The sequence below is a fragment of the Gastrolobium bilobum genome, unplaced genomic scaffold (assembly GCF_033153095.1).
Source record: "Gastrolobium bilobum isolate Gb01-03AN ecotype WA unplaced genomic scaffold, APGP_CSIRO_Gbil_v1 utg455, whole genome shotgun sequence".
NCBI lineage: Eukaryota > Viridiplantae > Streptophyta > Magnoliopsida > Fabales > Fabaceae > Gastrolobium > Gastrolobium bilobum.
The window spans coordinates 48,170-120,258 of record NW_026896178.1 but is presented as its reverse complement, the minus strand read 5'-3'; the positions used below and the strand labels follow the sequence as shown (position 1 = coordinate 120,258).

General features: G+C 33.5%; 5 protein-coding genes across 6 annotated transcripts in view; 2 read left to right on the top strand and 3 right to left on the bottom strand.

Moving 5' to 3' along the window:
* LOC133298125 (auxilin-like protein 1) overlaps positions 1-29 on the bottom strand; it is a 7,314-nt gene extending 7,285 nt beyond the window's left edge. For both annotated transcript variants that reach the window (XM_061497360.1, XM_061497361.1), the window contains exon 1: positions 1-29. This exon is cut by the window's left edge and continues 443 nt beyond it. The gene's annotated coding sequence lies outside the window, so the exon portion shown is untranslated.
* Positions 30-32,770: 32,741 nt separating this feature from the next.
* On the top strand, positions 32,771-35,769 carry LOC133298129 (proteasome subunit alpha type-1-B-like). Its single transcript, XM_061497365.1, has 2 exons — positions 32,771-33,234; positions 35,131-35,769. The coding sequence occupies exons 1-2, from the start codon at positions 32,884-32,886 to the stop codon at positions 35,617-35,619; spliced, it is 840 nt and encodes a 279-aa protein (XP_061353349.1). The 5' UTR covers positions 32,771-32,883; the 3' UTR covers positions 35,620-35,769.
* A 2,121-nt stretch (positions 35,770-37,890) lies between these two features.
* On the bottom strand, positions 37,891-42,667 carry LOC133298126 (gamma carbonic anhydrase 1, mitochondrial). The gene is made up of 5 exons (XM_061497362.1): positions 42,350-42,667; positions 40,939-41,082; positions 40,502-40,627; positions 40,265-40,416; positions 37,891-38,521 (listed from the first exon to the last, which is right to left on the bottom strand). Exons 1-5 carry the CDS (start codon positions 42,462-42,464, stop codon positions 38,237-38,239), a joined length of 822 nt encoding a protein of 273 aa, XP_061353346.1. The 5' UTR covers positions 42,465-42,667; the 3' UTR covers positions 37,891-38,236.
* Positions 42,668-49,229: 6,562 nt separating this feature from the next.
* On the top strand, positions 49,230-58,486 carry LOC133298131 (signal recognition particle 9 kDa protein-like). The gene is made up of 5 exons (XM_061497369.1): positions 49,230-49,507; positions 50,339-50,528; positions 50,702-50,770; positions 57,121-57,214; positions 58,195-58,486. Exons 2-5 carry the CDS (start codon positions 50,457-50,459, stop codon positions 58,269-58,271), a joined length of 312 nt encoding a protein of 103 aa, XP_061353353.1. The 5' UTR covers positions 49,230-49,507; positions 50,339-50,456; the 3' UTR covers positions 58,272-58,486.
* A 5,624-nt stretch (positions 58,487-64,110) lies between these two features.
* On the bottom strand, positions 64,111-65,450 carry LOC133298132 (uncharacterized). The gene is made up of 4 exons (XM_061497370.1): positions 65,311-65,450; positions 65,089-65,207; positions 64,668-64,771; positions 64,111-64,538 (listed from the first exon to the last, which is right to left on the bottom strand). Exons 1-4 carry the CDS (start codon positions 65,360-65,362, stop codon positions 64,400-64,402), a joined length of 414 nt encoding a protein of 137 aa, XP_061353354.1. The 5' UTR covers positions 65,363-65,450; the 3' UTR covers positions 64,111-64,399.
* Between the last annotated feature and the right edge of the window lie 6,639 nt (positions 65,451-72,089).

Genomic DNA, 72,089 nt, shown 5'->3' with positions numbered 1-72,089 from the left:
TATTCTACTGAGTCATACACGGAGAAGAGAAGAAGCACAAAATGAGAGAGAGAGAAAAATAAAATAAAATAAAAACAAAATAAAAAGATGTAAGGGACTTTTCCAACGGAATGAGAGGGAGAAAAAAAATCGCGGTCTAACCGAAAAAAAAAAAAATACAATCAATGTGTGTGGCCCGCACTTGCAACCGGCGATTCTGGTCTCGATTCGGAGCTGTTTTCCTCTGACTCCCAGATGTATGATAACCGGAAGGACGACTGATGACCGGAATATCCGGTGACTCTCACAAATATTTAAAAGGAAAATAAGGGTTCCTCTCCTGGGTTGACTTGTCGTTAAGCTTGCGAAGACCAATCAGCGGTAGCAAAATAACGTCATTAAGGGGTAGTTTCGGTATCATGAAACCCAAGTCGCTGAGGGGATTTTTTTTCTTATATATCTTAATTCATCTGGTTTCTTGCGCTGCTGCCAACAGCTGTCCGCTCCTTAGTCATTGACAGTACAAACAAACACGGACATGTTGGTGGCTTGCTGCTCATATTAACTTTGGAGAATTAGTTTCTCTTATAATTAGGGATGTTAAACGGCCTAATCAGTTGGGGGCTTTATTCATTTAAGTTTGTATTTAAGTGTGTTAGTTTGATTTAATTTGTTATTTGTTATGAATATAATTATTGATATAAAGCTTGATTTATTTATAAAAAATAAAAATTTGATTTAGCCTATTAAAAAATAATAAGACAATAAAAATTTATCCAAACAGAATATACGGTCAGTATAACATAAAATAAAATCATTTAAAAAGTCTGATTAACTAATAAAATGGGATGAAATGAGTTGAGGAGAAAGAGAGATTTATTGTATAAAATATACAAAATAAAAATAAAAGTTATTATACTAGGCCAGCCTAAAAAACTCTAAAGTCGAATTTTGGAAGTGGAAGGAGAAAGTTGGACCGTAGATGAAGCTTGATCGGATGGCCACTTGGATTTAGTTTTTTAGTTTATAGTTAGGAATTATAAAAAAAGAGTCTTCGTTCTTGAGTTTGAAAGAGAAGAAAAAAAAAAATTCCAGACTTTAGTTTGAGATTTGTAAGTTCGAAGCAAGCACGAAAGAGAAGATCTTCTTAAGGTGGTGTTTGATTGGAAGCTTTTCAGCGAATATCTATCTTTCTCAAGTGAGGCTTTTAGAAACACCATGTTTGTTTCAACGTTTTTCACCAAAAATCCATCTATCCAATTTGTCTGGATTTATGAGAAACATAGTTTCCGCACTGTTTAGAAACCCAATTTGAAGGTGGGATTTTTCGGAAAACCGGTTATCTGGCTTTTAATGCACTGTTGATCTCATAAAGTTACCTAATCTTTCCAGTAAAGTTTTTTCCCACCAAACAACTTTTTTTTACATTTTTTTACCTATCTCACTTTATCTATCTTTCCAATCATTTCTCTATCTATCTCATTTCCCTACTATTCCAAAAAAATTTCCTGAACCAAACGCCCTTAAAGGGTTCAAGAATACCAGAACTTAAGTGCAGAATTTAGATTTCACCCTTTTGTTGTTAAGCATTTAGATTTCATCATCATCTCGTTTGAATAATGGTCTCTATCTGATTTACAATCTCTTCTATAATTGTTTTAATGCATGTTAATTTCAAGTTCAGAATTTCATTTGGTTTTAATGTATCTATGGCTTGTTAAGTTTCTAGCTGGGGATCTAAAAGATTGGAGAGTACCCTTTATTTTAGAATACTGCTATGCATTATTTTTTTAATTCGATTAACATAATTTTTAGTTTCAAGAAGCCATGAAAATGGACTTTGGACATTCTTTTTCATGATTATGTAATTGGGAAATTAGAGGATTTTGATGTTTTGTTAATTGAACCCTTCAAAGGTTAGGGATAACCTGAAGTGGAAATTCATCATTAGACATTTAAAGATCTGATTTAAATATTTTGGAAAAGGATTTGATTGGATTTGGACAACAGAAATTGGGAAATTTCAGTAAGGTGCTATAGACGTTGAATTTCAATAAGAAGAGTGTTATAGCAGTCTGGATGCAGGAATGCAAATTGTTAAGAGAAAATTCATAACTATAGAAACCCAGGACCTCAATACTTGTTAATTGTTGAATTGATATCACAGTTACTTTATTGAATTTAGTTGATTTTGATTTCTTGCAATTCAATAAAGATTAGAATAGGGTTTATAAAGAAACAAAAACAATTGTTATCTTTCTTTTTAGATACCTATATTGCTAATGTGTTTGTTAGCATAGGACTTAGCATTTCGAATTCCTCAAGTTTTAAACTAGAAAAATTGATCATAACAATATTTGGCTAGGTCCCCTCTCTAACCTATTTATATTGGGGTTAAATCCGTAAGTCATCATACTTCTATTGCACTGAGGCAACCACTTTTGGAATAGGTCATAAAGAGAAAGATTCTACTGCATCAAGTTGCTTCCGCTTTGTGATGGTTCAAGATACGCATTATATTATTGTTTGATATAATCATATATATGATCTAGAAATTTTAGATCTTTCAATAGAATCTAATTTTAAATATTATGGATTAGTCAAAAATTCGATAAATTGGAAAAAAAATCTCAAAAAAAATATATTTTAAAAAAACATTAAAAGTATACGATTAGAAAAGTCTTTATTATCGACGGAATTTTTCGACGAAAAAAATTTCGTCGAAAATACTGACAGAATTTTCCACCGAAACTGTTTTCCGTCTAAAATTTTGACGGAAAATCGATTCCGTCGAAAATTTTCGACGAAAAATAAATTTTGTCGAAAATTTTTGAAAAAAATAAATGAAAAAAAATAATATTTGTAGACTTTTCGACGAAAAATGAATTCCGTCAAAAATTTTGAAAAAAATAAATGAAAATATATTTGTGGACTTTTCGGCGGAATTTAAATTCCATTGAAAATTTTCGACGAAAAATGACTTTCGTCCAAAATTTTTGAAAAAAATAAATGAAAAAGAAAACATATTTGTGGACTTTTCTCCGAAATTTAAATTCGGTTGAAAATTTTCGACAAAAAATTAATTTCATCGAAAACTTTTGAAAAAAATATATGAAAAAGAAAATATATTTGTGAACTTTTCGACGGAATTTAGATTCTGTGGAAAATTTTCTACGAAAAATTAATTCCGTCGAAAACTTTTGAAAAAAATAAATTGAAAAAATTATATTCTTAGACTTTTCGACGAAATTGCGATTCTGTCGAAAACCTGTTAAAAAAATTAATGTAATAACAATAACATTGACGGAATCATATTTATATATATTTTTAAAGTTGTTAGAACTAATTACATTTTAAGATTATGTGAAAAAATAATTACATTACTCACATTCATATTACATGAATTATATTTATGAATTATACTTAAATTTTCTTAAAATTCATATCATAAATAAATATCAATCACTTTATTATATTTATTGTTTTCTAATTAAATATTTTTTTCCCAAAATTAAAGTTGTAAACAAAATTTAATCAAATTTTTTGAATACTAATGAATATAAATTTTAAACTAAAATAAAATATAAAATAATATAAAGCATACGTTCATCTCAAAAGGATGACTTTTTAGTGTGGTTAATTAGGAAGATACAAAATGAAATTATATTCATTATTTTATATATGATTCCAATTTTCTATATGATTACGCAAACTAAATTAGATTTAATTTTATATTTGATTTATATTAATTAATATTTAACTTTAACTTTACAGCAAATCATAGCGGGAATTTTCTTAAAAACAATATTATATGTTTGGTAAATTGTTTTAGGAGGAAAAGACTCATGACTAACTTGAGAAAAATATAATCATCTACTTCTTTGACAGAATCTGAAAAAGCGAATACATACGTGTTCGTTTTTAATAGCTCTATTCGAAACAAATAATATTATTATGTGTTTTATTTTTAACACTGTGCCCATTTATTTTACATCTTGAAGATACTTGGTTGAGGAAATATTTTTTTTTTACCTGAAAATCATAATTATTAAAAATATGATGGAAAAATGAATTTCTCAAGAATATTAATAAAAACTGTTCAGTACGCCAAAATATTTCAAAAAATATAGGATCAATTTTTTTAATACTATGTTTGAGTGAGACCGAATTTAAAAAATTAACCTTTAACCCTCGTTGTTCTCATCTCTCGGTCTGTTTCTCTCTAAGATGCTTTTTCTCTTTTGTTCTCTTTTCCTACATATTAGACACAAAAAGACATTGGGTGTGTTTGAATGTTTTTTTGTCTATAAAAACTGTTTCGAGGATAAATTTTGAAAATTGATTTTAGAGTAAAAAAAACAATAAAAGTGCTTCAAAGAGACCTGTTTTTGGCCTTAATTTTCATTTTCCCAATCCGGGTTTCTTTCATCAGCGTACGTTACACTAAGCTAAGCTCCTCATTCAATCAAGAAAGTGCTTCAAAGAGACCTGCATTCAATGCTATTTGGATTTCAGCTTTGCTTTTAACTGAATCAATAAAAACGGAGTTTCCTTTTGTTATTGTTTGAGATATTTCTCTTTTGAAGTAGAAGAGTTTAGCATGAAATGACAAAAAATCAAGTTTAACATCAATGATTTTTAACTTGTGGGAAGGTGAAAACAAAAGAGAAGATGAAAAAGGAAGAAGAAGAAGAGTGTAAAAGAGAATAAACAATCGCATCGGACACCGTAACTACCGGGATATTTTTGTCTCAAAAATTTGTTGATATTTTCTCATTGCATGGGGTTTGCAAAATACCTCATGTAGGATGGAATTATTCATTAAAATTTTTATTCACAATTTTTTCGGATAAATTTTTACATTTTCTTCTATCAAATATGGTTAAATAAAACTCCGTCGATCACTTTCATGAGAATCCGTAATTTTTCCACGTTCGAAACACTCCCTTTGCACATTGTAAATTGATGTTTTGATTTTTGAGAGAAGGTGGAAAAATAGATTGTTCCTAAGGAACGTTTGATTCAGGAAAAAAAAAATTTATCAGAAAAATAGAATTAGTAGAAATATGGTGGAAAAGTTAATTTAGCATAAAAGTTTAAAAAAGTTATTAGGTATGCCAAAATATTATCGAAAAAATTGGTTAAATTTTCTGAGTGTATGTTTAGTTAAAGATAAAATATTGATGAAAAAATCGGTTCAAAATACTAAAATAACCCTTTATCATACTTTTTGAATCTAAATTACCGTTATATACCCTGTATTAGTGGAGTGTATCTTGTCATTTAGCCGGTTAAGTACAAAATATCATGTTTGAAATGGTCTTTTAAATAGTATTTTCTATCCCATCTGCTTCACATTATTCAGACACTAGACAAATATGTTAGCTGAGTAAATTGTTCAATATCCTAAACCAAATATGATCCTTCCAAAAGACCAAAATGAAATGGATGGAAAAAAATCTCAATAACCTGAACTAAACGTCTCCTAAGTTGATGTAGCTTTCAAAGCGTGTCAGGTTTGTTTACGGTTAAAGCGTCTCATACAAAACAGGCTGGAAGTCTTTATCATCTTCACTACAAATTTAATAAATTTAGCTTAAATTTCATTAATATTTTTAGCTTGCTAACTTGCTTCCGCGAAAAAGGGCATGCATGACACATGTAACCAAAAGGATTGACTTATTGAAATATGTAAAATGTGTATGAACACATTTATTTCTTTAAATTCTAATTATGCAATTATTTAAAGTAAGTCAAAAACATTGATAATTTACTTTTTAAGTAACACAAAAAGTTTAACTGATGTAATTGATGTGTGCGTGTAACTGTAAACTGATCCGAAGGGAGAGGTCAGAGGAGGCAATAATCGTTAAATTAATGTTATTTTGAAAAATATTTTTTGTGTTCCTATTGTACCAAATACTTGGTATATCATTTATTGAATACGGTAAAAATAATATTTGTATACTACTCTCATCTTTATGATTATTTTCATTCATATAAATATATATATATATATATATAATTTTGTGTCCTTTTAAATAAAATGATGTCATTTTGATGTATAATTGATGATTTTTTACATTCTCTTTCCTCCATAAAATTAAGAAGAAGAAAAAAGTGGATGAGAGAATGTAAAATATTACAAATTATTTACCAAAACAATATTATTTCATATAAAATGACATAAAGTTATATTTTTTTAAAAGAAACATATTTTTTCTTATATATATTATATATATGTGCATTACATTTCTGCAGCTGTCATAAGTAATATCTAACACAAAGACATTTCTTCTAAAAAAAAGTGGAACCCACCAAAGAAAAAAAAATTATTTATCTATGTATTCTTGAAAATATATTATCTGTGGCAGAAAACTCTAAAGACGATAGATAAGTTCACACAAGACATAGAAAAATGTAGATGCATAACGTAGGCATGTGCTCCCGCATCACTAATTTTTTAATATGGTTTAGGACTATCATGATTCTTCCATTAAAAAATTGACACAAAGATTAATTTTTTTTTTTCTTTCTCTCTCTTCAATCTTTTTTCTCTTTCTCGTACTTCTGTCCCATCAAAAAAAAATTTGGACTGGAGCACACAAAACCAGCTCCAGTATGACATAAACCCCAAACCGGTGTACGAGGTAAAGGCGGGGACCAGTATAATTCCGGATTGAAATGATGGCTCTCTTTTTTTACGACGTGGAAACAATAATCAAAATTCTGAATCCCATTGGCCATGCATCATTATAATGATGATTCTTCTTGACCTTCCGGGACTTTGATGACTAATCCATCAACAACTAAGAATTACGAAGATTTTCTGCGTTATAATAACTTGTTCAATAATTTAATAGCAAAATAATGTTTAAGAGTGTCAACTACTTCATTTGATAAAACTTTAGTTCTGTAAGGATACCCAAAAAAAAAAAAACTTTATTTGTGTACAGTATATGAACAAATTTGATTTCCATTACATGGAGAAAAAAATAATTTTTTCATGAAATTTACAATAACAAAATACAATATAATTTTAATTTAATAAATGATTTTGAACATATCAATATCATTATTCTTCACAAAGTTCAAGCGGGCAATTATTGAAGGAACCACTCGATAAGATTGCCACTCAACCCATTCGCTTTCGCGAAAACAGGTTGGGGATCTAATTATGGTCACCTTTTCTTCCTTTAGCGTTAGTGTCCCTCTTTATTCTTTCACGCCTTTTTAGAAAGATTAACTAAGGAATCTTTTGAATATCTTATTTCCAAAGTGTTATTGCCTTGCCATATAATTTCTACATGTAATGCAACATATTGTCGTTGAGAAATCTATTCGCTCCGGCTTCCAATGCTCTTGACACCATAACAAAATTCTTATCAAAATATTTTTTTGTCTTTATTTTTATCAGTCCATTAACTATTGGGTTGAGTCACATACGATTAAGTCTGTTATTGTTGAGTGATGCTTGGGTTGATATGTTGTTTGCGGGATGCTTAATAGGTTGGCGAGATGTTGGGCGCTTGGTACCAATATTTTGAAGTAGTTAGAGGAGCCTGCAAGATACTTTGATACTTAAATCAATAAGTGTTTTAGGTATTTAAGTATTGATGGAAAGATGATCATATCTGGACTTAATGTTTCTGTATTTATATTAGTGTAGATAATGTGGACTATATCAAATTGGGATATCAACCTTATTTTAATTTCTATTTTAATTATTTCAAATCCAATATGTTATTATGCAATTGGTTTAAAATAAAAGTAACGATTATATATATATATATATATATATATGGTAAAATTATTTCTGCAGCCGTTTTACGTACAGTAATGACAGGTGTATGGTTATGATTCCCTACATTTAATGTTTTCATCCTTTGTATGGTTATGATTTCTCACATTTGATGCTTTCAAGTATATATATAGCAAGTATTTGATTGCTGCATGTACAGCAGCAGCTGTAGAAACGTAAACCCCTATATATATATATATATATATATATATATAAGAGGGTTACATTTGTAACTTTTTTTGTTTACAACTCTTACAACCTCAACTATGTTCTCCCGGGAGAACACTCTCCATTAGCGTTCTCTCGAGAGAACATAGTTGAGGTTGTAAACAAAAAAAGTTGTAAACGTAACCTGCCCTATATTATATATATATATATATATATATATATATATATATATATATGGATTAAAGACTTCTAATGTTATACGAGAAGAATTTATTTTCCTACACATGTAACAAACATGTGAGTCCTATTGAATTTTTTTTCTCTTTCCTTCTTTCAATGGGAACATGTATTTGTTGTGTGTGTAAAAAAAATTTTATTCCCATATAATATGAGAAATCTTTAACCTATATATATGATTACGGGACAAAGTAACATAAAATGAAATTGGATTCATTTGTAGTCAATTTAGAAATAATAAGGATGAAGGGGGCAAACTTATTAATATTGTCTCGGGTCAATGTTTAATAAACATCCCTCCTAACCCCTCCCTGACTTCAAAGTCCATCATTATGCAAACCCATTTAATCAAAAATATTATGTTGCACGTCAATAAATTTGCACACTAATCATTATTCTTTTATAGTTCGAATATATGAAAATGCAATACTAATTTCTTTAGTTTTTAGAGGGTGTTTGATAAAAGGAATTTTTTTAAAGTTATGGGAAAATGAGTTGGAAATTTGATTTACTCACATTTGATACAAAGATTATAAATTTTTCGAAAAAATCAGATTCCAAAGATTCTTGTTTGTGAAGAAAATTTCTATCTTAAAATACTACTAAATGTGTGGTATTTTGCGAATTTCATGTAAAGAGATAATTTGCTAATTTTTTAGGACATAATTAATCTCAATCAACATTCTTAGCAATATTTTACAATCAACCAAACATAACATTAAAAAAATTAATCCAATATTTTTGTGAATATTTTAGCTTATCAAATATTTTTTGATAATATTTTCGAAAAACTCACTTTTTCATCATATTTTTGAAAAATGTGATTCCCGAATAAAAAAAATTCTCTTTTATCATACGTTTGCTTTGTGTATGTCAAGAGTTTGGTCATTTGGTGTCCATAATTTGTACCACGCAGGCACGCACAGTAAATAAATAGAATACGGATATATTTTAGATATTCTGAACGTTATAGCCACAGTTATTCAATGGTAGCTGAAAACCTGAAATAAGAATCAAACAACTACAAAAAAAAAAAAAAAAAAATCAGCTGCCACGCACCATCCATGTGCTAGCTAGAACATAGATACCTATAAAAGAAAAAAAGACAGAAACATTTTCCAAAAAAAAAAAAACATTTCCAGCCATGTGCGAGCAAAGCAACATGTTAGTTAGTTGTACGATGAAAAGCGTTTTTTTTTTTTCGAATGGTAAAGAGATATCAATGATCAATCACCGGCATAAAGATTATGCATTGAAGAAGGTAGAGAAATTAGTTTTAGAGAACATCGAATTAATGATAATATTGGGGTCTACTTACATACTTCATTAAAAAAAAATATCTTATTATTTTTTAAAAAAATTTATAAACTATGTGTTAAGCGAATCAAGTGGAGCCTATGGCTGAGGATCACTATCAATATGGTAAGCTACCCCAACTATAACAAGTGAATTTAATATCATATCTCAATCTAATACCTTAAGGCATTGGATTCATATGTTTGCCCATTTTTATGGATTTTGATTGGCTTATTATCAACTGTTATAGACTCGTATACGAGGCTCATTCATCATATAGCCCAATAAGAGACAATTCAAATAAAATATGATATAATCAAAGCAGAATATCCATCAAATATATCAATCATATTACGATAGCATCACACTTGGGCTTGAGCTTCCAGAGGAGGCACAAAATGTCCAGAATCCTAATACCCATAGGTAAACTCTATAAATAAGAGGTAAAGCCTACAAGTACGATTATTCTCTTTCTTTACTGTTATGGTGTCACTGTGCACACACACCACTCCTTTAGCGAAATCTGTTCTTTATTCCTCTTTTGCACAATGATCTGCTAAACTCAAGGGTATCTAACTCAGAGATACCTTAGAGAGCACTTAGATCCAAAAGTAACTCATTAGCCTATTGGGCTAGACATTTCTATCTTCAGCACAGAACATTGGTGCCGTCTGTGGGGATCGAACCCACAACATTAAACCATCAAAAGAAGCCTAAAAATTTAGGCAAGTAAAATAATATTATTAGATTAAAGATATGATGAAAGCTTTGGCTTAAAAAGTAGACCAAATCAAGAAAATGTTGACTGTAAAATAGTGCATGCAAATGATGAAAATGTCAAAAAATATTAGAAATAAAAAGAAAAATCGGGAAAGAACCCGAAAATATTCATTACATCATCAAAAGGGGCTCAAAGGCACCAAATAAGAATTACAAGAATAAACTGGCATCCCGGCTCTTCATTCCTTCGAATTCTCGATTTGATCATACATCGCATTGTCCACCCCAGCGGCAACTTCCTCAGTACCAACCTCCTCTTCTCCTTCGCTTTGATCCCCATCTACTTGGGTCATGGAATCACCAGCTGCAAGAAACAGAAGGGGAAAGATTAATTGTCATTTGCTGAGATAGGGCAGGTGATGCAGGCCATCAGTGTTGAACTCAATGCCAGGGTTGAGATGCTTAATCTAATTCAAAGCATTGTTGAAAGAGCCTAATACAGACTTCTCAAGCTCGGCACGATAGTGTGAAACCTCGGCACGATAGTGAGAGATGTCGACTTCAGCTTCTTTCAACTTTGCCTCAGTATTCCCCAACAACACTTTGAATGATTTCATAGATTCCACATTATTAGCATGGGTCATTTGCAGAGAAAGATACTTAGAATTAGTAGTTTTGAAATCTTTCTTCACCTTGATAAGCTCTTCGTAAGTTTTGGCTTTCTCCCCTCTGGCAGCCGTCATCTTGGAGCAAGCCTTGCTATACTTAGTTTTCAAAGAAATATAAGGCTTCACTAAAGAAGCCGCTTTCATGGAGTTCGATTCATTTTCTTCCAACTTTTTAATCTCAGCTTCAGAGGGAGGCTTGGGATCATAAAAACGAGTAAGAGGTCGGAGAATATTGCGAAGATTGCTGGTAACTTCCACTTGCCAAATAGCGCCTCAAGAAAGCCCAATATAAGGAGGAGGAGTCTGAGTTGCATCTATCTGGGTATGAGAAGAATCACCAGCAGTAGCAGATGGGATACCGTTCAACTTGTTAGCCAGAGTTCTCTTGGTTTTGACAACGACAGGGTTCTTTTTAGCTTTGGAGTCAGGGGCCTTCCGTTTCTTAGCACGGTCTAAGGCAACAAGGAAAATCGGTTGCTCCATTTGTTGTTCCTCCATATCTGGAACTGCAAAATTAAAGGCAAGAAAATTAGATAAGAAAGGAGATTCTTTCATTACAAATGACTAATAAATGATAGAGAAATCATACTCATTCCCAAATCTAACTCGGCTTGAGATTTGAAAATGAATGACTTTATGCTAACATAACCATGCTTCTACACATATGTAAGAATTGAGACAGCCGCATTAACTTCAATATCTGACAACTTTGTTTCGTCGAAACGATAATTAGAAAGAGCAAAATCGTGATGTTCAGGAGACCAATATAGTGGGAACTTTCCCTCCACATCCTCAGCCTCTGGGGAATAAAGAAACCAGGGTTGTTTTCTGACTTGGGCATCAACTTTAAAGTACTTATCTTTAAAGTTCTTAAAAGATTCGAAATTCGGAATAGACATGGAAAAATTTTCTAGAGGGATGACCTTAGATATTAATCCAACCCTTTCTTTCCAGAGGGTCAGGACAGGTATAAGAAGTAATGGCATGAAAAAGTAAAAGAAGAGTGGAATTGTGCAAGATAAAGTTAAATATGCATAAAAATGCTCGAAAGCTTTAACAAAACCCCAACTGTTGGGGTGAAGTTGGGTAGGAGCAATATGAAGGTGATTTAAAACGTAGATTTGAAATTCAAATAAAGGAAACCGAAGATCGAGTTTTGTGATCAAATCTCGGTAGAAGAAGAAAAATGAAGGCTCATCTGGGTTCCTCCCAGAGCAGATCGACTCATTCTCCTGGGGAGGAATAATGTCATAATCTTCCACACTCATCTCGGACAAGGTATTTATTACTTCATAGGTGACCCAAGGATACTGAGATATTAAAGCGGTTGGAGGACGTTCGGAATTTGACTCAGCAAAGTGAGATTCCCCTATAATTTCTGAGGGAGATGACCCCATAAATACCTAAAATAAGAAAAATCAAAATCAGAAGAAATTGATAGACATATCTGAATCAAAATAGCTACTAGTTTAAGAATCACTAGTTGATAAACTTAAAGATTTATCCGATATCGAAATCGGATTATTTGCATCACCAAAAGCCGAGGTTGATCCCAAAATATTTCTATGACGACAGCTTGATAAAAAGGACTCAGCGAAAGAGTTGCAACATCTCTATATGCTTATAACTCAAAAAGACACAAGAATACTAGGGGTCATTCGGTTTAGATTTTGAAGATTTAGGAGTGTGAACTTGTGAAGAGGATACTACATCCGAGATTTGATGGGAATCTATCTGAGAAGGATTTGATCTAGTTATTGGAAAATACTGGGGAATTTGAGCGTTCCTAATAGAATGGCCTCAACCTCGGCTCCTAGAAATAGACAATCCGGATCTTTTTTACAACCTCCACTACAATAACCCCTAAGCAAGGATTCCTATTTTTCTTCTCAGTTCATGGTACACCAAAAAGCCAAAACTGGGGTCCAGGAGGAATGCTTTGAAGGAATGTTGTTTCATCCTCCTTTGTTATATCATCACGGTCAGAATGAGAGAAGTTTCTTTTCTTTCTCATCGTCAAAATAAGCACAAAAACACTAAGAGTGTTTTGTATAAAATGGGAAAAAAAGATCGTATGATTAATTACCCAAAAATACCAGAAACACTATAGAAATCCAGTGGGATTTAATAAGTTCATAGAATACAAGACAATATGGGGAAAAAGCGATAAAGATTCAAAGGCGTAAACAAAAGCATTAAGAGACTTAAAAAGTTAAAGAAATCAAAGTTTTGGCTGAGAAGTAAAGATTCAAAAGCATGAATCACTTTAAATATTCAAACTAAGCCAAAGAAAATAAAGATTCAGAGGATAATTGTTGGTAACTGAGTTGAAGAGGATAAGAGTTTTTAGACACACTTCATAATAGACCCTTCATATTGAAGAAGATGAAATGAAATGAGTATTTACAGAGCAAATTCTTCAGAAACTTCAAATGTGAAACGACCAAAAGGAAAAAGGGGAAAATATAGAATGAAAACGTAACCATTGGAGTTACGAATAACAAACGACAGGGGCATAAGTGTCAACTCCCCTTAAAAGTAATGATTATATGGGCGAAATGATTGGTGAATTTAATGCGCACAAAATGAAAAGACGACGTATGTAACACCCCGGCGTATTAAACATATATATGGCAGTAGCGCAGCTAAATTAATGTGGAAGCTAACTTTTTCTTTTCAATTATGACGTCATTATTATTAACCAAGTTGATTACTTATTCCCTTTTTAAAACATTGCCTGTATGTAAATTGCAATAATTAACTAACTGAATAACCTCATAATATAAATAAGTGTGTCTAGTCACGGAACTACAACACGTAGACCGGACAATATCCTGATACATTATACAACTCAAGACTAAATAAACATAACATAGTCAATGTGGCATGGACAACCCTCATTCTCACCAAATCAGGCAACAAGCCAAACAAAGTCTCGAATCAACTAATCATATACTGAAAATAAAACATGGCCACCATCCAGTCATATCAGTAAGATAGCATGCATATTACCTCAACTCCGGCCTCCTGCCGGTAGAGGTATCAACCCCCGAGGTACCTGAACCTGAAAATATGCCCCAACACGGGGTGAGATCTCTAAAAAGAAATCTCAGTAAGACAAGGGGTCCTCAAGGATCTCTCCACCCCAAGCTCACTTACATGTGTAATATAAGTTCAAAAACAGCATAATAATATCATTTCCAAAATCTGTGCAATGCAGCATATATCCATGTCATGTGTGTAATAATCCTACTGGCAAAAGAATAAACATGTAGGGATTACATACGTCTACAACCTATAGTACAAGGAACACCTCTTGTACCTCACCCACAAATTCACCATCTTGTATGTCTCCACATACTCAGGCTTACCGTTTAGGTGGTATACCACATACACATCATATGGCACTTACACTCAATAGCACAACTCAATAGCATAGCAAGAATCATCATTCATTTTCATAAAAACACAGCATGCATATAATCACCCCTCCATGAGGTATGGTGGAACCAACAATGGGCAAAATCGAGGACACGAAAGCTTACCTCTCAAGCTAATCGTCCAATCAAGAGTCCACACCAGCCCAAGGTCACCAAACAACACAATCACAGTCTGTTTATATCATAAATAATCATTAATATTCATAGCCCAAGGTTTCACTAAGTGTTTAAGACTTTCCAACTTGTTTTAAGTGATTTTAGGCTTATTCTGCAGGAGGTATTCGAATACTCCTCGATGAGTATTCGAATACTCTATGTCTACAGAAAGTATCCGAATACTTTCACTAAAGTATTCGAATACCACACAGTATCCGAATACTTTTCCCACGGTATCCGAATACTACACAGTATTCGAATATATTTTCTACGGTATCTGAATACTTTTCTTCCCAAAAAAGTATTCCAATACTCATTCATGAGTATTTGACTACCTGCTGATGAGTATTCGAATACTCCATGAAAAGTATTCGAATACTTATCAGACAGAATGCAGAAACTCGTGCAGTTTCTGCATAATCTTCATTTTAATGGTTCTTCCACGATTTAGAGTCCAATAACTCCACAAACAAAAGTTCAATAATGTATTTTAGGCAAATTTTATCACCCTTTAACTTGAATGATCAAAGTTTCACTCTTTAATGACTCGCACAAGCTCAAACCATGAAAATTCAAAAGAGAGTGATCATGGCTTACCTCTATGCTCAAGAAACCAAAAAATGAACTGACTTGGAGCTTCCCCACACAGCTCGACAACACTGACTTCACAAGACCACGAATTTAACACACAAGCTTGGTCTTTTACCCTCAAAGATGGCTTCTTGAGGCCACAAATGCCAACAAAATGGCTCTCTAACCTAGCAACCAAGGATATCGACCTCACACACTCAACACAGTAGCTGAGAAACTCAGAATGTGGGGTCTCTCTACCTCCCAAGGTTTGCTCACCAGTTTCTACAAGGCTAGAGATGAAGAATCCATCATAAAAGTGGTGTCTTGAAGGATTTCTATGCAAAACGAAGAAGGTGGCAATGGGGAGGAAGGTGGCAGCAGTCAAGAATCAGAAAACTCACGTAGACACAATAGGAAATGACCTAGGTCTTTGTGCCACTTGGTATTTATAGACACATTAAGTTTTAATCGTCGGTATTAGCACTAATAGCTTCGCTAATCATTTTAATCTCAAACTTCAGATTCTAAACCTAACCATTTTTCTAGGATTTGTCATTTTTTTATTATAATTTTCGCAGAACTTTGTCGATACGCACCGATATCAGTCCTGACATTAGTTCTCATTATTTTGACTCCAAACTTGACATACCAGTCCTAAATATTATTTTAGGAATATTCATACACTTATTATAATTTTTCGGTATACTTCACCGGTACGCACTTATACCATGAAGCAGAACTGATATCTGCACTTTTCGTTAGAAAAGCGACTTTCAGCATTATTAAGCCCTTATATTAGTTATTTAAGGCCTCTCATAATTATTCAAGTTCAATTATGGAATTTATCTCTTAACTCATAATTAATTTAATTAAATTTCTAATTTAACGGTGCAGGTTCTTACAGCGTATGTTGGCTACAACACGCTAGCAAAAGAAAAGGTCACCACATGTTCCAAATCTCATAATTACTTGAGAAGTATGAAGCCCTTATCTCAGAGCCATGGTTTTGCAAACAGATGAAACCTAAGAATTAACTCAGTTCATATGGAGTCAAAACATAAAAGATTATGTAAAGACTAAGAACCGGGATTCAAGAAAGATACTTTCTTGCACAATAAAGTGACGATAATTATTATAAGGAGTAGTTGAACCGGGTAGATAAAAGTTAGACCTAAGGGCAACTTGTCTCTAGGAAGTAAAGATAATACAGGGTTGATCACAACTTGGATTAAATTCATATGGATTATATCCCGCAATTTGAAGATTCAATTTGCCCGGATAGGGGACCAATACATTATCCTTTAGAATTAATATAATAAACCTGGATACTTCTCAATGGGAAAATTCGGATAATTCTTAATGAAACCCGAATATGTATAGAAACTTATATAAAACCCGAATAATTCAAAATTATATACACCTCGGCAGCCTGGACATCCGGACTGCCTGGCTGGGGGGCAACTTTATGGTCATATATAAGGCTCATTCATTATATGGCCCAATAAGAGGCAATTCAAATAAAATGTGATAAATCAAGGGAGGATATCCATCAAAGATATCAATCTTATTACGACAACATCAGACTTGGGCTTGGGCTTCCAGAGGAGGCACAGAAGGTCCAGAATCCTAATACTCATAGGTAAACTCTATAAATAAGAGGTAAAACCTACAAGTATGATTATTCTCTCTCTTTAGGTTATACTGTCACTGTGCACACACACTACCCCTTTGGCGAAAGCTATTCTTTATTCTTTTGTGCACAATGATCTGCTAAACTCAAGGGTATCTAACTCATAGTCATAGATACCTTAGAGAAAGCACCTAAATCAAAAAAAAACTCACTAGCCTATTAGGCTAGACATCTTTGTCTTCATGACAGAACACCAACCAATATGAGTCTTCATCATATTTGAATATCCTAACAATCTCCTCTTCAAGTATGAAACTCATATTGATATGCTCTCCCTCAATGGAAGCTTGACCCACCCTAGTTAAACACCTAGCTAGCCTGAGCCAGATTCGACTTTGATACCACTTGTCAGGGGGGTCAAGGGGAGCCCATGGCGGAGGACCACGCAGCAATGGACTAAGATACACCAATTATAGCAAGTGGATCTGACACTGTGTCTAAACCTAAAATCTTAAGGCATTAGGTTTATGTGTCCTCTCACTTATATGAACTTCGCTTAGCCCTTTACCAATAAATATGAGACTTCATCACACTTGAATATCCTAACAAAACGAGATTTCACCATTGAGGGGAAATTGTTAGGATATTCAAGTTTGGTGAAGTTTCACATTGGTTGGTTACGGATTAAGTGAAGTCCATATAATTGAAAGGGCTCGTAAACCTAATGTAGTCTTCAGATTTTGGGTTGATGCATGGTGTTGGACCCACTTGATAAAATTGGTATAACTTAATTCATTGGTGGTGATTCTCATCATGGGCTCCCCCGCCTAACAATGACAAAGATACCGGAATCGGGTATGGCTCAGGCTAGCCAAGTGCTGAGCTAGAGGCGAGTTGAATAGTTGAGTTGTTTAGGATATTCACCACTCGCTTAACATTATGCATTGGATATCATAATTAAGTTATAAAAATTATACACTAAATAATAAAAGTTAGAAACTTATAAAAGTTAGATATTGTAGATATTTTCGTTGCTTAGTTTAGAATCTTAAAAAGGGAATACTGTATCTTTTTAAGTGGTTGTTCATCATATAAAGGTTCAAATACATTTAAAAGATACAAATTCACTCGGTGAAATCTTTGTCCCAAAAAAAAATATAATAATTTTCAACCATATTTTACCCCCAATTTTTTTTTTTATTTTAACTAAAGCTCATTAGTTTTCAGAATTTGACTCTTCAAAAGTGAAAAGTGTAGAAATAAATTATATAATTATAATCGTTAACTTAAAAAAATTTGATGGTAGAGAATGTTATATAATAATATTTATAAATTATGAAATTATTAAAACTTGCTCTTCTAATTTTTTATTCAACAATTATATTTCCCTTAAAATACGAGAATATCTTTTTTTTCCTTAGCAACACGAGAATATCTTTAACACAACTGTAGTATCGAGTCTACAATATTACTCCCATTTAGATATTGACAAGTGTATTATGTTTTTCATGTCATTATCCTAGTTGGTAGTGAAATTTCATTTATTATTATTAACTGCAAAATTGACACCAGATGATATAAGAGAAGGATGTTTTAATTTGAGAGAGCCTTTGAAGTAAAAGAACATGGGATGCGCACTGCTTGCCTTTTTTTTCTTGGAGACCTCAAAATCGCCCTTATATTATCTTGGAGCGCATACCAAAATGGAGATCCTCTTATTGTCCTTTGCAAGACTGAGAATCAGAGTTGTCCATACTTAAATTTATGATATGAAGGAACCTTGATTGAGTATGCACCAATGAAGTGGTATGATGTTTAACCTCTTATTAAGGATGTGTTGGAAAGAATATGTGTAAATATCTATTTCCTTATTTCATTAGGATTTAGGTTAGGTCTGGGTTAAGCTCATTAGTGTTTTATATATATTGTACTCTCTTGTATTAATTCATTGTACATATTTGTTTTCCAATTTTCCTTTCGCCTCTTGTTTCTCTACATGTATCAGAGTCTCGTATTTTGGGTTTGCTCCTCATCACCATCCACTTTTTCTTAGCACAGGTAGGTTGGCCAGATGCATTATCTACCTTTCAAGTCCAATGGGCTCTCTTGTGAGGAGGCGTGTTAGATAGTAATATAAAACATTAAAAAAGTCCCTAACCCAACACCTTATATTTTTGGGTTGAATTGATTCTTTACAAGGGGCGTGCTAGAGAATAATATAAACTATTAAAAAAAGCCCTAATCCAAAACCTTAAAGTTTTGGGTTGAATTGGTTCTTTACATGGTATCTAGAGCCTAATGAGAAGAACCCTACTCCACTTATTTTATCCGGTGAGCCCGTTGTTCATCGCCTTTTTTTTTAAAAAAAAATTCCAGATATTGTCTCTCTTTTTTTAAAAAAAAAAATTCCAGATATTGTCTCTTTGTCAGTTTTCGGACCTCTTTTACTCTTGGGTCGTTCCTGTATTGCTGATCCTTCGTCGTTCATTCGGAAGTCCGATGCCACAGTGCACCGTCAATTTTTTTTCCGACGAATTTTTGGCCACCACCACCATTCGGATCGTCTTCCCAATGTGATCCCTATCATCCAACCCCTGCCACCAACAACTTCCGCACGTGCTGGCAAGGAGCCGCACATTTTTTTCACACTTTCACCTTTCTTTGCACTCTCCTCCCCATTTCGATGCTGGATATGGTCTTGATTGGTTGATCCGAGACTGTTTCAAAATATTGTAGTACTATTTATCGCGATGGTGGCTCTATTTTGACATTTTTTATGGTGACGAACAGATCATACTTCTTTCGGTTAGTTTTGTGAGCTGTCGTTTCTATTTTTTGCTTTATTTTTTTTTTGGTGTTATGGATTCTACTCTTACCTCTTTTGTTTTTAGGCCTTCGGCTGGCTCCAAGTCGGAGCCTACTATTTTTACCAATTATATCCTTGCTCTGGGGAGTGTGGATAAATTGGATGGGTCAAACTATGATTCTTGATCTTCAAATCTGCAACTTTGGTTGGATGGGAAGAATTATACTTCTCATCTTACTACTGAAGCTGAATTTATTGCGGCCAATGAGCGCACATGATGGAAGATGATTGATGTTCAGTTGTGTAGTCTCATCAAATTCACTCTTCATCCTTCCATTAAGCATATTTTTCGGCCTGCAAATAATTGTAAGGCTGTTTAGAAGCCAGCAAAGGCTTTGTACACAAATGATATGCAGCGACTCTATGGCGTGTGTTAGAAATTGATGTCTATCTTTGCCCTTCGTGATTTTGATTGTCCTGTGTCTGAGTACTTAGGGAAAGCTCATAGTTTGCTTCATGATCTTAATTAATTTCTTCCCCTTACTGATGATGTTAATAAGGAGCGTGAGCAACATAATACTTGTAACATCTTGAGCGCTGACGAGGGCGAGGAGTGATCGCCGGTGCAAAGAGGAACGGACAAGGAGCGGCTTCTGACAGGCTTCCAGCAGGGGGTTACATGCATGAATGAATCGAATCGACACCCGAAAGAGAGGGATTCCAAAGGCTGTGCAGGTATAAGACTGCACAGTTTGGGATAGCTTATAAGAATTAATTAGTACTACCTATGTTAACAAGATGCATCTGCTTTTCGGTAGCCCGGATCGAAAGAACTCCACAGTTAAGCGTGCTTGACTTGAAGCAATTCTGGGATGGGTGATGTTGGGTGGTTTGCTGATGGTGGAAAAATATATATTTTGATGGAGGACGTTCCTCTGTTCTAAATTTGTAAGAGAAAACAAAGTTTTTCCCTTACTTCCAACTCAAGTGCGCAAGTGCACGCATCAAGTAATAATAGGTGTATTAATGCCCAGATTATCGTTCTCACGAGGATAGAACTCTAAATATTGTCTTAAAATATTTTAAAAAGAATGAAAATGAAAAGAAAAGTTAGTGATTGAACTGTCTGATCAAACGTTTCCTACTGTCTTGATAACGTTCCTCAGAAACAGTAAGTTCAGTCTGATGGCAAACAATTGCTCGCAATGTTATATATGTGATCCTTCTTGTTTAAAAGAAGGTGTGATAATAATCATTGGAGTTTGATAGATACAAGATTAAACAAAGTAAAAATAAAACAGTAATAACTATAATCAAGAGACAACAAGGTGGATGGTTTTAAAAATAGTTTAACAGAAGGAACGGATTCACTCTCCATTCTTAAATAGTTATTTCCTCTGCTCAAGACTTAGCACTTTTTGGCTTTGTCCCAGTTTCTTATCTGCCAACTCTGATTCCTCAGCTCATGGACTAGATGACTCATAAGTTTCCATATTCCTATGGCTCCCTTGACTCCAACAGGTACTTAGTACAGAACCTTAAAATGGACAAAGTGGCCCCTTATTCCTAAGGTGACCAATAGTATTTTTGCCATAACACCACCTTCCCCCAATGGCTAAGCTGTCTGAAATCCCTTCCTTAAGGAAGTTCCTTTCTCAGTATGTGTTCAATTTCCATTGATACACAATGAATATAGCTTACTTAGCCAAAGAAATACAAAAAGCTTCAGTCAAGAGTTTTGGAAATAATTCTTTAAGAGTTTTGCAGCTTATGCGTCCCACAAATAATTCAGCCCATGGCTGATACTTTAAACATAATTATTCTAAACTGAAGTCCCATAGACCCGAGATTCAGTTCAGAGATAACGAATGGAACGAAAAGAAGTAACAGTTATATTAAATTGAAATAAGAAGGTTTACAACGCAACATAAAATGGAGAAGATGGTTTGATGCTCGTGAGGAGTCTTTAGGGGATGATACAGAACAAGGGAGAAGAGTTGTCACTTAATTATAGTTACAACTATACAAAATTAAACTACTAACTAATACTAGGTGATCTCTTCTTTTAGGACTTCAATCCCTCCAGAATTCGATGATGTTTTTGTATTTGAGACGTCCTATTTATAGGTAGAAGAGTGGGTGGAAGTCTTGTAAATCCTTTGGAGTTGGTTTCTTGAATGAAGGGACAGGCGGTGGCAACAGTGTTTAGAAGCTTGCAAATTGCTTGATGGAACAGTTTTTGTTGATGATTAGCCATTTTCTTGCAGTCCCCCATGCCTTGCTTTCTTCTTAGCCAATGAGAACTCTTGATTCTCTGCTCTTCACATTTCTTGGTGCTTAAGTGGTGGACCGCCTTTGCTTTTAGAAGACGTTGTTTTCATGTTTCCTGTAAAATAGACAGAAGCATTAAATGAGTGCAGCAGGTGTAATAAATGCTCTCAATCCGTTTCCCTTTTAATATATTTTCAAAGGAATACGTCATCATACGTTCCCCACTGTGTTTTTGTCACAAATGTGTAAAACACGTGATTTTCATGCTGAAGTTGTTAATCAAATGAGGGAACGTATGGTATTTTTCCATCAAAATAGGCTTAGATGGAAACGAATTTACGTCCCATCAAGTGACCTCCTGGGAAGTTTTCCCGGAAAGTGTGCGAGTGAGGAAAAAGCACACTGAAAATTCTGGTGTTAGTATGTGGAGATAGTCATTGATTCTTGAAGCGGTCGGGCGTTACAAGTGGTATCAGAGCAGGGCCTATCATCCAGTACGATGTGGTTCGAGGACGAACCAGGCGAAAGCTGGTGGGCATGTAACATCCCGAGCGCTGACGAGGGCGGGGAGTGATCGCCGGTGCAAAGAGGCACGGACAAGGAGCGGCTCTTGACAGGCTTCCAGCGGGGGGTTACATGCATGAATGAATCAAATCGACACCCGAAAGAGAGGGATTCCAAAGGCTGTGCAGGTATAAGACTGCACGGTTTGAGATAGCTTATAAGAATTAATTGGTACTACCTATGCTAACAAGATGCATCTGCTTTTCGGTAGCCCGGATCGGAAGAACTCCACAGTTAAGCGTGCTTGACTTAGAGCAATTCTGGGATAGGTGACCTCCTGGAAGTTTTCTCGGGAAGTGTGCGAGTGAGGAAAAGCACACTGAAAATTCTTGTGTTAGTATGTGGGGATAGTCATTGATTCTTGAAGAGGTCGGGCGTTACAATACTCTTTTTATGTTACTAATTCTATATGGTTTACCTTCCAATTTGTCTGCGAATCGGGATAAGATTTTGGGATTTGCTACTATTCTTAAACTAGATTCTGTGATGTCTACTTTGTTTAGAATTCCACCTAAGCCCTCTACATTAGCCCCTGTTACTCGCCATGTCTCTCCGGTTGACACCTCTGACTCTTCTGCCCTTGCTACCCAGGTCTCTGGCCATGGACGTAAACCTCTAAGGGTCGGCTGCTCTGCATTCATTGTCATCAGACCAATCATATTGTTGACCGCTATTGGAAGCTCCATGGCAAGCCACCTCAGCCTTCTCAGAGTGCTCATGTTTCTCAGGCTCCATCTAGTGTTACTAATCCAGGTTTACCATCTGCAGCACAACCTCCTGCATCTCTTCTTAATGAATTCCTGAATTGGTGGTCTAAGAAACAATCATCTGGTACTACTGCTTCCGTTGCTTCAACTGGTAATTATTTTACTGAAATCTCTCCTTTACAATCTCTAGACCCTTGGACTCTTGATTCTGGGGCTTCTGATCACGTTTCTGGTAATAAGTCCTTATTCACATCTCTTTGTATCACTGGTTCCTTTCCCATTATTACTATGGCCAATGGGTCTTTGGTCTAATCCCGTGGGGTCAACATAGTTCTTCTCTTCCCTAGTTTAACTCTAGATCGTGTTCTCTATGTTCCAGATTCTCCTTTTAACTTACTTTCCATTAGCCAGTTGACCAAATCATTTGATTGTGTGGTTTCTTTTGCTAAAACTTCTATCATTTTGTAGGATCGGAGTTCAAGGAAGGAGAGTACCAAATGATATGAGTCTCATGGCCTTTATCAAAATTTTCCTTCTTCTTCTTCAGCCTACTATACTGTCGATTCACCTCTCACTATTTATGCTCGTTTGGGACATCCAAGGTCAAGCTTTAGAAGATGGTTTCCCATTTATCATCTCTTTCTGGTTTACATTAAGAGTCTTGTCAGTTTGGAAAACATACTTGTAATACGTTCCCAAGTCGTCTTAGTCGTCAATCTTTGTCTCCTTTTTCTATGGTTCACTCTGATATTTGAGGGCCTAGTCGTCACCCTTCTAACTTTAGGGTTTAAATATTTTGTTACATTTATTGATGATTATTTCAGATGTACTTGGTTATTTTTAATGAAAAATCATTTTGAGTTATTTTCTATTTTTTAGTTATTTTATAATGAAATCAAAACTCAATTTGGTATTCCTATTCGTACTTTTCGTAGTGTTAATGTTTCTGAGTATTTATCTCATCAATTTCAACAATTCTTTTTATCTAATGGAATTCTTTATCAAAAGTTTTGTCCTCATACACCCCAACAAAATGGTGTAGCTGAACGCAAGAATCGTCACCTTGTTGAGACTATTCGTGCATTATTAATTAATAAGAATGTTCCCTACAAATTCTGGGGTGATGTTATCTCATTAATTGCACGCCCTCTTCAGTTCTTCATAATCAGGTACCTTACTTTATTTTGTTCCCTTATCAACCTTTATATCCTTTGACCCCACATGTCTTTGGATCTACATGTTTTGTTCATCATCTTGGTCTAAGCTTAGATAAACTAGCTCCTAAGTCTCATAAATATGTTTTTCTAGGTTTTCCTCGATCTCAAAAGGGTTACCGTTGCTACTCTCCGGCTTTACGTCAATACTTTATCTCGGCAGATGTCTCTTTCTTTGAATCAGTACAGTTTTTCGGCTCCACTACTGCTCCTGTGGACCCTGATTAGTCATCTCTCCCTGTCGACTCTTTTGAATACCTTTTGCCTCTTCTTGTCCCTGTGTTTGACTCTTCTTCCGTCAACTCTTCTCCTGATGATTTACAACATGTTTCACCTGATATTTCCATGGACTCACATCCGATTGCATTTCCTCCCTCGGCTTCGGTGCCACCTTCTACTAGTGACCTTCCTATTGCTCTCCGAAAAGGTACCCGAGAGACCCGCCCTCAGGCCAGATATTCAGTTAATATTAGTTATCATAGTCTATCTCCATCATATTTTGCATGTGTTTTTTATTTGTCTTTTGTGCCTATTCTTAAGACTGCAGGTGAAGTACTTTCACATTTCGGATGGAGACAGGCTATGATTGATGAAATGAGTGCTCTTCAGCACAATGGCACATGGGATCTAGTCCCTCTTCCGTCTGGGAAATCTATTATTGGTTGCCGCTGGATTTATGCTATTAAGGTTGGTTTTGATGGTCAAGTGGATCGTCTTAAAGCTCGCTTGATGGCGAAGGGTTTCACTCAAGTATTTGGACTGGATTTTGGTGACAGTTTTTATCCTATGGCAAAGATGTCTATTGTTTGCCTGTTTATTGCCATGGTTGCTATCTGCCACTGGCCTCTCTATCAACTTTATATTAGGAATGCCTTTCTTCATGGTGATCTTGCAGAGGAAGTTTATATGGAGTAACTACCTAGATTTAATGCTCAAGGAGAGCCAGGTCTTGTTTGTATCTTCGCAAGTCTCTATATGGTCTCAAGCAATCTCCAAGAGCTTGGTTTGACAAATTTAGCAGTGTTGTTCAACAATTTGGTATGACTCAGAGTGAAGCTGATCATCTCTCTTTTATCGTCATTCAGCTTCTGGGTCTATCTACGTGGTGGTATATGTGGATGATATTGTCATCATAGGTAGTGATAATCATGGGATTACTTAGTTGAAGCGGTATTTATGTCATCATTTTCAGACCAAGGACCTTGGGAAACTTCGATATTTCTTGGGAATCGAGGTGGCTCAATCTAAAGATGGAGTTATGATATTTCAGAGAAAATATGCTCTGGATATTCTTGAAGAGTCTGCTTTGTTAAATTCTAAGTCTGTTGATACCCCTATGGATCAAAGTGTCAAGCTTTTACCAAATCAGGGGGAGCCTTTCAAGATCCTAAGAGATATAGAAAATTGGTTGAAAAACTGAACTACTTCACAATCATTGGGCCTGACATTTCAGTTGCAGTTAGTGTTGTAAATCAGTTTCTTAATTCTCCATGTCAAGAACACTGGAATGTCATCATTCGTATTCTTAAGTAGATCGAGGCATCTCCAGGAAAATGCCTTGAATATGAAGATAAAGGTCATGTTAAAGTTGTTGGATACTCTGATGTTGATTGGGTCGGTTGTCCTACTGATAGGAGATCTACTATTGGATATTGTGTCTTCGTTGGAGGCAACTTGGTTTCCTGAAAAAGCAAAATGCAGAATTTAGTTGTCAAATCAAGTGCTGAAGCAGAATACTGTTCCATGGTTACTACTACTTGTGAGCTCATTTGGCTTAAGCAACTTCTTAGAGAGCTCAAGTTTAGACACTGGATCAGTAACTCTCATTTGTAATAACAAAGCAGCATTATACATTTCTTCCAATCCAGTGTTTCATGAAAAAACCAAGCATATCGAAATAGATTGTCACTTTGTTCAAGAGAAGGTCCTTGCTGGTGAAATTACAACTAATTTGTACCCTCTAAATGATCAATTAGCATATATATTTACAAAGTCTTTGAGGGGTCCTTGAATAGAGTTTATAGGTAATAAGCTTGGTGCTTATGATCTATATGCTCCAACTTGAGGAGGAGCGTTGGAAAGAATATCTATAAATATCTATTTTCTAATTTCATTAGTATTTAGGTTAGGTCTGGCTAAGTCCATTAGTGTTTCTATATATATTGTACTTTCTTGTATCAATTTAATGTACATATTTATTTTTCAATGTTCCTTTCATCTCTTATTTCTCTACGAAGATGAAAAGTGTTTAAGAGAATAGTTATGAACACGAGTTGCGGGGGTTGAATTTTTTGGATTTTCCCATAGATAGAAAGTGACATATACAGAAGAAAGAAAATAAAATTTAGGCTTTGTTTCTTCAGGTAATGTAGATCCAGGCTTCGGGTAATTATAGAAACAGGGTCATTACAAACACATTCAGTTCATTATTTTATACATGTTTAACTGCTTCTGTTTTGAGTTCATTGTCTCTTTCCATTTTATATGATATTGTCTCTGACTATCATATTAGTTTTTTTCCTATATATTCTCAAAAGAAAAATTGCTCCTTGCATACAAGAAATTGGGCTTAATTAACTAGCAATGACAACACTTTCTATACTGAGTTTCTACTGTCTAAATCAAGTATAGGAACTAACTTCATGTGATTTGCTTCCACATTTGTTAGTGTTCTACTTTCTTGTGGACCATTCTCTTTGATGTGTGTATATGTATTTATAAATCTTCCATTTCTTGAATAAATGGTCAAACAAGAATATGGTTGTTTTCCATTTTTTTTTTTGGAAACATAACTTAATTAGGCAAGTAGCTTCTCTTGGTATCCTCATAAGCTTTAACTCTTCGAGTTGGCTATAAGACTAATCCGGAGTCGGGACGAGTTAGGGATACATATTTTAAGCCCCTCCAAAGGTGGCGTATGAGAATCGAACCGAAGTCTTTTTCTTTTCACTGTTTAAGTCTCATGCACCAATTGAATTACCACCATTTAATCGTTGTTTCCCATATTTGAAAAGGATTCACTATTTTAGTAATGCTAGTTTACTGAAAAGAAAAAAAATACATTATTGATAACTTCTGCTAACTGTTTACTAATCGGGTATCTAACAAATTAAACCTAAAGCAGCTTTCCCTATTTGATTCATTTTGTTCATAACAATTTCAAAGCCGAACCCAATCTGGTATATGCTATAATATGAACATTTTGTGCCTATATTTTCATGTTACGAGCTTGACTAACACTTGGAAGTAGGAGCTTCGCTCGTCCGGCGTCACTTTCGCAGATAATAATAGTAAATAAATTTTCACTGCCAAATAAGACAATTTCATGGAAAAAATAATACACTTGTCAATGTCTAAATGAGAATAGTACTATAGACTCGGTACTACATTTGCATTAAAGATATTATCCTAAAATACATTGTCACTTTAATTCGAGGAACCAAATCATAATTTTTAACATTATTTTAAAAATGGGTTTTATTAATCTGATGTAAGTAGATAGTTATCTCATGTCATAGAGACAAACTAGTGGGCTCTATCACTTGAAAAAAGAAAAGAAAAAAAAAGTGGCACAATTATCGAAGGGTGTGTAGAAGAGAAAACTTGTCTCATGTGACATGAGAATAGTTTTTCCCTTTAAAAATTGGACAAAATTATCAACCTAAAATAGGAGTGGGTTAGACCAATGTTAATAAAATTGGACCGGCCTAGCGGGGTCGACCCAGGAACTGGTAAAACGGTCATATAATCAGTACGGGTGAAGTAGGGGTGTTCGCAGTCTGGATTGGATCGGTTTTGGAAGCAAAAATCATTTGATCCAATTCCTTCGGTTTGATCATGTAATCATCCATTCGGTTTGGATTTTTTTTTAAATCCGATCCAGTCCAATCCAATTTTTTTCGGTTTGGATTGGATCAATTTTCGATTTTTTGAAAATCCTAAAAATTGTTTCATGATTATTGTGCAAATAAAATCTTTTGTATATATTGGCTTTGTAATTTTATTTTTTTTAAATACAAAAGTATCAGTAAACGATAATATAGTTTTTTTTTTTGAAAAATGAGATATGAACCTCTACATAGATGAAATTTTGTTGATAAGATGTGACTAGGTTTTTTCTTAGGTTTAGTTGATGGGTTAATGGGTCTTGGGTTTAGAAATTTTTGGGCTATGATTGAGGAAAGACCCAAGTAGGTAAAGGGAAACTAATATATTGGATCGGCTTGGATTGGATCGGTTTTCATCTACCAATCCGAAAACCGATCCAATCTAATTAAAATTTGCGGTTTTTTTAGGTTTTCGATTTTTCGTTTATTCAGTTATCGGTTTTTCGGTTCGGTTACCGCGGGTTGAATCAGTTTGGATCGGTTGATGAACACCCCTAGGGTGAAGTAACAGATCGGCCATACATCAGAACCGGTGCGACCTGGCCAATTTTCGTGAAAATCGGTGACCCGGTCGGTTAACCGATGATCCGGCCCAATCCCCAAAAAAAAATTCATAATGGATATATTTGAGTATTTTTTGCTTATTGACTTACGTATGTTATGTACCTACAACATTAATATTATCTCAATTATGCATTATATAGGAAATTTTGATTTGGTTTATAGTTAGAGATGTTGTTTACTGACCATGAAGCTCCGTATCACGATCATTATATTTTTGTTTGATTCTTTAATGGATAATAATGTGTGATTTATTATTTTTATATTAAAGTATTTGAATTTTTTATTATTTTTTTAGATATTTGAGTATGTTTATAATTTTTTTAATATAAATTATAGAATTGTATATAATTATCGGGTCATATAATTCAACCAGTGACCCAGTAGACTATCAATTAATCACAACTTAAATGATCGAACTAATATTCACATACAATATTCAACGTTCTCACAAGTGTCAAAGCTAAGATGCAATTAAAAAAAATAAAATTAAAAATGTTCCAATTCTATTTAAAAAGAATAAAAAATAAAAAATTCCACTTCTAATACACCAGATTCACACTCTTTCCTTTTCTTGTTTTCACATTATTTTAACAAATAATTTAAAAAGAGAATGTAAATTTTATACAAATGATTTACAAATTTTTTTTTTATACAAACGAAAAGTTATAATTAATTAAAGTTCCACTTCAATTACAAAAAAAATGTTCCTATTCTATTTAAAAAAATAAAAAATAAAAAATTCCACTTAAAATACACCACATTCACACTCTTTCCTTTTCTTGTTTTCACATTATTTTAACAAATAATTTAAAAAGAGAATGTAAATTTTATACAAATGATTTACAAAAATTTTTTTTTATACAAATGAAAAGTTATAATTGTGCTGTGCTACAAGTTTGATAACTGGAAAAAAAAACTTAATTAGTAAGATACTACAATTAAATAGGATAGTTTTAACGTTATTCAGGTTAATTTGCAAAAGTGTCAAATTTCAAAACAGCTACATACTCTTTTTTTTATTTATAATTTAACTCTCTGATTAGACCAGTCCAAGATAGGATGAATCAAATCACACACAGTTAAAGACTTTGGACCTTAGAATCGTATCAAGTGGGCTAAAATCTGCATTGATAGGTGCTTCTCCTTGTTAGGGCTGTAGTATGGTTTAGGCGCAATGAGAATGACCAGGGGTACCTGCAAAGACACTATGAAGCTCAAGTCACTATCAATGTTAGGTATCTGTTTATAGTTAATTGGAATCAAATGATCATACCTGAGTTTGTTCCTTTCATACTTATAGTAATTTTTGTGCCACTTATGATAGGCGGCATACCTTCTTATTGGTTGTTGTGAATTGTTATCTTTCTGTCTCAGTTGGTGTCTTTCTGGCTATTTTATTGGTGAACAAGTCTATACAATAGCCTGTCTTCTTAGAATAATAGCAAATTGGAGCTGTCTTTCTTGTGTTGGCTCTTATGCGCGATGGAACTCAGCTCGTTACTAAAACTTTCCTTAGTCTTTAAATTATATAAGGCAGCTTTACATGATAATTCGTCCAATGCTTGGCGTTGCATTTTGCGCAATGAGATCATTGCGCCTTCATGGGCTCTTTCTGAACTTTAAACCTTATTGGACTATATGTTGTCCAGATCACTCTCCAACTAAGGTAATAAAGTTTTTTTCTCTTGTTCCTATTTATTTTATTTTATTTTATTTTGGTAATAGTTCCTAATTAATTTTCTAAAGAAAGGGAAGGTAGGTTTGTTCAATTTATTCTCTTTATTTTCTTACTCATCTTTGTTTCGTTTTATTTTTTAGCTTAAGTATCCAAAAATTGGACCAGGATCTTTATGATATGTTCAATGGGGCTAACAACACTATCCCAAAATCTCTCAGCCCGTTGTACTTTTTTTATTTTTTATTTGACTAACACATATTACGGAACGGACTTATATTAACAGGTCCATTTAAGAACTCTAACCTGTTTTCTCAATGGAAAAGTCATATGACTCATTATTCATACATATATGTCTCTATACTCCAATATTAAAAAGAACAAGGGAGGTAAGTAAGGGATTCAAATTTTAAAGAATTTTAATAGATTATTATTGGAAAAAAAAATTATTGGTATTCAATTATGATTTTAAAAGATCATTTTATAGTTCGTCCAAATTCAAATTTTTTATTTTTTTTTGGTAAACATCCAAATTCGAATTTTAAATAAAAGAAAAATAATTTTTGTGGTATTAAAAAATATGACGATTTCAATGAATTTTTTTATTAGTTTGGATTTTGTGAGACTTTCTAGTGAGAAATATAAATAACATGTCACTCTCACAACCTCACGCTAACTCCTGGGATTTTTGAAATTTTTCTATTGCAATGTCTTCTTCTTCCTTTGGCTGGTCGATCTGGTGAAAATCGGATTTTGCCATGGAAGCTTCGTTAAAGCTCAAAATCAATAGATTTTTGAGCGATTTTCATCACAAAACAACATAGAAATAATAACCCAACAAGATTCTAATTTAATCTATCCTAAAAAATGCAAAAATCTGATAGCTTTTGGAAGTTTAAAAAACGATTTTTCAAGCTATGGATAGCAATTTTTCTTGGCATAAAAAGATATAATTTTTGTATTAGAAATAATATAAAACAATGAGAAAACAACAAGGAAACAAAAATCCCCCAAACCAATTTTGAACAAGATCGATTTAAAAAAAGATTGAAACTTTCATAATATGAATATTTTCGTAACAATACATTCATGAATGAAATTACTTCACTATTAGAAATGATTTCAAACAATTTTTTTGGCAATAGATCGCTAAAACTTGTTTTTCAAAAGCTCAAAACAATTTAAGGTTTCAATGTATCGATCAAAAATTATTTGAGAAATTTTCTAAACTTTCATGTAATAAAACCCAGAAATTCAGATTCAAAATTTTCTTGGAATATTCAACGAAAACATGATATGATATATGGTTAGAAAACTCTCATCACATAGAACAAAAACCTCAAAGTTTCTTAGATCAATGACAAAAAATTCCAAACAAAATTTTATCATTAACTTTAGGTTCTATATGCAAATTTTGAATTATTTTAGTAAATAAAAAATTTGTGGGTTTTTTAATCATATATTTATAGCTCTGATACCAAATGAAGAAGATAATTTTCAATCATTTGATCAAACTCAAGAGAGAATATGCTAATGCGTGAAGGGCTAGTATAGATACGTAGAGGACCGCTACTTTGGATGACATCAAGTTATGTCAAATTATTGATTGAGAAAATTATATTAAGTTTTACTTTTTTATTAATATAGTTGCATTTCTTTGTTTTTTTATTAACTCTTGTAATTTTGAATGTTTGTTAAAAATTCATTTGATGTTTAAAATCTTATAAATCCGTATAGTCTTTTCAAATCTTATAAATTCTATTAAAATCCAATCTTATAAAATTTTTATTGTAAAAAAGTCTTTTAAAAAAATCTCCAAAGTGATTACAATTCTATATAATCTATTAAAATCTATAAAAAAAAATTTAGGGTTCATTTTTTTTTCAGTCACTGTAGATAAGTTATCTGCAATAAGCTATTGCAATACGACGTTGTTTTGGCCTTTTGGGGCGGAAATCATGGTGTTTTTATAATTTTAATTTATTTTAGGATTATTATAGTTTTTATAATTATAATTTTGTAGGATTCGCTTTTTCTGCGGTTACTGCAGACAAGTTATCTGCAGTAAGCCTAATACGACGTCGTCTTGGGGCAAAAATCATGATATTTTTGTAATTTTAATTTATTCCAGGGTTATTATAGTCTTTATAATTAATTATTTAATTTTTTAATTCCAAAATAACATCGTTTTGGGAGTAAATGCAGATAACTTATCTGCAGTAACTGCAGAAATATTATTCTGAATTTTTTAATCTTTCAATCCGAAGACGACTTCATCTTGAGAGTAAATATAGATAACTTAATGCGGTAATTGCAGAAATATTTTCATGTTTTTTTCATCTCAATATAATCTTTTAAAATAATCCTAATATAATGCACCAAAAAATAAAAAATAAAAGCGCGAGTGAAGTTCAGTGTTCAAATTTCTTGAGCAAGAAGAAAAAAGAAAAGTGTCTGCGATTAATTGAATAAAAAGGGGAAGAAGAGGTTGGTTTCGTAAGAAGGTGAATCGAATCGAATAACAACAATGTTCAGGAACCAGTACGACACGGACGTAACGACATGGAGCCCAGCGGGGAGGTTGTTTCAGGTGGAGTACGCCATGGAGGCTGTGAAACAGGGCTCAGCCGCAATTGGCCTCCGATCCAAAACTCACGTGGTTCTCGCGTGCGTCAACAAGTCAAACTCCGAACTCTCTTCTCATCAGAAGAAGATCTTCAAGGTTGATGACCACATCGGCGTCGCCATCGCCGGCCTCACCGCCGACGGCCGCGTCCTCTCTCGCTACATGCGATCTGAATGCATCAACCACAATTACACCTACGAGTCTCCCCTTCCCGTTGGTCGACTCGTCGTTCAGCTCGCCGACAAGGCCCAGGTCACTCACTACTCTTCCATTTTACTGCATTCCAAGCTAGGGTTTTTTTTTTTTTTTTTTTTTTTTTAAATATTGGGTTTTTAAGAAATGGGTACTCTCGTATAAAATGAACTTGGAAGCAATTAAGTGATCTTAACCTAATGAAATTTAAGGGTTAATACTTTTTGTTTGTGAGCTTTTTGAGACATTTGCGTTTTAGAGGAGGTTTTTTTTCCTGAGGTGTATGAGATGGTGTTTTTATTGTGTTATAGGTTCCGTTTTCCATTTCCTATTTTTTTTCTCCTGGATTTGACAATGATTAGAATGAGACTAGGATTGCAATATTTGATTTTGATGTTATTGGGAATCATAATTTCTTAGGAAGTTGCTAACTTTCCTTTATGCTTGGTATTTTTGTGGCGGAGTTTCAAGTTGTTCTATGTGGGTGCAATATACTTTAATTGTTCGATGTTTAGATCTGTCTCTTATTTTTGAATTTTTGATAAATTGAATGCCTTGAGGCTTGGGGTTGTTAGTTGGTTGATTCTTTGTTAGTGGGCTAAAGAGGGTAAGCCTTAGAGCAAGTGGTAAGGTTGACCAGAAGGACATGGCCTCAGTTTTAGGAAATAGTCTCTTTTCAAAATGCAAGGGTAATGTTGGGAAAGATCGACCCTCACCTCAACCCTTGCAAAGTTGGGGAGTCTTTATGCACAGGGGTTTGCCCCTTTCTTGCTTAACAATGTTTGGCTTCTGACACTGCTAACATTGATTATATCAACTTTGACGAAATGATTTTTGAGCTTTGTGCTGTTATTTGACATTACCTTGCAAGTTATGGCAGTAGTGAGATAAGTGTTGTGTATTCTCATGTGCGGCTTTTTTTTTTTTTTTCTTCCCTTCATTTTCTACTTTGTAAGTATCATAAAATGTAAAAGCTGTCTTGATACTGGGACTGTTTGCTAATTTAGGTTTACTCTAATTTATATGAACAAAGTTTTTCAAATTGGAATGAGTTCATGCTTCTGTATGAATACCAAAACAAAAAGCTGGATCTGTGTATAGACTTGTTTAAATCTAGATTGTCATGTTTGGTAATTGCCATATGAATGTACTTGCAATGGACCTCAGAGTAAGTTATGGGAAATGAAGTTTGATATCTCACTGATCTTTTTTGGTTCTCCGTGTATAGTGGAGGCTTTGTAACTGTGTTCTTAAATATGAAATGACTGAGTAATTGAGTATGTATTTTCATTCTTTAATGTATCAAGAACTTCTATTCTTTCTAGCTTTCGAGGATGTTCATGTATTAAGGAAACTGTGGGGCATCATTCTGTGGGTTATAGATATTAAATAAATGTGATTGGGTCCAATTCTAACATATATGTTTAAAACTCAGTGTCATAGTTATTATGTCATGCAAATCTATGGTGAGGTGGCTGTTTTATGAAGTGAAGTGGAACATGATTATTGTTCTATTCAATGTAACTGGCTTGAAAAAGACCTAGTTGATTAGAGTTCAAGTTATCTTATGGTTTGAGTTAATCAAAGAAACCTGTATTCGATTCGGTTTTTCTTTCTGGGGCTGACAGATCTTTCAGTAGGTAGGAACAGAAAGTATGCCGAACAACACTTTTATTAGTAATACCCCCCTCCATTTGTTTGTTTAGTTTCTTGAATGTAGTTTACTTTATGCAAGACTGATTGGGTCATTTTACAATGAACAAAAACATTGGATTAGCTAATCGGCATTTTTTTTTTTTAATGATATACAGTTATACTTGTGTTTTAGTAGTAGAAAGTTGGATGGATGGGGTATGGGAGGCAAAGCTTGTGTTTTTGTCTGCAGAATTTAATAGTGGTATAGTACTGAAAAGATCTATTTCTCATCAGTATTTGTGGTGCAATTTTGAGTGACAGGTTTGCACCCAGCGATCATGGAAACGTCCTTATGGGGTTGGTCTCCTGGTAGGTGGACTCGATGAAACAGGAGCTCACCTCTATTACAACTGTCCGAGTGGAAGCTATTTTGAATATCAGGCCTTTGCAATTGGGTCTCGCTCACAAGCTGCAAAGACATATTTGGAACGCAGGTTTGAGAACTTCATGGGTTCCTCACGGGAAGATCTGATCAAAGATGCACTTATTGCAACTAGGGAATCCTTGCAAGGTGAAAAGCTCAGAAGTTCTGTGTGCACAGTTGCTGTGGTTGGAGTTGGTGAGCCATTCCACATTTTGGATCAGGAAACTGTTCAACAGTTGATTGATGCTTTTGAGATTGTGAAGGAGGAAGAAGCCCCTCCTGCTGAACCTCAGCCAGCAACTGAGTTGGAGGCTGCCACAGATCAGAGTTCTGGTGCAGATCAAGGTGGTGCTGAAAACCAAGGTGGTTCTCCGATGGATATTTAATGATTTAAGATTCAGTTCTGAAGGTGTTAAAAACAGATATTTTAAGATGAGTAGGTTTCATGTTAAGTGTGTCATGGGAGAAGATTTCTCTTTGATGGATTTTCTTTTCTTAATCTTGTTTATTTCTGCAATTCATACATGGCTGTTCATTGTAAAGGATTTAACGACTGCGCTTGATGGACTTGAACGCAGAATTTACAATATGTTCCAAGGTACAACTTACAAAAATTCAGGGTGAAAAATGTTGGGCAAACTGGTCAAGCTTCATTTTTGTTATGCGTAACACTATTTCTTAAATTTTGAAAATCTGGCTAGGCCACTGTGCTTTAATGTTTGCATAAAATTTTGTTCTGTTGGTGCTATGTATTTTTTCGATTTTGGGAGGTGAACTCAATCGATTTTGGGAGATCTTAGTTTTTCAATGCTAGTGAAATATTAAGACTTCAAAAGTAAAGGTGGTAATTTTTTTTTTTTTTGATAAACAAAGGTGGTAATAAAAGTTGATGCATCATGGTATGAATTTAAGAATTTGCATCATGGTATTAATTTAGTATGAATATGAATCCACTAATTTGAATATGATATAAATTTTTTTTTGAACATGATTTGTAAATTTTATGAGTTTACATCAAAGGATATGAATAACTTGTAAATTAAAATTATGAGTTCTGAATATTGACACGATTTATTTTTTATGCAGATTGACGCTGTATGACATGCAATAAAGAGTCAAAATGGTAATTAAAAAAGGTCAAAATGATAATTTAAAAAAAGTATTGCCGTACATGTCGACATACGATATTATACAAATTTTGTATATTATATTTTGCTAATACAAACACGAGGTGAATTACTCGAACATAAATTTCCGTATCATATTGGTGTCATGTAATGTATTGGTTCAAGAATTGTTATGTCTATTATATTTTATAAATTTAAATTTAAATTTAATTATTTGACGACAAATTCTTAAAGTAAATAATCGCATAAAGTATGATATTTTACCGAATGGAAAATAAAAATAAAAATTAGCGAGCAACCTAATCTTGGAGAATTTTACATGTCATAAGCTCAATTAACAGTTAAGAAAATTGAATCAATCATGAGTTTGGTGATGCTTTAAATTAACCCAATAATGACAAATCATACATGCATCAAGCTCAAATACATTCGATGCTCAAATCTACTAGTGTTGTTTCCTATGAAAATGTCTAGCGTTCCATGCATCAGTCAAACTAGTTGAGACAATTTTCTATCAATGAGACAATTCAATCGGAGTCATCAGGCGGAGGAAGAACCTTTATCCACATCTGCTCGTACATCCACCGCAAATTCTCTAATGTGACTTCACCGCCAAGAGAGCGAATAGCAGACTAAGCAGTGCATGCGCCCACTTCGCAGCATTTATCTTTGTACCGCGACGTTTATTCCCATTGGTGGAGAGTGGTGGCCTTTCTTAGGCTGTATCACAAGTAAGATGCCTAGAATTAGACTAGCCCTTGTAAATGTCACTATAAGTTGGTGCTGTCTTTTAGTCATTGGTTAATGTGATAGTCAAGTGGCTATGAGCAGTTGATCTTGCTAGATCCTGCTAGTGGATGTCAGCTGAGGACACAGGAGATGTCTTTGTCTTTTACTAATAAATCTTTGGTGCTACTGTTGCATAAAGATTCAGTGCATTCCACCAATGAGAGCATTACACATTATAAGAGAGAAAACATTTGGCAAAAAAAAAAAACTTTAACTGACATGTAATATTTCTATTGGTGGGATATACTGAATCTTTGGTGTAACAGTAGCACCAAAAATTTATTCATCTTTTACACATATTCTTCATGGTTAAGCAACAATTCATGAGCCTATTGGGCCTTTCCTGGAATGGGCCTCTATCTCGCATGGTGTTGGTCCAGATCAAATTGCAAAGCTATCAATATAGAGCTTGCTTAAACTACACATACAAGACAACAGGGGTTGGCTTACTGGTTGATAGATCATAATTACATGAATTGGGTTTCTAATTCAGAAATTTCTCACAAAGTCTTGAAGTTTTAACTCACTCTTCTTACACTTTTTCTATAGTCACCACTTACTGGACAACAGTGGAACCCCATTTTTCTGAACAGCTGAGAACATTCCCACCTTTTGTCTAAGCATGAAGCAATCATTATCCAACAGAGTTTTCAGAACATTAAGTTTAAAAAAAAGGTGACGCATATGTGCACAAATCACAACGAAGATAAAAGCAAAGCCGCAAGTGTCCTCTTATCATAATAATTTTAACGGGAACTTATGAACTAAGTAACAACCAGTAATGTCTCGAACATGAAGATCAAGAATAAACTTGCACGTGAAATTCACTTGCATTAGATACATCAAACATTAATTATCCACATACACGATCCTTCAGGGCAATTACCTTCTCCAAAGTACATAACAGAATTTGAAATATTATGGAACGAACCATTCCTAGGGCTGGAAAGGAGTCATATTCTAGCCTAGAACATGTCTGGTATTATTGGGAATGAAAATAATCCCTCTTCCATGCATTTGAAAAAACAAAAATATCCTTGATGTCATTTCAAGGTTGGAAATGAAAGACACAGTTCTTTTAAAGATCTTATATTTTAGAAACCTTAGCTTGTTTATCAGGTAGGACATTATCTGGAAGAATAAGCTCTGGAGGGATCTCCCGGACAACACCCAACATTGAGTCATACTCCTCGTCTTTTCTTGCAAACTTCTTCCGCAGCACCTTCTCAAACTCAATTTCATCAAAGGACTTTGCATTTTCAGCTGCATGGACCTGGGCAAGATTAGTGTAATTGGTGGCTGACTGAGAAATAAAAGATATCTCTTCATCAGTGAGCTTCCTCAGGAACTTTGCCGGATTGCCTCCCCAAACCTGCAAAAATATTCAAGTTTGTGGTGACAGATCATGGATGATGCACATTACAAGTAAAAACAGCATTCAAGAAGAGCAGCTTAACTACAAGATAAATCTCTAGTCCATGCAAAAACTAGAAACAAAACTAAGAAGTGCTTTTCGTCTCATGATTCCCATTTGGATGGTTTTTTTTTTGTCTAAAAGCTGTTTTTTTTCAGAAAAAAAAAAACACTTCTCAGTATGGATGCCTGCTTTTAAAAAAAGCAGAAGTCATAAAAAAAAAAACCTACTTTTTTGGAAGCTAAAATTTTAGTTTATAAAAAAAGCAGAAGTCAAAAGTTAAATATTTTTTTCAAAAACTAAATAGTTTTTAAAAAATCTAAATAACTTTAACTTTTGTAAAAATAACTTCTAAAATAAATAAGGCATAAAAAGCACTTTTTTTGAAAGCCCATCCAAATGGGTCCTAGTATTAAAGAGCAAAGGTTATTATATTTGAAAGTAGAGAGGTGCTATTTGTGGCAAACCCCTTTTTAACGAATTAGTTCACAAAGCCGGCAATACACAGAGTAGTTGATTAATAATAATAATAATAATAAAGAAAACATCCTATTTCACGAAACACAGCTACTTAGTCTGTTTTTGTTGTTTTGTGTACCATTTTACAAAAACAGTTTCATGACATCAAGCATTTTCCTTGAAACAAAATCCACTCACTCATAGTAAGGGTAACATCTTCAGATCCTACAATAGCTTCAGTTTCTATGCAAACAAACATAATATGGTAATTTCCAGATATTAACAGACATAACAGCCTTTCAGAATGATAATTAGAAATATATATTTTATTGAGCATGAATCTTACAATAAAAACCATAAGCAGGCAGAAAAACTCATGTAGTTGAAGTGATCAAGAAATACTTTAATTCATGAAAGGATGTAATAATCAGGACATTAGTTGGAAGTAAAAATTAAGAAAAATGGTCTAGGATGATGGATTAGGGTCTAGTCCATAAGGGTGAGGGTTTAGAACCAGGGTCACCCCATAGTGGAAATTAGTTTTCTAGTTGTCGGTGGTGGTGCAGGGAGATAGCAATAAATAAGGTTTGAAACATAAAAGGTGAGATCAAAGTTAGAAGAATATACAATTATCGCGACACCTGCATACATTCTAGTGTTAATATCCTATTAATGTAGGAAATAGCTTCACTTGGTAGGGAGAGCTCTCATGCCCTTGTAACACTTCACGACTTTAATCGGATTAGTCATCTGGTAATTGATGATCGGTGGAGAAATCCAAAAAAATAATAGGAAACATAATAAAATTAAAAAATAAAAGAAGGCATTATAAAAAGCTAACAAAAAAGAACTCTTCAAGAATATTCCTAACCCATAATAAATTGTATGACTATTGAAATTGTTCGTTTGGAAATTTCGCGAAAAGCTAAGGCGTAGTCGATGGACAACAGGTGAATATTCCTGTACTACCCCTTGTTGGTCCCGAGGGATGGAGGAGGCTATAATTCCACAATACTTATCCTAAAACTATGTAAATAACTACACAAAATCCCAAAAATAAATAAAAACCAACACAATTATAATTCATTCCCTTAACATAGATCAGTGGTATAGTATGTTAACAGTGGTAATTAATCCCAAATTCCAAACACAGACACAACAGCCTGGTTACCAGAACATGATCCTATCTCATTTATTTAATAAATAGCCAAACAGTATACACAATTACACACACAGACGTACCTCCCCAGATGGGATTCTTGCATTCTGTCTCACAAGGGCCCCAGCAGCAACCATGGCATGTTTCTCAACAAAGACACCATCAAGTAGTGTAGCACCCATACCAACAAAAGCCTCATCCTCAACAGTGCAACCATGTAAAACGGCACTATGACCTGCCCAATGCAAAATTTAACACCCATGAAGGGTAAAATGTAGCATTGTTCATGATCACGGCAAAAGTATAACTCACGGACTCACCGACAGTAACATTATCCCCAATAATAGTAGGCAACACCTTCCCACTTAAATTTGATTTTGCAACATGCACCAGGGAGTTATCCTGTATGTTAGTTCCACTTCCAACACTGATGCTGTTCACATCACCTAAGCATAAAGTGGAGATCAAACATGATTACCATGTATATCTACAAAACAGATACTCAAGAAAAATTCACCTTCAATTTATATTAGACGAACAGAGAAAAAGCAACTTTGTTTGTTGTATTGCAAATAGAAGAAAGCAACTGTATTGGACAGCTGTGTCTTCTATGATTTTGTGATAAGGGCAACCCCAATAGTTAAAAACACTAATGTTGGAAGAGTATTCCATAAATAGATCTTATTAGTTACTAAAGCATCAAATGGTAAACCAGTCAAAAGTTTTCATGTCGAATTAAGCAAATGAAAGACCTTACCTCTCAAAACACATCCATACCAAATGGATGATCCTCTACCAACTTGAACATCACCGATGACAGAGGCACTTGGAGCAACAAATGCATCTTTATCAACAACAGGACTCTTATCAAATATGTTCATCAGAGTTCGATGCCTAGACACTAAATACAAGAAGAAAAAAGATTACTTGATATATTTTATAGCAAGATTACCAAATCACAATTCAAATTGTGAATTGTCAAGCTAATTTTTGAATTGTGAATAGTATTGAATGAATGATGTATAATGCTCAATGCAATAATTTTAAAACAGAAACTAGGAATTAACAAAACAACTTAACAATAAGTCTCAAAAACAAAATCATAAGTCATAATAGAGTTACATAAAGTGATGAAGTTCATGTTTTGAAAGAATGAAAACAAAATAATGTTATAGCCAAATAAGATTCATATAGAGTGAACGAGTGACAGTGTGAAGCCCCTGTTTCAAACGTATGAAAACAAAGCAACGAAATAGCTAAATAGGATGCTTAGAGTGACTGAGGGATTGTGTGAACCCCTGTTTTAGAAGAATGAACAAACACAATGGAATGATCAAATAAGGTGCATTCAATTGTGTTCCTTTAGTTCCTTTTGATTTAACAACTTAAGCTTATTTGACTTTTGAATTTCTTTTACAAGAATTGATGAAAGAAAAGCAAAAAAGAAAAAATAAACTAACGACTCATCACTAGATCATATGATTTGTATTGGCGATATGGAATCTCACCGATTCATGAATGTATCGCATAATTCAAAGCCATATCACATCACCACATGACATCAATCACTGGCTTGGCAAATCATACCCAACAGTGCAATTTGAATCGGGAATTGTGCGATCTAACAACTATGTTTTATGACACAATGGAAAAACCAGTAAAGATAGCTCATTAACATATTTTTTCCGTATGCTAATTGATCAAGTGTTATTAAACCTCCAAAAAAAGGAGTTTTAAGTATTCTTAACATTTTAAAAATGAGACCAAGGAAACGAAATATAAACACTAAGAAGTCCTAGCAAGATAATGCACAAACAAATTCATACATCACTATTACATACCATTTCACATTTAAAATGCAACAAACAACACTATTTCAAAGTAAAACCCAAACCAACGAAGAAGGAATTATTCACTTACCAGTCTGTGACTACATATATAGTCACAGACAGAGAGCACTACCGCAAAGTGTAACAATGATAATCCTAAACGAGCCACATTTTAATATAAGGTACTCTTTTCCTAATATATTCAGCACAATTTTACCACACAAAGATTTAAATTGAACTCGATTATACATTTGACCTATGAGTATGACACGAACGATGATAATTACAAAGGGGAATGGTGAATTGAATAGGGAAATGGATCTAAAAGGAGAGACTAACGTTGCTCTTGGAAGTAGTAGTTTCCTTGGAAGCGTGAACCGAGGCGATCAATGGCTTGTCCAGTTTCTCGAATCCAGAATCCAACGGTGTATATCGCTTTCCCAAGAGTTCCCATTTCCGATTTCTGAATTTCAACCCAATCAGGGTTTTGAGCTCTCTGCAAGCTCTCTCAAGTCTCAACCTATGCTTCTTTTTGTTTTTGCTTTTGTGTGTGATGGAATCGAATCGAATCGAATCGAATGCGCAATCGAAGAGGCAAGTGGTAGAGGAACTGCGACCGAGCCTGAATAACCTTCTCTACTGCAGTTGCCTAGGGTAGTATATCCCGCTTACTGGGGAGGGTAAAATGGGGTTTTGCGATTTCCTTTCCGTTTTATCAAATTACTGATAAACCAGTTTAGTATCATGAAATAAAACACAAAGAAGTTCCATTGAATGTTAAAATTCTCATTAAAATTTTCACGGTTTGTTTTGTCGCGGAGAATTTTTTGAATACTATTACTAGAGAAATGGTTGGAAAGTGAGTTTGGTAGGAAAATATAAAAAAAATTGTTTGGTTGACCGAAATATTACTAAGAAAATTTATTTAAATTTGCAAAATCTATGTTCGAGAGAAACTTCGTAACTATTTTTTCACTTCTCCAGTTATCTCAAAATACCACATCTCATGTGGTATTCTGTAACAGTGAATTTCATCCAAAAATCAACACAAAAGTTATTTTCACATCTATCCTATTTGTCTAGTATTTTTTTCAAAAATCTAGACCAAACATGATATTTTTCAATATCCACTTACACTTTTCCATCAATCACAAAATAAATCTTCTACCAAACACTACCAAAAAAGAAAAGTTCATAAAGCAACCTTGGTTTATTTTTTATTACTTATATCTCAATATTTTTTTCTTATCAATTATTCTCTATAATTTTTTTCTATCCATGTTTACTTTTAACATTTTTATTAATTGAGTTAACTTATCCATTTTATCCTTATTTCATAACACTGTTATTTTATCATTTGAGTTGTCTTTAATTTTTGAGTCAAACAACCCAAATTGAACTTGTTTGCAACGTGAATTGAAATCCGTTATGATTTCTAACTTTAATTTTCATAAAAATAAAAATAAATTAACCATTGCCTTGCAATCAAAATCCTTTTATGAAACTCATCTGGAATAATATTGTAATAACACAATGTTCAAATTAAAAGCCTTCACTACTAAAAAAGGATGACAGTCAATGTAGGTTGTAACCTCATCTCATCAAGCTCCATAATAATAAAGGGCTACATGACAACAAGCTCCTCAATATTAAAGTAAGCTCATCAATATTAAATACCATATCTTTCTGAATACTTCATCTCTAAGTATACCTCACCACTTGCAAGCTGATCATCTCTCAAGCTGTTCATCTCTCCACTATAAATATATACATGTTAACACAAAGGTACATATCTTCTTCCACATAATTAAAACCTGCTTGAACCAAATCTGACTTGAGCGTCGGAGTGTCTTGCAGGTACACTTCCATCTTGTTTCATTGAAGACCCATGGATTAAAGCTGCTCAATTGCAAGATGCTCTAACTCAAGGTGATTCCAAGCCATTTGTGTAGAAAAAGATCACTTGATCGCCCAATTATAAAACCGGTTCTGATAAAAAACATAATCAAAAACTAAAAAACGCAAGGCAGAGGTATCATATGCCTGATACCAAGTGATAGATATAAGACTCAAACTATCTAGTTATGTTTCTTATAACTAAATATCAATTAGATTAACGCACAATGATAATAATAATAATAATAATAATAAAAAAGGGATCAAAATCTGCCTTTGTCATTATTATATTTTTTTATTTCTCTGGATTTGGATTTAATGACTCTTCTAAATTATCTTGGCGGCAATTATGTGCAGCTTTTAATAGTAAGAGTCTTTGATTTGATATGAAATAAAGATCAAATAACTAAAGGATGGTAGTTCAGTTAGTATTAAGGAACTGAGCATGTGCGGGGTGAGAACATGTATTTAATTCTCTCTAGTATCATCTTTTGGAAGAATTTAAAGTTTTAATCTCAAACCCGCTACGAATCGGACTAGTCGTAAAATAATAAATCGATTGAAATATTAAAAAAATAAATAAAGATGAAACAATGTTCGGTGTGGAGTTGACAGTTTCTAAATGAGCAAACTTTTAACTTATTCATTGGTTTGTTAGCAACGAGGGAGAAAATAACCATACACAATGCAACGTGATCTTACATAAAGAAGTTCTATTGTTATATGAGTAATCTCCTAACTGAAATATTAACATAAAATGAGGGTAAAATAGGTAAGTTATCTTAATTATTAACAGTATTAAAGGTGAATTTAAATAAAAAAATCACAGAAAAATAATTGATAAGATGAAAACATAAGGGTGTAAATCACAAAATAATAAACCACAAGAGTCTTATGAACTTTTCCTTTTAGTTTTTATTTTTAACAACTTGGTCGGAGAATAAATGCATAACTTTTTTTTTTTTGGTAAACAATCCACAACTTTTTTAAACGTTAATGACATAGAAGTTTTTTTTGAAAAATAAATAAATTGGTCTTTACTTTATGTGTGTATTTAGACCTAACTTTTGAACAAAAAAACAAAAGTCACACAAAAGTTAAAATGGTATTTTTATAAGTTAATATTTTTTTACTTTTAAAAACAGTGAAAGTAATATTATTTATTTAAAGATGTTCTTTAAATATTAATCCCTCAAGGCTTCTTTAACCATTGTTCTTTTAAGGATTGGATGTCTTCTAACCTGAACCTAAGTAACAGATCAAGGAGGGATTGGAGGGATTGTTTTTTTAAATTTTTGCAACTCTTTGTGGATTTGGAGAAATAAGGAACTTCATGAAGAGAATTTCAAGAGACCGGATAACCCTTCTCTAATTATTTCTGAGTTTATAGAGGAAATCAGGTATTGTAATAAGAATAGAAATCTAGTCTGTTCTGGTTCGAATCCCTCATGCTCTCATTTGCTTTCTGCTTGGACGGCTCCTCATTGTGGTTTTCTAAAGCTGAATGTGGATGGGGTTGCTCTTATCAACAAAGCTGCGTGTGGTGGTCTTTTAAGAGACTGCAAGGGTGCCTGGATTAGTGGTTTTTCTGCATTCATAGGTTCTTGCTCTCCCTTTCAAGCTGAGCTATGGACCATTCTCTATGGTTTAACTTTCGTTTGGAATTTGGGATAGAAAAGTATATTGTTGGAATCAGATTCTCTTCAAGTTGTTAGCCTTCTTACCAATATTGGTAATGATACTCGAGAGCTTCCGTTGGTAACTAAGATTCGAGATTTTCTCAATAAAGATTGGACTGTTTTGGTGAAATATGTTCCTAGGATCTGCAATGAGTGCGCAGACAGGATTGGAAAAATGGCACTACATGACCCCCCGGCCTTCGTACTATTTCTTCTCCTCCAAAGGAACTAATTAATTTGCTTGCTGCTGATCTTCTAGATCCAGGTTTGGTGGCTGCTACAACCAACTAAAGATTCTAGTCTCCAGTTTCCCTGAGCTGTGCAGGGCTTCTTTCTGTCGTTTTTTCCTTCTGTTTTTATGTCTTTTTGCTATCTCTGTTTGTATTGGGGCATAGCCCCTTATGGTTATAAAAAAGAGAGAAAAAAACAAACTTAACGAAAAATAGAATATTTAAGTTAATTTGACTTGGAAAAACTACAAACCAGGCCAATCAGTTGTTAAAATAGCTTACAGCAATTGGTTGAGTTCGGTTTCCTCATCTCCCAATAGCTGTTGGGACAGAATTTGGAATTGAAAAGGGAAAGAGAAGGTGAAGTTCCTCATGTGGAAGATGTTGCATGAAAGATTGCCAACCAAGGAGCTTATAGCCAAGTGGAGTGGTTCCTTGAATGCTTGTCCCTCATGCCCTGTAACAGTGGAGACTTGCCTTCATGTATTCAGAGACTGCCCAAAAGCAAAAAAGGTTTAGCTCCTACCTTTTGTGCAACCCCTTCCTCAAGGCTTCTTTAACCATTGTTCTTATGGATTGGATGTCTTCTAACTTGAACCTAAGTAAATGATCAAGGAGGGATTGTTTTTTTAATATTTGCAACTCTTTGTGGATTTGGAGAAATAAGGAACTTCATGAAGAGAAATTCAAGAGACCGGATAACCCTTCTCTTATTATTTCTGAGTTTATAGAGGAAATCAGGTATTGTAATAAGAATAGAAATCTAGTCTGTTCTGGTTCGAATCCCTCATGCTCTCATTTGCTTTCTGCTTGGACGGCTCCTCATTGTGGTTTTCTAAAGCTGAATGTGGATGGGGCTGCTCTTATCAACAAAGTTGCGTGTGGTGGTCTTTTAAGAGACTGCAAGGGTGCCTGGATTAGTGGTTTTTCTGCATTCATAGGTTCTTGCTCTCCCTTTCAAGCTGAGCTATGGACAGTGGCGGACCCAGAAAAATTTGTTTATGTCCGCACATTTAGTGGCGGGTGCTCCCAAATTTTTTTTGTAAAAAAAGTTTAAGTTAACGCTTAAACTCGCTCATAATCTAGTTGCTTCCATAACAAGCTGCAGGCAATATTTTGACCCATCATTTTTTCTCTTAAATCTTACCAATCCTCCAAAACAAATATGAAAATATACTTAAGTACATCCATACATCATCATCCTATTCTATTTTATAGTGGTGAATAAAAAAGTCAACACTATTTGTACAGAAGACAAGCAAAATCACATTGAAGGCCTTGTCTAGAAAGGAAACAAAGGAGATGAAGAGAGCGTGAGAATGGGTACATGGTAGGGGAGGAAGAGAGCGTTGCTACGTTATTTTAATCATCTCCGTACGTTGCTAACTAATATAAGAATAAATATCATTTTTGGTCTCCAACAAAAAATTCGGTACTCACTTTAGTCTATTATAAAAAAAAATAGTTACCTAGTCCTTATGAAATTTAAAGTGAACTCATTTTAGTCTTTTTGAGTAACTAATGTAGGTCTTTTTTGAATTAGTGAGGAACAACGATTTTAACTAAATTGATTCACTTTGAATTTCGTAGGGACCTCGAGACTAATTTTTGATAAGAGACTAAAGTGGGGACCATGTTTTTTATTAGAAACTTAAAATGATATTTACTCCTAATATAAATATTGAATCAACATACAAATAAATACCTACAAAGCTAAAAAAAAAAAAAAAAAAAATCCAAAATTTTATGTGGGCACTTGCGGACATTTGCCCATGGCTGGGTCCGCCAGTGGCTATGGACCATTCTCTATGGTTTAACTTTCGTTTGGAATTTGGGATGGAAAAGTATATTGTTGGAATCAGATTCTCTTCAAGCTGAAGCCTTCTTACCAATATTGGTAATGATACTCGAGAGCTTCCATTGGTAGCTAAGATTCGAGATTTTCTCAATAAGGATTGGACTGTTTTGGTGAAATATGTTCCTAGGATCTGCAATGAGTGCGCAGACAGGATTGGGAAAATGGCACTACATGACCCCCCTGGCCTTCGTACTATTTCTTCTCCTCTAAGGGAACTAATTAATTTTCTTGCTGCTGATCTTCTAGATCCAGGTTTGGTGGCTGCTGTAACCAACTGAAGATTCTAGTCTCCAGTTTCCTTGAGCTGTGCAGGGCTTCTTTCTGTCATTTTTTTCCTTCTATTTTTATGTCTTTTTGCTATCTCTGTTTGTATTGGGGCATAACCCCTTATGGTTATCAAAAAAAAAGAAAAAAAAAAAGAAAAAGCAAAAATCAAACTTAACGAAAAATAGAATATTGAAGTTAATCAATTGGTCCTAAAAGGATTATATAATATAATAAATAATGTTTGAATTAAGTTAGAATAGTGCTAACTGAAAATAATATAAACAAACCGTTTAACGTAATTTTTTGGTTTTTCAAAGTATCTTCCCACCGACAGTCGAAGACTAATCCTTTCGAGGCGGGAGATCACATTAAGTGGGTAAATCTCTCCCAACAAAGCCTTTTCCATATGCACGGTCAGGGATCGAACTCCTGTCAGCATACTTAAGGAACCCATCTATCTACCAACTGTGTTGGACTTTGTTGGTACCGCTTAACGTAATTTAGTTACGTGAGATTGGTAGAGAATCTAATGAAAAAAGTTCGTCAAATATTTTTTTTTTTTTAAAGAATAGGAAAAGAAATTGAATAAAATTAGGTTTAGTTTTTCGTTAGCATTTTTATTGTATTACTTATGGGTTAAAACAATAATAATAAAATCATCCCTTAACTTTATATAATTCCCTCGCCCAATTATTTCAAACTTACCCGTAACTCGAACTAGCTTTTATTTTGTTTGGCCTAATACATAAAAAGGATCCATGTTTTTTAAGTGTATAGATAATTTTACATGAATGTTTCAACGGCCGCTACATAAATAGCTACGCAGTCCAATGATTTTGATCACATAAAATACCACATAGCTCAGCACTATAGACCACATGACGTAATCTAGTTGCACTGCATAGCTAGTTACGTGGTCAATCAGGTGGTGCTATGTGACCAATCTTAACTCACCACATGGCATAACAAGACTAATGATGTGTCACTTAAAAATGTCTGTGGCATTCTGATAATATTTTAGGTAAAGAGTGGTAATTTGGTCGTTATCCCAAAAAAAAAAAGCCTGGAAGTGAAGTCTGAACCATGGTAGTTAAAATTGAAATTTTATCTAAAATCGGAAGGAGATAAAAAATTATAAAACGTGAAATCCTAACGTGAAAAAAATTGTAAAATCGTAAAAGCATTTAAAATTTTGATGAAATTGTTTTGATTAAAAAAAAATCGTAAAATCGTAAAAAGCTATATTTAAATTGAGATTTTAAGTATACTATCAACCATGGCAATGGAAAAACACAAAGCAGAGCTGCTCTAGGCGAAGAAGAAAAGGAGAACGACGACCACCAACCACCTGTTCCACGCGACGTAGAGGTTGGACCTGACAACTCCATCACTGCTGTTGCGCCTATTCGAGAAGAAGACAGTTCCACGTCTTAGCTTTTTCTCGCGCTGCCTCCAACAATAACGGTGCTGTCAGCTACGCGAGAGAGTGAGGCATCTCCAACTCCTTCGTTTGGCGGCGGTGTTTTCTCCCCGCCTCTATCATTTCATCATCATCATCATCTTCTCTGTAAGATTTCTCCCCGCCTTATTCTGATTACGGTTATTACTTTTTAGTCTGTCTACGAAAGAGGCATTTTTTCCCATTTGGGTATTTCGTCGAGCATCTGGCGCATACGAAATATATAGATGTGATGTGCATTAGTATGATAGTTGTTGAGAAGCTGTTGCACTTTATTTGAAGAGGGTTGGGGTTGAGGGGAATCGTGTCTCTTGTTCAGTTCAAATTGACAACTCCAACTGAAGTGCAATAGTAGTTGTGTGTCAAGTTCCTCTGAACCTCAGCTAGCCATTTATAGTGATGTAAATGTCCAAGATTACTTTTCAATTTCACTATATCAATTGATCCAGCTTTGTGCACATTAAGTTAGTGAGATTGAATCATGATATTGAATAATATCCTCTGGTCACAGCGGAATATATTAATCTGTTGTTTTGGAAATGGCAATGGTGAAGATTGGGGTAGGTTGAAGGAACATAAATCATGAAAGGCGACAAGAGCTATTGTTGTAGATTTGTGATAGATATTAAATGTTTAAGGACGAGACAAATATTATATGATTGTTTGATCTTTTGTGGGACAATGGTGTGTGATTTATTGTTTTTTATATTAGAATATTTGGAATTGGTATCATTCTGTACAGGTATTTGAGTATGTTTATAGTTTTTTTATTATAATTTATCGATTTGCATATCCTTACCGGGTCATGTGGTTTAACCAATGACCCAATACCTCGACCGGATCAATGGCCGGGTCGAGTTTAATAACATTGTATTTAATAATAAGAAAAACAAAACCACTTGGTGTTATACTTGAAAGCTGAAGTTTGCATCGTCTTAGGAAGCATAAGGGTTTGCGTCATGCGGTCCAGTTCACTAGATCCTGAGTCTCGACAAAACCTTTGAAAATTTTGGAGACATTTTGTTGAATTAACAATTCTCTGTGAGTGTGAGCTGCAATGGTTTACATAACTTCGTGGGACGAGTTTGTTGACCGATCCATTCAGTTGTTCCGTGCCGATCCTGATTCTGTAAGTTACTTTCTTCTGCTTTTCAGTTTTTTAATGATGTTCTGTGCTTTAACTTTTGTCTGGTTACCGAGAAAATAGAACAAAAGCAAAATCAACACAACCAAAGACTATAAGTTATGTTATATTAATTTTTTTTTTACTGAAATAATTGTGGGGTTGAATTTGTGATATAGACGCGGTATGTCATGAAATACAGGCATTGTGATGGCAAATTGGTACTTAAGGTCACCGACAATCGAGAGGTACTAATTCTTATCTATTATTATTTTATGTACCTTTTGTTATGCTTGTGTTTAAGGGTTGAATGCCATTGTTTTCCTAGACTCACTTCATAATTAGGCGAATGTTAGTACGTGTTCAATTTTTGGAAGTATTGTGTTAGTAGAGAAGATACAGATAACAATATTCTGAAGGAAATATCTTACATGGTAATATTCTTACAGAAAATATATGGAATACAAGGATAATAAGTGACAACATCCAGATCATTAGAGAGGCTACCTGTCCCTCCCACTTACACACTTACAATCTGTCTAAAAACTGCCTACTTTCTGGTTATTCCTACAATTTGATACTCCTATGTAACTGTAATTATCAACTACACTACAGTAACTGTGCAATAACTGCATAGATCTGCTTATTAGTAACTGCATTCACATTTCTACATGGTGATTAACACATGATTGACCTGCTGGGAGGAGTCCAATCCTTTGCATCCCTTCCTAGTATAAACTCTTAATATAGGAGGCATTCCATCAATCCTTGCCCTCAAAACATTCACCTTGTCCTCAAGGTGAAAATCTGGAAATTGTTGTTGGATAGTAGATAAGAGTTCCCAAGTGTTTTCAAAAGAGGGTAAGGATTTCCCTGTAATTAGGACTTCAATCTGACCAGCAGCATTAGAAATGACCATTGTGCCTTTATAAAATAGTTCACCTCCTTGAAGAGTGAAATTTAGATGAGCTTGAGAGTTTATCAACAGATCCTGCATTATGCCCTGGAATTTGGAATCATATTGCAATTCTGCATTTAAGTCTTCTAAATTCAGCAACTTCACAATGGACAAAGCAGCAGCCATAGTATTCTCCTACCAAGTTGATAATGAATCTCAAAGTCAAATCCAAGTAATTTTGATGTCCATTTCTATTGTTCCTCCCTAAGAATTCATTGGTCATTACGATATTTTAAACTTCTTTGATCATTTTTTACAATAAAATGCCTCCCCACATTTTTGCACTGCGAGTACAATAGCCATGAGTTCTTTTTCATAAACCGATTTCTTTTGGGATGTATTTGAGAAGCATTGACTAATACAGGCTATAGACCTATTTTCCTGCATAAGAACAACACCAATACCTTTTCTGGATACATCAGTAGTGACAATAAATGTCTTGGTGAAATCCGGTAAAGCCAGAACCATACTGCTCATTGCCTTGAGAGTTTCAAAACCCATTTGTGCCTCTGCCCCCCATTGGAAACCATCGTTTTTGAGTAAATCTGTTAAAGGCTTTGCTAATATACCTTAATCACAAACAAACTTTCAGCAGTAACCAGTTAACCCAAGGAAACCCCTAGACCTTTGATAACCTTTGCAGTAGGCCAATTAAGCATAGCTTCTACCTTTTTTCGGATCAACCTGCACTACCTCCTTTGAAATAATGTGTCTAAGATACTCAACATGAGGTTGGCCAAAACAACACTTCTTATTTGCCACCAATTTATGCTCTCTCATGATTAGAAATACTTCGCTCAAAAGTCTAAGATGAGATTGAGGGGTCAGCACTGTAAATAAGTATTTCATCGAAGAACACCAAAGTTGACTTCCTTAGAAGAGGCTTCAACAAACCATTCATAAGACTTAAGAGTTTGAAATGTTGAAGGAGCATTGGTCAAACCAAACAGCATTGCTAGATATTCATAATGTCCCTCATTAGTGTGGAATGTTGTTTTGGGAATATCACTTTCTTTCATTCATATAACTATATTTCAAATCCAATATTGAATATATTTGAGAACCTCCTAATTCATCCAAAAGCACCTCAATGACTTGTATAGGAAATTTATCAGGGATTGTCTACTTATTCAAAGCTCTATAATCAACACATAACCTCCAGCCTCCATTTTGTTTTTTAAACCAATATGATAGGACTTGAATAGGGACTAATACTTGGTCTAACAATACTGTATGACAGCGTTTCATTCACCAATTTCTCAATTTCAGTCTTTTGGTAATGAAAATACCTGTAAGGTTGAATGTTTGGCACTTCTCCTCCTTCAAGTGTGATTACATGATCTTGTTTCGTAATAGGAGCTAATCCTTGTGGTGGTTGAAATATGTCTACAAACTCCAGTAGAAGTGCTTCAAGATCCTCCTATACTGTTGTGTTTACTTTGTCCCTGATGGGCCATGGGCCTAGTTAGTGAATTAGTTAGTTTGTTATGAAGCTATTCTAGAATATTCCTAAAGTATAGGATAAAGGATAGGCAGTGTGTGTAGTGTGGGTATGCATGAATTTAGAATTGGTTAGTGGAGAAATTTGGGGATACTCTGGGAGTTGAGGTCTCTAGGGGTTTATTTTCTGCATTTTATTTTGTAAGGAGCTTGGCTCCATTTATGTTTTCTGCAATTTCAGATTTATAAAAAAAGGGTTCCATCAGTCCCCTACAGGGTTCTATGTAGTATCCTTTGCCATCATTCTGCTATGCCTTCTTCAGAGCCTTAAATGAAGATTCTCTCTTTAAAACCACCTCTTCTCTTCCTTTTTCAAAATTTGAAGTTAACTCCTTAAGTTTTGCTTTGATATCCCCAAGACTCCTCAACCACTCAAGTCCTAATACCACATCAGCACCCCCCCCAAAACAAAAAAAAAACCTTGAACAGAAACAGATTCTGTTTAATATGAAGTCCCTGCAACAAAATAGAAACATCCTCACATGCTACTTGACAAGGTATTCGGTAGCCAGCCCCTACTTCAACATAATATTTTGGATTGTCAGTCACCTTGAGTCCCAATTTTTGAACTATATTTGTTCAAATAAAATTACTAAAAGCCCCACAATCAATAAGTATTATTATGACAATTGCTTCTTTATTCTTACCCCAAAGCTTCAAAGTTTGATTAGAGGTTGTTCCCTTCAGGCTATGAATGGACAACTGCAGTGTAGATTTTACTTGTTTGATATCAATAAAACTCTCTTAATTTGCTGGCGCAGATTGTTCGGCCTAAACCTCTCCATCATTGTTTGCATTTTCTCCCATCAATAGCACATGTATTTGCTGGGTTTTACAGCGATGACCAGGGAAAAATTTCTCATCACAACAAAAACACAAACCCTCCTGCATTTTGTCATTGAATTCTGCCAAAGATAGTCGTTTGGAAATTGGCCATGAATTGTTGGCAGTGCTTTCTGCTACTCTTGACGATAAGTAATTGCGATGGCTGATTGTTTGGGTTACTGGGCCAGCTGTAGTCCGGGCCATGGGGAATTGTTTAATTGGTCCAATTGATGTTTGGGTGTGATGGGTAGAATAGGTCACAGGGTTTGTTCAGCTTCCAGATCCAACCCAATTGTAATGTGCAGTTCCTGCTTCTCAGAAAGTTACGTTCTGTGCTTCAACGAGTTCTGCGAGATCCATTGGTTCCGTCAATTATGCAAGTCAGTGAACTTTTAGTTCTGCCCGGAGTTCTTTCGAGTCTATTCAACCAGGTTCCACGAAAAACATCTTTGTCAGCTAAGCGTAACAGTCTTGCAATCCTCTCAAAATCGTCGTGGTGTTTTGCCATTGGGCTTACTTGCCATAACCCCAAGAGCATTTCTTAGGGATTATCCGCCATTGGAACCAGTTGAGTGCTTTACCTTCAAGCACCAACATAACGGCTGGTAACTTTTCTCCTTTTGTTAGTGGATTCACACGAAAGTAGTGCTCTGCTCTGTTGAGCCAACCATATGGATCTTATCCTAAACCACCATAGTCTGTACCAAGTCCATCATGACTCAGAGTAGGTCCACCTTCGTGCATTCTGGATTCTCCTCGTTGATCTTCATGTTGCAAGATTCCTCAAAGGAGTCGAAGCACCTCCACTTTAGTTTCCTCCATTTGGCGAAGATGAGATTCATGTTTTGTAGTCTATTGTGCAATCTTGTCTTTCAATACTTCAAAATGAGATTCCATTCTGTGAATGGTTACTTTCAAAAGCTCCCCTGGATGGGAGCTCTGAATATGATAGGAGAGAAGATATAGATAACAATATTCTGAAGGAAATATCTTAAATGGTAATATTCTTACAGAAAATACATGGAATACAAAGATGATAAGTACAGCATCCAGAACATTAGAAAGGCTACTGGTCTCTCCCACTTACACACTTACAATCTGTCTAAAATGTGCCTACTTTCTGGTTATTCCTACAATTTTATACTCCTATATAACTGCAATTATCAACTACACTACAGTAACTGCACCATAACTGCATAGAACTGCTTATTAGTAACTGCATTCACATTTCTACATGGTGATTTATGCATGATTGACCTGCTGGGAGGAGCCCAACCCTTTGTGTCCCTTCCTAGTATAAATTCTTACTATAGGAGGCCTTCCATCATATTGAAATCAAGACAAGTGAATCCTACAATGTAGCTTCTTCCCCGGTGGAATGTGATGGATTTTATGGGTAAAGACAGAGAAATGCAGAACTGGTTTCAACATTCCAAATTGTAAATGCCCTCTGAGGAGATGTTCAACAGAGCCCTAAATACCTTGCCGCTTGTTTTCATTAATCAAATTAAGGATACCCATCAATATGTTTATTGACCAATACTACCCATCCATTTTTTTACTAGTGAATGCTCCTTTATGGTTATGATATGACTCTCTCTTCCTTAGAGTTTCAATTTACATGTACTACAGCTGAGGAATTGTTCCTTCCGTATTTAGCATCTAGATTTGAACAAGTAAAACGAATGCTAGAAAGTCACTGTTGATTGGTGTTGTTCCTACATCCTTGGGCAAGTTGCTAAGTGTTAAAATACACAGGATAACGTCCACTTGCTGAAGGCCAGCCAGAAACAACATCACTATATGATATATTTTACTTGTTTTTTGGTGAACTAATCCTTAATAGGGATGTATGTAAATTGAAGGTTTTTGTAGGATGCTAGTTTGGTCATGAGCACTGCTGATTTATCTGTTCTTTTCTCTTTTCAAACTTTAAACATATTATGATATCACACCATTGTATGCAAATATGGAAAGTAAAGCTTGGAAGCATTGTTAATCGTTTAGATGATATTCAAGTTAAGACACCATGTTTGTTCAAGGTTGTGTTATGTTAGAGAATAATATAAACCATTAAAAAGGCCATCACTCAACAGCTTAAGCTTTTGGGTTGAATTGATTCTTTTCATGGTATGAGAGCTTAATTGACCATGAGGTTACAAGTTCAATCCTCATCACCCTCACTTTCTAGTGGAATTAAATAAAAGCACAAGGTAAATAAAAAATTGGGCCTGTGCAATATCTACGCTTCAAGTCCAAAGGGCTCTTGTGTGAGGGGATGTATTAAAGAATAATATAAACCATTAAAAAGGTCATTACCTAACAGCTTAAGCTTTGGGTTGAATTGGTTCTTTATATATTATATAGGGTCATGAGGTCATTGAACAGTAGTTAAACGGTTTGATTATTTACCATGGGTTTTGCTGCTTCCAAGCATATATCCATTTAACTTTTTATAAATAATAATTTCAAAAGTCTGTGTCTGAGTCATGGCATTGGGATGATATAAATCTGCTAAATAGCTTCTATCTGTAGTAATCTGTATATTTATTACTTCCAAATTTTTATATTCAAAATATATATTTTGAGTTATTGCATGTAAGGGTTCTGGTTGCAAGGCTTCCCCACCCCCCAAACCTTCAGATGATGAATAGTAGTTAAACCCAGAAACAGGAAAATATTGTAACTACATATTCATTTGATGCTTATTTTTTCACTCCCCCCCCCCCCCCCCCCCCCCCCCCCCCCCCCCCCCCCCCCCCAAAAAAAAAAAAACCCCCCACCCACAACATCCTCTCTTCTTCCTCCTCTTCATTTGACTGATAAACTGAAGAGTGAAGACAGATTAGGCTCTAGGTTACCCTGTTACACCAACAAACTGATGATTTATATGGCATCTTATGCCTTATACTAAGGATGATGGCATGCTGCTATCTCTAGGAATCTCCACTAGCGAAGGAATTAATTCAGTGGAACTGATTTACTGTTGCACTATAAATCTTTATATTCCTTTTGCCTCTGGGAACTACTGAGGATGGATTACAAGTTGTCCATTATTGATGGATGACATAACTGTATAAGTATGCAAGATGTGACTCCTTGCATCAATAAATTGTCATGACTACACTTTTTGCTGGCCATTTTTCTTGAATAGAATATAATTTTTGTCACTTGTGTGAAGCCCGTGGATGCAGTTATGTGCCATTGCATATTTCTTGACTTGAACAAATTCTTTTCTTCTACTCTCCCAATTGCCGTCTAAGTCACATCGTACATATAATTGATCCAAAAGTGATTGTTATTGTTTTTGACCAGTGTCTGAAGTATAAGACGGACCAAACACAAGAGGCTAAAAAGATGGAAAAACTGAATAATATATTCTTTTCATTGATGGCTCGGGGACCAGAAGGTATGTCTTTTGTAATGCTTTGTTGATAAGGATACATTTGGGCACCTACTTGCAGAGGGATATATATATTTGAGTGAAATGATTTTGAAATCATTTTCCTGTAATTTTTTTAAATGTTGAAATCTTGGGAAAGAATAATGAGTAAAACTTTAAAGATGAGTGCATGTTAAAGGTGTTAGCCAGCTTAGGATGCGAATAAATTTTTCCTCAAAAGTTCTGTGGTGCATGGAGTTGATAGCATGTTAAACTGCAACCTTTTTCAATTGTAAACTAGTGCTTCTTGGTACCCATGCTTAAAGGTTATGAAAGTTACAAGGCGTACATTGATGAAACCTTTAGGGGGTGTTTGGTTGGAGGATTATGTTGAGATAGATGGGTATTTGAGAAGTGGGATAATTGGATGTCTTTGTTTGGTTTAAACATTTGGAATATATGGCTACCTAAATGATTATCCCACCGAAACAATTTGCATAGGTATTATTGCATGATATTATTGCATGTTAGCCGGCCAAATAAACTATGCAGGATGTCAACCAACCAACTAATCCTCCTACCTAGTATCCAAATTAAAATGGAAGCCACAAAAAAAAAAACTAAAAAGACACTGGTCATGCTTTTCAAATTTTTTTTATAAACAGGGATATTTTCGTAATATCAACTTTTTTTCCATCTATATTTTATCTACAACCAAACATAGACTTTATAAAAGTTACTTAATTTTTCCGGTTAAATTTTTTTCAACCAAATAACTTTTTTTTATATTTTCCTACCAAACTCCTTTTCCTACCATTTTCTACCATTTCCCTATGAATATCATTTTCCTATTATTCATAAAATTTCTCCTCAACCAAACGTCTCCTTAGGGTCTTTTCCTGTCTCATCTTCCTTTAGGGTCTTTTACTGCCTCATCTTGCCTACAGGATTTTCTCACTGTTTTTTTTTTTTTTTTTTTTTTTTTTTTAAATCCTCTAATTCTGCAGTGGATCTATCAGAAGTCACTGGGAAAGAACAAATGGATGCACAACCGACCAAAAGAGGAAGAGGGAGGAAGCAATAACTGATATGTCTGGCTGTCTAAAAGATCTTCATGTATCGTAGGAAATCAGTAATGATTTGATAGACTTTTTTACCCCTTTCCAAAATCTTACAGCAATGCCTTGATTGCATTTGCAGAATTTTTTGTTTTCTGAATTCGTCTCTCGTATGTTAATTAATCTTGGGTATGGTTTTGCGTACAACAAAATTATTCACATATCATTGACAAATTGGCATTACCTTTAACATTGCTATTGTTACTTAAGTATTACCTTGATTCTTGTGATCGTAAGGTCACCGGTTGGAGTTTGAGAAACTGACTCTTTGCAATTTCTTGGGCATATAAGTAAGCTTTATAATACAAAATCTTGCGCGTCAGAAAGAGAGAAAGAGGGGCGTGGAAAATGTTCAAGGCTCAAGACATTAGCTGGCCATGTTTAAAGATCATTGCTATTAGAAAATTTGAAGCTGCTAATCAATTTGCTAACTTTTTTGTTATTAAAAAACTAGAGTCAAGTTCTGACAACTTAATCTGGAATTTTGGTTTCTCGGTTGTTGGATTATTGTTAATAGCCATGGCTGTTTTAATAAGACATCGATCTAGCTGTGTTAAGAATAAAACAAAATTATTCATTTGTCATAGAAATTGTGATACTGTTTACTTCCCAACTTATTATTTATACTACAGTGCTGTGGACAATTTTTGCAACAAGGGTTCTTATCAAATTATACAATGACTACAAATTTTCACATTTCCATGCCACTCTTTTTGGCATATTTGCAATAGGCTGCTAAGTGCTATCAAATTCGTAATTAAGGCAGTGGGAAAATGTGTGTATTCCAAAGGAGGGAAATATATTTCATGTTGCATTTGGTTTCGGGTTAGGAAATAGGGATGATAATGGAGCCTGCTATTGCCCCCAAATAATTTTTAAATTTAATGCAATCAAAATAACTTTATGATACTCACAAACTTGACAACATATATATACATCCAGAACCTTGAGCTTTGGAACTCCCTTCGTCGATCAAGACAGTTGAAAGTTTCCTTAAATAAAGCAAGAGATTGGGCCATAAGATGCTGAAATAAAAGACCAATAACTGTGAGAATCACAAACTCGAGCAAATAAAAGAATTGTAGCTTCTATCGTGAGGGTGACCTATTTATCTATAAAAACGCTTGTACCCCACCTAAGAAACAGAGGTACACAACCTCAAATACAACCTTTCTGGCTCAAACAAATGGGGATATTCTTCGAAGTTTCAGTCCTTGGGAATTCCAGACTTCCCCCCCGTTTTCTCCGTTAAAAACTAAAGAAACATATATCACTACATTTGGTAGACAAAAACTTAGAAGAAAACGAATAATTGCCATAAACTAAGTAATTAGGGAAATATTAGCCTCATGTGATAGTAGACAATAAGTCTCTCCTACATACTCAAATAGGGTCCATTTTAATTTTTCTTTTCTTTTTTTCCTGTATAGTGGGACCCACATAAGTTTGTGAGTGCAATATGAAATATCCTATCTCCTATTGCATGAGAAAATATAATTCTTTAACAAAGAGAGAGACCAAGGTTGTTCGTGGCTGGACAGCTCTAAAGCTGTTACTTGCTTTCCAATGCTAAATGGAACATTTTTGTACTTGATCACGTGCTCAACAGATTATCTTAAACCGTATGTTTATGTATAAACCAACAACTGCAGAGCATCAAAATGTTTTTTCTAATCTAACCACACTCAGACATATCAAAACTTAACTAGCACTCCGTGGATGACAAGGATATATTGTGGGAAAGTCAATACAAGGTTGACAATAGTCTCCAACATGCCTGGACAAGTTTCTGCCTAATCTTGTGAACAGTTAAGCAAGATGCCAAAAGGATTCAACTCATCCTTTTGGTATCAATTATCAGTGAAAAGAAGGATATTTGAAGTAATGGACATTCCTAAGTCCCACATTTTTGTCATCCCTGTATAAAAGATGTTTCTTTTTAAATGTGAAAGCATGTATGTTAATTTGCTAACATTTTTGTGGTTTTACATTTATTTACGGAGAAATTTTATATTTACAAATTTTTTGTTTACAAACTACACTATGTATAATTTGTAAGTTATATACTCTTGATTGAAGTACCAGTCATACTTAGTATAGTTTGTAAATTTGTTAGAAATTTTTTTATAAATATAACCTTCCTCTTTATTCATATGTATTTTTACTTGGGTCTAACAAAATTTAGAATTGAATTAGTCGTGTAATTAATGAATGGCTAAATTTTTTTAGAAAAATAAAAAATTTATTTATAAGATATTAAATTATGTATGTGATAATTCTTGATTTTTTAATTATATTTTCTATTTCCTTTTTTTAATACCGAAGAAAACTTAAGTATTTGGTTTTCTTTTTCTCTTATATTAATATTATTAGTAATTTTTTTGAAATATCCTGTATTTTTTTTAAATTCTAAAAGAATGTCATTTTGAAATTGGAGGATAAACTTTTTCCCTTTAATAAATTGTTAAACTCTTTCAATATAAAAACTTAGGGTTTTATAATTCTCATTCAACATGAGAATTAAAATTTGCCTACACACTCTTCGATTTTCGTACTAACATGGGTCTCACACATAATTTTATCTAACATATGGGTCTCACATGCTTTTTGTTTCTACAACATGAGATTTTAATTCTCACGTGACTTGAGAAATATAAAACCCAAAAACTTATATTAATTAATTTACATTAAATGATTAGTTCTCCATAAGTACAATCATACGCGGACCTAGGGAGGAGCTAGGGTTGGCCACCTCTCCTCCTTAAATTTTGAATTATTTTATTAATATATATATAGAGAGGGGTTATTAGAGCTAAAAATTAGCCTTTCTTTTAAATAAAATAAAAATAAACTTAAAGAATATCCAATCTACCACCCAATTATCCCTTGTTTTCTCATTCTATGGCTTTTGTTTCTCTCTATTTTCTTTTTCTTTTTTTCCTCACTAAATCAAAGTGTGACAGAGTTATTGTTTCATTTGCTTAAAAAAATGATTTCTCTTGGTCCTTGCATCATAAATCAAAGGCGACATAAAGTAAGTAATTTTAGGTGTGTTTATAATCTTAACTTGTTCTATTTGAAATTAAAGAAAAAAAAAATTTCATTTTGAAAAAAACAAAATGATACAAAAATATACATCTTGATATTTTTCAATCATTTGACACTATCATTGATTGGATTCATAACTTCATAATATGAAACAGTAACACGGTAATTTCAATTCATAACTATTTAGTATTCATAACTTCAATGCTTAGTAATACAATAGTCACTTATACTTACTCTCCAAATTTCTACAAAAATTACTGAACGAGCTTTCTTGGTCTTGAAAATATATAATCAAGAGCAAACTTCAAAATCCAATGGAAAACCAAATTTTTTATGATTCTGTGATTACATATATTGAAAAAAAAATTATTTTGAATTTTAGCACAGATTCAATTGTAGAAGAGTTTAACAATATAAAAAAAATGTAGAATAAGAGTTAAGTGAACTGTCCTTGATTTTTATAATAAAATTCTTTCAAACTTTTTATATTATGCTTATTTTTTTATTGTAGGTACTTTTATTTTTATTTTCGGCCTCCACCATAAAAATTTCTCGGTCTGCCTCTGAGTATAATTATCCATCTTAAATGCTTAATAACTGATTAACTAAGCGTGACCAAAAAGTAAATTTCGAGTGCTAGAACATGACTTAAAAAATTGGAAAAAGTTCATAAACCCTCCTATACATAGTTTACTCTTTTATCACTTATACGTAACCCTATGTTTTTTTTTTTTTTTTTTGTCAATTACTTTCCTGGGATTTTTCCTATTCAAATCCATCTTTAACTTCATTAGTAATTGAGATAATTTGGCCATTTTACAATTGTTTTATGTTTCTATTTCAGTTAGGAGGTTACTCATGTAACAACAGAACTTCTCTATCTAAGTTCATGAAGCAATGTGTATGTTTGATTTCCTCCCTCGTTGCTAATAAACCAATGAATAAGTTAAGAGTTGGTCGTTTAGAAACTGTCAACTCCACACAACCATCGAACATTGCTTCCTCTTCATTTCATGTCAAATCAAAGACTCCTTACTATTGAAAATTGCACATAACTGCCTCTAAGGCATAAGAAAAATAATTTAGAAGAGTCATTAAACTCAAATCCAGAGAAATAAAAAAACATAATAATGACAAGAGGCATATTTTGATCCCTTTTTGTGTGTGTGTATTAATCTAATTGATATTTAGTTATAAGAAACATGACTAGATAGTTTGAGTCTTATATCTATCATTTGGTATCAGGCATATGATACCTCTGCCTTGCGTTTTAGTTTTAGATTATGTTTCATAAAAGGATTTTGATTTCAAGGCAATGATTAATATATATTTTTTTCTATGAAAATTAAAGTTAGAAATCATAAGGACATAAGATTTCTAGCATTTTTGTATTTTGAGTCATCAATTTTGATGTAAGAATGGCTTAAAAAACACCGGATTTCAATTCACGTTGCAAAGAGGTTCAATTTGGGTTGTTTGACTCATAAGTTGAAGACAACTCAAATGATAAAATAACCGTGTTATGAAATATGGGTAAAATGGGCAAGTTAATTCAATTACTAAAAGTGAATTTCGATGAAAAAAAATGAGAGTAATTGATAAAAAAAAGTATAAAAATATAAGTGTTAAAAAAATAAACCACAGGGGATTCATGAATTTTTCCCTAAATTGTAAATATCTCGTTTATGTTGGTGCGATGAATTTGAATTGATGCCTTGGGTTGTTTAGCAAATACAAAACAACGTTGTTGGGTTAACATATTTAAGTTTCATTCATAGATTAGAATAATCATTTTATGAATTTGTGTTTGAAATATTCAAATGTGAACAGTAGTGAAATTCACATCGATTAAACATGAATCAAGTGAAGACTATATAAGTGCAAAAGATCCATAAATTTTCAGTTTTAAGATTTTGAGTTGAGATACAGCGTCAGCTTATTTATTATGATTTATCATCTGATCCATTGATAAGAAAATCTTTACAAAGAGTTTTCAGCTCTTCCATACCATTCACAACTTTAGTATCAAAGCCAAATTAAATAGTAACGAAATCCCAGGTAGATTAAATTTTACCCAAAAACAGTAATGGAGCGTTTAGGACAGAAATTTTTTTTATTTGTCCTGTAGTTTTGATTTTTAAAAATATGATTTTTACATTTAGTTTATGATAATATTTGAAAATTTAAAATTTTAAAAATTTTAATTTTTCGAAAATTCAAAAAAAATCTGTGTACCAAACGGTATTAATGAAAATATTAATAAAAAGTAAGCATAAAATTTTATATAAAATATAATGTAAGAAGATTTATTCTTCTTTAAATTTTTTTAATAGTTTTGTTGTTTGGTCATTAAAGTGACATGGGACTTCGGTCTTATCAATGCTTTTGACTTTTTGCATTTTGCATTTGCTTTTGGCTTTCTCAAATATTTATACATTTATTATTCAATTTTATATTATGTTGTAAAAAAAATAATTATGTTTATGTTATAAAGATTCATTTTCGGTGTCTTATTTTTTTTTCTTACTTCAAAAAATACTAACCCCACAAAATATTATATGTGTAGAAATTTTTTTTTTTATGTTGAATGATGAATGCAAACCCTTTTATTATTTTCTAAGTTGCTCTAATTTTCTTAACTTTCAGCACGAACTACATTTTCCTCGAAATAATTTGCAGGAATATTTTACAGCAGGATAACATAGCAGCTAGCAAACAAGAAGTAATGCTTGCAAATAATTAGAACATCAAAGTCACTCACACATAGGATATTTTTTCCCTAGTAAAAATTTGTTTGGACTTTTCATTACCCTCTTACAAACAAACCAGAAAACACACATGATTTGCAGAACTATAACCAGAAAGCTAGAACTGGCAGCCAGATCTATGATACATCAAGCCTCTCACATAATGTCATGGACTCGAAGAAAGAGCCCAATATTTGTTCCACACTACTCATATTATATTATATTGATCTAGACAGACACCAAACCAAAACTAGTGAATATATATATATACAGGGTTGAGTAGCTTAGTTAGATTCATATCAAGCACTAATTCCATCTCCGGGGTTCAACTTTGATGATCCCGAGTTGTTGGCAACATTAAACTGAGATGCATACTTGTTGGACGCAGCTTCAGTCACTGGAGGCTCATTCAAAAATGCCCAGCTACTTTTTGTCCACCTTCAAAACCCATATCCAAAATATAAATTGAAATTCTACATGTTTCAGAGCACTTCATTGAAAAATAACAATAAAAGTGTAAAACTAGTGAATCAATTGTACAATTATAATTGTAAAGAGTAATTTTACCATCCATTTTTCTTAATAAGATGCTCCAAACTTGTGTCAACTTTGGCCATGGGCATGGTGATTGACTTCTGAAACTTCTTCTCAGGTTCCTTGTATTTTGTAACCTGTCCAGGATGCATCATAAACATCGCAAATTTGAGCTAGCTTATTTTTCTTTTTTCTTACCACCATATACAAACAAAACCAAAAAAAAAAAAAGACCTTCCCTTTAAACCTGACTACGACTGTGGAATGGAGAAAATCTTTATACGCTGTGTTATTTTTACATAATTGCAAATAAGCTGTTTCCTGAATTCAAACACATCTCATGAAGGAACAATTTTACCAGTACTCCGATTCGCCCCCTTACCACCATATACAAACACGAGAGAAAAAAAGAAAGCAGAGAGAGCAGTGGCATGTAGAGGTTCCAATATCAAACCTGAGTAGTCTCTGAAAGATTAGAAATAGCTTTAAGGTGTTCCTCCTCTATCTCCTTCTTTGATCTCCAATAAGCATCAATTTCATCTTTGGTGAGTGAACGATTCCTTTTAAGTGTAGCTGAAACATTTGAAAAGTTTTCCCATCATCAGAAATCACTACTTTTTTAATATGGCTACTCTACAAAAGGCCTATGCACAAAGCATATTCATTGGTACATTACCTGATTTAGGATCTAAGAGGGAAGAGTGCCATCCTGCCATAAGAGAACCCATTGTTGCTAAATTTTGTTCTGTAATGTATCACACTATCAGTATCCCCAATGTCTTTATAAATAGATAAACCTACTTTGTTAATCTTCACAGCTTTATAATATTTTATACAGAGCTAGTGAGGTGTGCTTATATTTTTTGGTCTTATCCCTTATCCATTTTTTTTTTCTTAATGAATGGTGTAATGGTCCCACTTAAAATATCAAAGCTTATCCTACGATCCCGATGAATAAAATAAGGGTTTTATAAGAATTACGTGGTAAGAAAAGTTATCATGTCATGTTGTAGAGATTTATTTTTCATGCTTATTTTTTTTTTTTCATAAATTATAAGCTTCACGAAATATTGTGTTTGTGAAAAACTTTGTCATGTCATGTTGCATGACAAACGAAAATCCCATAAAATAATTGAAAATTCTAGGTTTCAGCTCAGGTAGCCCACAGAATTAGAAAACAAGGTGGTGATATCACCCGCAGTTTTTGGTTTTAATTTTCTGCTGTTGGCCTTCTCCCTTTCAACAGGTAAATATGGCACTGTTGATCTAAATCTTGTGGTTCCACTTATTGGTAATTATTCATGTCTTCTGTTTGAATTCATAGATTATTGGTGTTAATCCTAAAATTAAAAGTCAAGTTTGTGTTTGAATTTATACATATACATTTGAGTAACTCTTACAAAACATTACATAAATGAAAAATTATACTCTTATGTTACATAAGATTCATCTCTTATGTTACACTCACATAAAAAGACGTGTTTCACTTTTTTTTCTTTTTTAAAAATTGGTGAACCCCACTTAATTTATCTCACAACATAAGATAACTTCTCTCCTACAACATGAGAGAAGTAAAGCCCTACATAAATATATCTTTTTTTTTTTCTTTCTTCTTTCATCATCGTTAACAGAGATTACAATATACACCCAATTAATGTATCAATTAATTTTTATTTTAGGATAGGTTTTTCCTACATTAATAAGTGTTATATTCATTCTTACCCATTGATCAGTTGTATATGATAATTTACATGATTAAAAAAATTAAATATGATCAGATATAAATAAAATCAACTATCAAAATTATTCAGACCCTTCTAAAATTAATATGATAATTAAAATTTAAAATCTTCACCGTGTATGATGTACCTATCATTCCTTGACCTGTAAGGTGTGATTAATGCAAGTGCAAATGGGGATCTCTCCTGAGTTCTGATTCCCTGAATACGACACCGATGGCGGCAACTTTTTATTTTTTTATTTTTTTATATTATAAATTATAGATATCTTCTCAGTTCTTACGAAGCACTGATCATTCAAAACTCTTGACGTGTCGTGTTCGGTACTTTTCAACATTCACAGACACTTCGATATTTTTTAACACTCCAATACTCGTTACAAAGACTCAAAAAATGTTCAAAGGGTATGTTGTGTTGTATTTTGAGCAGTGGCGGACCCAGGAATTTTTCCTGTGGGGGGCTAAAAATTAAACATTTACTTTTCTCTTCAAACATAATATATGAGAGACCAAAATACGAAAAATTTAATATATGTTCCTCTTTTCAACTACAATATGTGGGAGGCCGAAACACCAATCCAAAGAACATAACTCATAAATACCTCTTTTAGCTTGTTATAGAGAGAAAGAAGGAGACAGAGAGGGGTGAAAGATGTCACAATAAAATTTACTATCAATTTGAAAAAAACTACACCTTTTCAACCCCTAAAATGAACATTTTTTATGCAAAGAAAACAAAGAAAAAGAGAAGAGAGCAAATGTTTAGATTTCACAAAAAATATGTACTAATTACTATAATTTAAATAATAATTCAAAGCAGAACCCTCTCATTTCTTAATCTCTTTCTCTATTTACTCATTGTTAGCCCAACAAGCCAAAGATAAATCAGAAGAGACAGATTGCCAAGAAGCACAATCACCAAAACCCTTTTGTCCCTCACTTCCCTCTCTGTCATGAATCATCAGAAAAGGAGATGGGTCAAAAGAATAAGGTTCATTCTTTCATAAGATTCTCGGATTTCTTATTTTTATTCATGGATTGGAAGATTTGTGCTAACATCTAAGCATAATAAAAGTTGAAACTGTAAGTTTCAAGTCGAGGTTTAAACTATAATTTAAGGGGAAAGTTATATTTACAAATTTTTTGTTTAGAAACTCTTTTAAACTATATTGTGTCTGACCGTCATACTTTAATCAAGAGTGCATGACTGGTCATACTTAGTGTAATTTGTAAAAAAAATTGTAAACAGATCTTTTCTTATAATTTAATGCTAATTTCATATGCTAATTGTTACCAGCAGGTCTGTGCCAACAAACAAGCGCCACGTAGCTAAAAGAATTTGAACTAAGAGAAACCATGTAACTCTATTGGTGGTCACTGATACTTCCAACACTGTGATGTAATCTTAAATAAACCTATTTTTTGTTAAAGCAAAAAAAGACAAGATATTATTAAATCCTGGATTTGATAATCGTGACTTTCTTTTCTCTATCTCTTACTTAACTCTCTCTAAAACCCCCATACTAAACCCTGAGCTTACTTTTCAATTCGACAAGATCTAATCATTGTACTGCACTCTTTCTCATTCTTTTTTTGTTTTGTTCATTTCGTTAACTTTCTTGGAGGGAGAAAAAATACAATCAGAGTTAGAGGGGTTTCAATAGATATATAACCTGAGAATATAAAGAAGTTCTATAAACTCTCTTAGAGAGAGAAATTTACTTCACATTAATGGAGAGAGAGAAAAATGAAAGTTTATTACATTATACTTATGTTAAAAAATTTCTTCAAATTTTGAGGGGGGCAGCCGCCCACCCTAGCACCCCCTAGGTCCGTCCCTGATTTTGAGTTCCAATTATTAGATTCGTTATATTACGATTACGATTTTATTGAGTTTAATATAAATATTTGGGATGTATGATGTTTCTTTGTAAAATTAATGCGTATTATAAATTTAGCTTTTTTTTTTGTAAAATTAATGAATACTAAATATAATATACATTACATAAATTAAAAATATTATATAATATTAAAACGTATCTTTAAAATTAACGTATCAGAGTGTTATATTCCGTGTCATGTCAGTATCATACAACATAAATATCTTCCATAGAAAATAATTCTGTTCGAGATGGATCTAAAAACAAGACTTTAAATTTCTCTTAAAAATAATACTAAAAAAAATCAAATATATACTCTTATATCAACTCTTGAACTCTTATATGTTATATCATTTAGTTAATGCCGCGATAACTTTCATAACGTGAACTTGTCTGATTGTCTCTGGGATGGGGTCCACACATTCAAATAATCTTATCTTGAAGATAATATCTCCACCAAACTTTACTTTTGTTTTGGTGCTTTGTCTTAGGTATTTGCCACGACTGTCATTGTCTTGCTCTCCACTCAAAACCACACTTAACTAGCAATCCAAGGAAAATATTTTTAAAATATTAGGGATGTATCGATCGCTGGTATATATATTTTTTTATCAAATATTAAAAAAGTAATTCATTTACATTATTTTTATTTTTATGTTTATTTTTTTTCATATCCCTTTTTTTTTCCCATCTTTGATAAGGGAGGACTTGCTGTATCAAAAATATACTCCAGCCAAGGGAGGAAACATATTGCTAGCATTTTATTATTATTAATTATTATTATTATTGTGAAAACATAGTGGTCGGATTTGACACAAAGTAATCATCTTTATACATTCTATTGTCAAACCAAAACTCCACACAATGTTGTAACTCGTTAGTTTTTTATTTGCTAAATGGTTTGCAATTCAAATTGACCTGTACTATCAGAAAAAATTCTTCATGAGAAATCTATATATTTCAATTTTCTATGAACGTATCTGCCGCCGTTTGTTTACATAAAATTTGGGGAAATTTTCAAGTGTTACAACATTATTTACAAGCTAAGGTCAATAAAGAACAAAGGCTGACTTGATTTTTATAAAAGTATTAATAATATTTATTGATCTTAATATTATTATGGATTTAGTGTTTTTCTCGTTGCAGATAGAATTATGTCCTATTTCCCCAAAACAACGTTGTTTCATAATTGGAAGAAAAAAAGTTATTATGATAAAGATTAATATACTCCCAGATAAATTAAGATTACAAAAATATCTTTCTCCGTATCTCAAAATAACATAGTTTGGGGTCACAAGAGATAAGTTATACCTAGATTGCGAAACATTAAACCTTATTATTATTATTTACTTTCATTATTTCAATATATAAATTAAATTACAAAATAATATATTTATCTAGAAATTAGTATTTAATATCTCTTATTACATTAATTAGTATATTTATATCTTTTACTAACTAATGAAAAAACTTTAAATGTGTATTCTTAAGACACATAATAAGAAATTAAATAAAATTTATCACTTATTCTAATTATTTTAAAAATATTAATTGCATTTTAAATTTTTTTAAATGTTAAATGTTTATACCTGTATTTAATAATTTATATTTTTGATTTCTTATTATATAAGAAAACATATTAACAAAATCTATCCATTAGTGAATAATGTTTTCATTAGATAATATGGTCACAATCAATCAGGCAAGCAATATATATTTGCCAAAGGAGAAGAATCAATAAGGAATAAGATAAATCAATCCTCTAATACGATTTGACCTCATTTGAGACAATTCCAGTCTTTTATAGATATATTAACGGCTACAAATACTAAGTTGCGATGAAGAGTAAGAGAAATATATCCTCATATCACATAAAATGATCCATTGTCAATTTGTCATCTTGATAGACTTGGAAACAAATAAATCAAATAATATATGAATAAGACTTTTTTTTTTTTTTTTTTTGGTAGAAATATGAATAAGACTTTTATATATGAAAAATATTGTCTACACAAACATACATAATTTGCAGCCGAGAATCTCTTCAAATTTGGTTATGGGTTCGTATCCAACTTTCTCCATCGATCATGTCCATGCTCAAGTAGAGCTGGGCTTGTTGGGCTGTAAGCATGCGTGATCATTGAAACCTTCTCCCTGACTTAGCCACATGGTCCATTACCTTTTTTTTTTTTTTTTTTTTTTGTAATAATGGTCCATTACCTTTGTATTCCTCGCAATACACACCCTACAATTATATTACCACAATCCAAGTTAGCTGAAGTCTTATAATATTTATTAGCTTTAGTTAATTACCACATGCATAACTTAAAAACAAATGCATGTCTTCAATTTTACCTTTGTTTGGATGAATCTTACTATTCATCCCAGACTTGGGGCAGAATCACGTTAGGTGAAGGCAAACACGACTCTGGAATAAGGATCCCATGACTTTCAAGATGTTATTGTATTTATTTTTATTTTTTTATCATTTTGTCTTCATTTTTAAACTATGTATTAATTTTACCTTTTATAAAAAATATAATTTGACCACGTTGACCGTCATTTACTTGAATAATTGGGCTAGTTATTCGAGTAAATGAATTACTCAAGTAACACCAGTTACTCAAGTAACTCAAGTAAAAAAGGGCAATGAACAATTGAACAACTCAAATTTGGATCCACGAGTATTTTTGATTAAAACCAAGTTATAATGTCTTGTATATGTGTTGCGACTTCGGCAAGTGCACCGGTCGTAAAAGTAATAAAAGTATATGTGAGTACAATATCGTTCCCACGAGAATTGGATTTCAAGCACTAGCTCACTATTCGCAATTTATTTGGACCAACAATTATGAGATAAGAAGAATTGAAATTAGAATCAATCAATAACATGAAAATTCAGAATTAAAAACAATTAAAAAGTGAGTTGTTTTTGAAAATCAAGAAAGAGCTAGTTAAGGTTTTGATTTCTCCCAATATGCTTCGTATATTATGGATTAAACAATCAACGAACTGCCCTTAATATAATGCCAATCAATTCCTCTAAAGTAATTCTAAAGTAATTAAAGCTCAATTTCTTATTACCCTAATTCTATGTGATCTTGATAGAATCCTAGTTCCCCGGTTGTTCCTCAAGAAAACACGCATTAAGTTCAATAATCTAAAGATTGCATAATTGCCCTATGTTTATCCCTAGATCACAAGAATTATGATGAATTTGTTAAATTAGGATTCATGCACCAATATCCCTATTGTCATACAATTCCCCTAAATCAATCTACAAGGAGCAAACTCATAGAAAACATTTAACATAAACAAATTCATTCAGTTATAAAAAGGAAAATTACAGAGACAATTTAATCCATCAACATAATAATTCAATTGAGTTCCATCTACCCTTAACTACACAAAAATCTAGCATAACATAGCGAAATCAATGACAAGAAAAGGTAAAGAGAATCCTCCAAACTCCATTGGTGTGATGGCTTGAAGAATCCTCAAAACTCCCAGCTTGTTCTTGAATTCAACCCGCTTTCGATGCTCCAAAACATAAAAAATGCATTTCTCTCTCCAAAGTAGGATTCGCTATTCTCAATTATCAAAAGCTCTTTCTTTCTGAATGTGTCAGCCTTTTTATAGTGATGAAACTATATCTTTTAATTTCTCATAATAACTTCAATGGAATCTTCACTAGAATCTCCAATCATATCTTTAATCAAATCCTTAAAATCTTTCCTTTTATGTTTAAAGGAAAATTTTTCCTAACAAAATATTCAAGAGAATCTTCAATCAATTATATGATTCAAAAATTCAAAACAAATCAACTTGAGCTCTCAA

Excerpts from the sequence above, each read along its gene's own strand:
- LOC133298129 (XM_061497365.1), top strand. The coding sequence starts at position 32,884 with ATGTTCAGGAACCAGTACGACACGGACGTAACGACATGGAGCCCAGCG. Across the intron at positions 33,235-35,130 it reads AGCTCGCCGACAAGGCCCAG|GTTTGCACCCAGCGATCATG; the intron begins GTCACTCACTAC and ends TTTGAGTGACAG.
- LOC133298126 (XM_061497362.1), bottom strand. The coding sequence starts at position 42,464 with ATGGGAACTCTTGGGAAAGCGATATACACCGTTGGATTCTGGATTCGA. Across the intron at positions 41,083-42,349 it reads CTACTACTTCCAAGAGCAAC|TGTCTAGGCATCGAACTCTG; the intron begins GTTAGTCTCTCC and ends TCTTGTATTTAG. Across the intron at positions 40,417-40,501 it reads TGGGGATAATGTTACTGTCG|GTCATAGTGCCGTTTTACAT; the intron begins GTGAGTCCGTGA and ends TGCATTGGGCAG.
- LOC133298132 (XM_061497370.1), bottom strand. The coding sequence starts at position 65,362 with ATGGGTTCTCTTATGGCAGGATGGCACTCTTCCCTCTTAGATCCTAAA. Across the intron at positions 65,208-65,310 it reads CCTCTTAGATCCTAAATCAG|CTACACTTAAAAGGAATCGT; the intron begins GTAATGTACCAA and ends CAAATGTTTCAG. Across the intron at positions 64,772-65,088 it reads ATCTTTCAGAGACTACTCAG|GTTACAAAATACAAGGAACC; the intron begins GTTTGATATTGG and ends CATCCTGGACAG.
- LOC133298131 (XM_061497369.1), top strand. The coding sequence starts at position 50,457 with ATGGTTTACATAACTTCGTGGGACGAGTTTGTTGACCGATCCATTCAG. Across the intron at positions 50,771-57,120 it reads AGGTCACCGACAATCGAGAG|TGTCTGAAGTATAAGACGGA; the intron begins GTACTAATTCTT and ends GTTTTTGACCAG. Across the intron at positions 57,215-58,194 it reads GATGGCTCGGGGACCAGAAG|TGGATCTATCAGAAGTCACT; the intron begins GTATGTCTTTTG and ends CTAATTCTGCAG.